Raw genomic sequence first — 60,948 nt, forward strand, 5'->3', positions numbered from 1 at the left:
AGAAAAAGAACTAAATGAAATGGAAGCAAGAAAACTACCAGATACAGATTTCAAAACAATGGTTATAAGGATGCTCAAGGAACTTACCATGTTTTTCCATGTATAAAACTGTAGAGGACCGCCTGGGAAGACACATGGGCATTTTCCTTAATTATCGTTAGCTGAACTCAGAGCGTAGGCAGAGTCACACCCTGGGAACATGCTTCCCCAATAAGGCTGGACATGTTCATCAGTTCTGACTTCATAGCAGCCCAGGTGTCGTCATGGCGTGACTAGATCTGTAAATCTAGGCCTTTAAAATAAACGTGCTGTGTGGCTCGGGTTGTTGTCGTCTTCCTGTCTTTCCATTCAGAGAGAAATGGTGGCATCCCACCCAGCTCCCAGCTTGCAATCTATCTCTATGTCTTCTCTCTTTATTTCTCAATCCCTGGCCGCCTCCACTTAGAACTGGTTCGTTCATCTCTCTTTCCACATAGGACGCAGAAAAGGGAGATCCCCACCATGTTTGGCCCCTGCTGCATTCAGGACCCCGCATAAAACGCTATTTTTTTTTCTAAAGTCATGAGACTGAAAATCCAGGGGCATCTTATTGAAGGAAATCAGCTGAGGAGGGAGCCATGCTGGTGTGTAGCTGTCCATACCTTGTTAACCAGGCTTCCTCCAATCACCAGCCTTATTGTTACTTATATCAGCTGATGCTATAATTGGAGGTGGGGGTGTAGAGTGTGCAGATGCAGCAGGAACCAGAGTGTTCTGAGCTCATAAAGATGTCAAAAAATAAAAAGATAAATACCGGTAATAGATTGTCTTACTCTGCAAAATTCAAACTGAATGCAATCAGCTGTGCAAAAGAGCATGGAAATAGACCATTTGGACCTCCTCCCACTAAGTGTATGATCAGACAGTGGGGAAAACAGGAAGAACGACTCCTTAAGATGCCAAAAAGTAAGAAGGCCTTCAGAGGAAAACCAGAAAAATGGGCAAATTTGGAGCAGAGGCTTAAGACTTGGATTATGGAGCAGTGCCAGAGTGGCTTATGTGTGTCAACCACGCTTATTCAATGTCAGGCAAGAATGTTTTCAAGCAAAATGAACAGTGTTGATTTTACAGGAAAGGCAAAATGGTGCTTCAATTTCATGAGGAGAAAAGGGTTGGCCATGAGAACACTAACCAAGTTAGCTCAGAAAATGTCAGCAGTTTATGAGGATGATCTCACACATATAGACAGGGACTCAGAAGACAGCAGTGATACAATAGAAGTTGGATAAATTGATATGTCTGGAACTAACAGTGATAAGAAGAGAGCAGTGATGCAGCAGAGGCTGGATAAAGCGATATGCTGCATAACATCAGAGTACTGGTATGTGAACATTACCTGCGGTGATTACTAAATAACAATGTGTGCTGTTTTATGCTTACAATATTGATTTCTTAATTTTGGGTTGGAAAAGTGGGGGGCATTTTATACATGGGGGCATCCTATACACGAAAAAATATGATACTGAGAACTTCAAGGAACTTAGTGAGAACATCAGCAACATAAAAAGGACCAGTTAGAAATGAAGAATACACTAACTGAAATAAAAAAATAATTTGCAAGGAATAGACAGTAGAGGATGCTGAGAATCAATTCAAGAATTTTTTGGGGAAAAAAGAATCTTGTAATATGAGGAAGCAAAAAACATGCAATCAGAAGAATGAAAAGAAAAATGAATCCAAATATATGAAGATGGTGTAAGGAGTCCCTGGGACAACTTCAAGTGTACCAACATTCGAATCATGGGGTGCCAAAAGGAGAAGAGAGGGAGCAAGAAATTGAAAACCTATTTGAAGAAATAATGACAGAAAATGTTCCCTACCTGATGAAAGAAATAGACATAAAAATCCAGGAAGCAAAGAGATTCCTAAACAAGAGGAACCCAAGAAGCCAATAACAAGATACATTATAATTAAAATGCCAAAGGTTAAAGACAAAGAGAGATTCTTAAAAGCAGCAAGAGAAAAGCAGTTAGTTAAGTGCCTATAGAACTATCAGCTTATTTCTCAACAGCAACTTTGCAGGCCAGAAGGGAGTGGCAAGAAATATTCAAAGTGATGAAAAACAAGGACCTACAACCAAGATTACTCTCCCCAGCAAAGCTATCATTTAAAATTGAAGGTCAGATAAAGAAAAAGCTAAAGGAGTTCATCACCACCAAACCAGTATTACATGAAATGTTAAAGGGTCTTCTTGAATAAGAAGGGGGGAATTAAGAATAAGAACAATAAAATGGCAATAAATACATATCTATCAACAATTGAATCTAAAAATCAAAATAAACGAACAAATAGAACAAAAACAGACTCATGGATACAGAGAACATTTTGATAGTTGCCAGATGGGAGGGGATTGGCTGAAAAAGGTAAAGGGATTTAGAAGTACAAATTAGTCATAGGTCATGAACAGAGACATGATAGGTGAAGGTCAGGGATGGGGTGGGAGAGGGATGGAGGGGGCAAAAGTGGGAAAATGGGGGACATCTGTATTCCTATCAACAATAAAATAAATTTTAAAAGAATAAAAAAAAGAAAAACCTTTCAAAATTTTACTGCAACACACAACAAAAAATATGATTGATTTTTGTATATTGACCTTATATCCTGATTTCCATACATACTAGAGGCCCAGTGCATGACATTCATGCACAAAGGGGTGTCCCTTAGCCCAGCCTGCACCCTCTCCAATCTTGGACCACTCAAGGGATGTCCGACTGCCCGTTCCAGGCAGTCGGACATCCCTCTCACAATCCAGGACTGCTGGCTCCCAACTGCTCGCCTGCCTGCCTTCCTGATTGCCCCTAACCACTTCTGCCTGCCAGCCTGATCACCCCCTAACCACTCCCCTGCCAGCCTGATTGATGCCTAACTGCTCCCCTGTCAGCCTGTTTGCCCCTAATTGCCCTCTCCTGAAGGCCTGGTCACCCCAAACTGCACTCCCCTGAAGGCCTGGGTCCCCCCCAACTGCCCTTCCCTGTAGGCCCAGTCACCCCCAACTTCCCTCCTCTGCCTGCCTGGTCACCCCTAACTGACTTCCCCTGCAGGCTTGATTGCCACCAACTGCCCTCCCTTGCAGGCCTGGTCCCTCCCAACTGCCCTCCCCTGCTGGCCATCTTGTGGTGGCCATCTTGTGTCCACATGGGGGCAGGATATTTGACCACAGGGGAGCACCCATCTTGAGTGTTGGAGTGATGGTCAATTTGCATATTATTCTTTCATTAGATAGGATAGAGGCCTGGTACATGCGTGGGGGCCAGCTGGTTTGCCCTGAGGGTGTCCTGAATCAGGGTGGGGGTTTCCTTGGGGTGTGGGGCGGCCTGGGCGAGGGGCTGTGGTGGTTTGCAGGCTGGCCATGCCCCCTGGCAACCCAAGTGGGGGCCCTGGTATCTGGGATTTATTTATCTTCTACAATTGAAACTTTGTAGCCTGGAGCAGAGCCAAGCCTTCTGCTCGCTCCGTGGTGGCAGTCATTTCTGTTGAGATTTATTTATCTTCTATAATTGAAACTATGTAGCCTTAAGTGGAGGCCTGGGCCAGCCAAGGCGTGCAGAAAGCTAGGCTTCCTCCATCGCTGGGGAAACCCAAACCTCCCTCCTGCACTCTCCCTGACTGAATGATTTGAAAAACATCTTGGGTTAATTTGCATACTCACTCCTGATTGGCTGGTGGGCGTGGCTTGTGGAGTAGCAGATAGATGGTTAATTTGCATATTACTCTTTTCTTAGATAGGATGATTATGTTGCTTTTGAATAATCATAAATATTGCCAATTGCCAACTGGTGTATCTACTGTTTATTTTTCTTGCCTTTTTCCACAATCTAGGACTTCCAGGTAAATAGAAATTTGAGAGCTGACAACTTTTACTGTTTTGTTTTTTTCTTTACTTAATTTAAAATTAAATATTTTGGGATAACATTGGTTGATAATATTATACAAGTTTCTATTGTACAATTCCGTATTACATTGCCTGAATATAGCATTGTGTGTTCACTGCCCAAAGTTTTCTTCCATCACCTATTTTTTAAAAATATTTTTATTTATTTCAGAGAGGAAGGGAGAGGAAGAAAGATAGAAACATCAGTGATGAGAGAGAATCATTATCAGCTGCCTCCTGCATGCCCCCTACTAAGGATCAAGCCACAACCTGGACATATGCCCTTGACCAGAATCCAATACAGGACACTTCAGTCTGCAGGCCAATGCTCTGTACACTGAGCCAAACCAGCCAGGGCCTCCCATCACCTGTTTGACCCTCTTTACTCCCTCCCATATTCCCCTACCCCTCTTCTCTGTTAACCACCATGCTGTTATCTGTGTCGATGAGTTTGTTTTGATTATGTGTTGCTGTTTTATATCTCACACGTGAGTGAAATCATATAGTTCTTGTTTTTTTCTGTATTTATTTCATTTAGCATAGTCCTCTTAAGATCCATGCAGGTTGTTGCAAGTGTCAATATTTCATTTGTTTTTATGTCTGAGTGATATTCCGCTGTATAATGTACCACATCTTCATTATCTAGTCATCCATCAAATGACACTTAGGATCTTTCCATCCTGGCTCTTGATCTTAGCAAGAAAGTAGTCACTCCTTCATCATTAAGTATGATGACACTCTAGGTACTTTATAGAACCCCTTTATCAGGTTGAGAAAGCTCCCTTCTGTTCCTAGCTTGCTGAAAATTTCTATCATTCATGGATGTTAAATTTAGTCAAGTACTTATTCCTGCATCCATTGAGAGGATCATATGGTTTGTCCTTTTTAACCTATTGATATGGTGAGTTACACTGATTATTGAGCATGAACCAAACTGAAGAAACATTCCTGGGATAATCCACTTTGGCTATGATGTATTATCGTTTTTACATATTATTGAATTTGATTCGCTAACATTTTTCTTAAGACACTTACATCTGCCCAACCCATGTGACTCAGTGGTTGAGTGTCAACCTATGAACCAGGAGGTCATGGTTCAATTCCCAGTCAGGGCTCATGAACAGGTTGCAGGCTTAATCCCCAAACATGCAGGAGGCAGCCAATCAATTATTCTCTCTCATAGATGTTTCCATCTCTCTCTCCTTCACCCTTCCTCTCTAAAATAAATAAGACTATATCTTTTAAGAAATATACATCTATGTTTATGTGACATATTGGTCTTAAACTGGATTTTCTTGAGATATGTTTGTTTGAGCTTGGAATCCATAACTCTGGTATCATAAAATGAGTTGGAAACTGTTTCTTTCTCTTCTATTTACAAAAAAAAAAAATGTTTGAATAGAATTGGTATATTTCTGCCTTAAATGTTTGGTAGACTTTACCAGTGAAGCCATCTGAGCCTGGCGTTTTCTTTGTGGGAAGGTTTTAAACTACAAATTAAATCCCTTTATTAGATACACACCTATTCAGTTTCTCCATCTCCTACCGAGTGAACTTTGGTAGGTTGGGTGTTCCAAGGAGTTTTTTTCATTTTATTTAGGTTGTCAAGCTTATTGGCACAAAATTGCCACATTTGCTTATTTTCCTTTTAATGTCTGTGAGATCTATACTGGATCTCCAAATACCTTTTATCATCATTTTAGAATGTACTCTTTCTGTTTCTAAAATCAGTTGTATGACAGTATGCCATGTTACACTGGCAGCAGCCTTGTGAATCTTGTGTTACTGCATCTCACAGTTGAAGCATTTTCTCTTGTGCTTGATTTAATCTTGTTATTTTATAAATTTAGCATAGTCTACACTAGTTTATAGTAATGTCCTAGTCTTCGCACTCACTCTTCCTCACTCCCTGACTCATCCAGTCCTGCAAGCTTCACCCATGGTAAGCGCGCTATACAAGTGTACCATTTTTATCTTTAACACCATATTTTTTGCTGTACTTTGTCTATGTTTAGATACACAAATACCATTGTGTTATAATTGCCTACAGTGTTCAGTACAGTAACATACAGCACAGGTTTGTAGCCCAGAAGCAATAGGCTAAACCGTACAGCCTACATGTGCAATGGGCTATACCATCTGGGTCTGTAGAGTTACACTACATGATGTTCACAGTGACAAACCCACCTAATGCCACACATTTCTCATAACACACCCCTGTAGTTAAGTGTGCACGACTATAGCTCCTATAGGAGCCCTCTTTCCTATCTGTAAAATCAAGGAGCTTGAGAGGAGATCCAAGATGGTGGTGTAGGTAAACATCTAAACTGCTGCCATGCACAACAATTTCAAAACTACAACTAAAAGACAAAACGTCTATCATCTAGAACCACGGGAAAGCTGGCTGAGTGGAAGTTCTACAACTAGACAGAAAGAGAAAAGAGCATTCAGGGCACAAGTGCTGAAAAACTAAGGTACGGGGGCACGCGCTCGATATGGGCTGGCAACAGATCCCAGCTGGCAGCGGGTGTTGCTTTCTTCAACCCGAAGAGAGACAAGCTCCTGATCTCTCTGAAATCCAGTTTCTGGGGAGAAGCTGGACTGTCTGCCATCGGGTCAGAAAGTGAGGGTGGCTTGCTTGCAGAGCTGCACGCAAGAATAATTGTTTGCTGTGCTGGGGTGAGAGACGCAGGGACGGGGTCAGAGAGGCAGAGAGGGCTCACTGCCAACCATCACTGTTTGCCACGCCCTAGCCTAGTGACACCCTGAGACTCCACCCCGCACAACCAACAAACCCACCCAAGCTCCAAGCAGCAGCTTTTGCATATGAATGGCTTTCTCTATTGCAGTTTAACCTAGCAAACTTGCAACCCGGTGCAGACAGCTCCAAAGCCTCCAAGCTCAAAGCAGGAAGGAGAGGACTGTGGTTCTCGCTGTAGCTCCTGCAGGGTGGCCTCAGACAGTAGCTGAACTGCACCCCATTGGATATCCAGAAGCCAGTGTACCTAGTGATCAGTGTGAGACACCAGATTTCAACTCCTCACATCCATAAGTGACACATTCGGGAGGCGGACTCAGTGAGCACCAAAGCCCCACTGAAACAAGGCCTGCACCATAAGCATGTCTCTAGCACAGCAGTTCTTCCATTATAGACACAGCGGGTCCTCACAGCCAATTGGCCTGGAGGTCAATACCTCCCAGTGTACCAACAGCAATCAAGGCTTAACTACACCAAGACTTTGCACTCATCCCACAAAGGGTTGTACCAAGAGCGACCACCTCAGGTGATTGGGGAAGCTGAGCTACTGGCCCCTATAGGTCACCTACCACACAAAGCCACTCCATCAACACAGGGAGGCAGCCAAAATGTGGAGACACAGAAGCATGTCACAAATGGGAGAGATGGAGGAAAGTAAACTACTGGACGACACAGAGTTCAGAACCACATTTATAAGGTTACTCAAGAATCTTCTAAAAACCGCTGAGAAACTTGAATAGACCTTCAAGTAACTTAATGAGAATGCCAAAAAAAAAAAAAAAAAGGAAAAGGACCAGTCAGAAATTAAGCATACAATGTCTGAAATAAAGAATATACAGAAACTCAACTGTAGATCAACATACCCCAAGAGTCAAACCAAAGATCTGGAATATGAGGAAGCAAAAAACACCCAACCAGAGAGGCGGAAAGAAAGAAGAATCCAAAAGTGTGAGGGTAGTGTAAGGAGCCTCTGGGACGGCTTTAAGCGTACCAACATCCGGATTTTTGGTGTGCCAGAAGAAGAGAGAGAGCAGGATATTGAAGGCCTATTGGAAGAAATAATGACAGAAAACTTTCCCTACCTGGTGAAAGAAATAGACTTACAAGTTCAGGAAGTGCACAGAACCCCAAACAAGAGGAATCCAAAGAGGACCACACCAAGTCACATCATAATTAAAATGCCAAGGGCAAAAGACAAAGAGAGAATCTTGAAAGCAGCAAGAGAAAAACAGTTAGTTACCTGCAAGGGAGTTCCCATAGGATGTCAGCTTATTTCTCAACAGAAACTATGCAGGCCAGAAGGGAGTGGCAAGAAATATTCAAAGTGATGAACAGCAAGAACCTACAACCAAGATTATTCTACCCAGCAAAGCTATCATTCAGAACTGAAGGGCAGATAAAGAGCTTCACAGACAAGAAAAAGCTAAAGGAGTTCATCACCACCAAACCAGGATTACATGAAATGATGAAGGGTATTCTTTAAGAAGAGGAAGAAGAAAAAGGTAAAGGTAAAAATTATGAACAACAAAAAGACATCAAATACATATCTACCAACAAGTGAATCTAAAAATCAAGTGAATAAAAAATCTGAAGAACAGAATGGACTGGTGAATATAATAAAATCAGGGACATAGAAAGGGAGTGGACTGACAATTCTCAGGGGGAAGGGGGTCTGAGGGGCGTGGGAAGAGATTGGACAAAAGTCTTACACCTATGGATGAAGACAGTGGCTGGGGGTAAGGGCATGGTGTGGGGTGGGGAATCAGATGGAAGGGAGATATGCGGGGGGAAGAGGAACACCTGTAATAATCTGAACAATAAAGATTTATTATAAAATAAAAATAATAAAATCAAGGAGCTCAACCATCCCTTCTGGTTATGGGGTTTCTTTCTGCTAGTTTTGCTTAACTAATAATAGATCATAACTTAAGTTTTTTTTTTATTTAAAGCTACATTACAATGAAGATTCAAATTTGGTGAAAATTGCATAAAAAATTCCAATAGCCTCCTATATAAGCTTGGTAATTTAACACATTTCTAGGAAAAATTAAGTATCTCAACTCCATTTATTATAATCTATCCACATTCAAGTTCCCATTACTTTCTAAATATCTGTATTTATAAACAAACTTAATTGTATTTGGTATCAATTCTTTCTGCTGATAGGCCAGGTTAAAAAATGTGTGTGTGTGTGTGTGTGTGTGTGTGTGTGTGTGTGTGTGTGTTTTCTGATTACAGAAGTATTCAATGATCACTGTAGAAAAATTTAGGGGTATAAGAAAAGACCTCCCGAAATCAACAATCTTAAGATAATCACTACTAATATTTTCATATTTACCATCTCGCTTTTATTTTCCCCTAGGAATGTGTGTGTGTGTGTGTGTGTGTGTGTGTGTGTGTGTGTGTAGAATGTATATGTGTATTAAGATGCATAAGCTTTGTTTTAAACATGATTTGGAAAACATCCTACCTAATAATAGGGTAATATGCAAATAACCATCACTCCGCTACGCCCATGATTGGGCAGCGGAGGCTTGGGGGCGGGACTCAGGGTGGCCTATCCAGTCATTGAGAGGCATAGGGCGCAGGACTCGCGAGTCCTGCCCCCCACGCCACCGCAGATCCGGCTGTTGAGAGGCAGGGGGCGCGGGACTCTGCGGTCGATTGGGCTGTTGAGAGGCATGGGGCAAGCACTCGGGCGGCCGTTCCGGTCATTGAGAGGTGCAGGGAGCAGGACTCACGAGTCTCGCCCCCCCCCCCCGCCCCCCGCGCCACCGCCTATCTGGCTGTTGAGAGGCGCCTCTCAATGACCGGATCGGCCCCAGAGTCCCGCGCCCTGTGCCTCTCAACAGCCAGATTGGAGGTGGCGCAAGGGGCGGGACTCGCGATTCCCACCCCCCGCGCCTCTCAAAGACCGGATCAGTGGCCACTGAGGGGGCCTGCCGCGGACACCCGGCTTCCCTGCCATCGAAAGCGGGGAGACGGAGCGGACACCCGGCTGTCCTGCCATCTAAAGTGGGGAGGGGTGTCCACTCCGGCTCCAAGGCCAAAAAGCGGGGAGCCGGTGTACTTGCCAGAGTCCATTAAGCAGACCAAGGAGCTGGACCTTGCAGGGCTGGGCCTACAACCCCTCTTCAGCTTGAGCTTTGAGGAGGAGGAGCTGCAGCAGCTGAGGCTGGTGGGACAGCATCAAGCAGAACCGCTCACAGGTGACCATCTTTGAGATCAACGCCTCCAGCCGGGACCTGAGCAGCAGGTGATGTGGGCCAAGTGGCAGAAGGACTGCAAGGCCATCGCCAGCTTCCAGCAGGGCCGGCAGGAGCAGCAGGAGGGCCTGGCTGGTCCAGCCCCGAGCTGCCAGTGTGGCAGGCGGAGCAGCCTGGGGAAGAGGAGGAGGAGGAGGAGGAAGAGGAGGAGGAGGAGGTGGTGGCGGGAGAGAGCATGGAGGATGTCTCATAGAGGTTGTGGGCCGAAAACGGCAATAGCCAGGACCTGAACGGGGAGCCAAGAGGTGGAAGGAGGAGGCCTGGCAGCTGGACCAGGATTTCTATGTCCCCTATCTGCCCAAAGATTTCGACAGTGAATGGGTCCTAAGCTTTGGTGGGGACCAGAGGTGCCTTTGAGCAGCAGGTGGCTGGTGTTGTCCTGCACCTGATGGGGGGCGAGGCCCAGAACCTGACCAGGGGCCGGCAGCAGCTCAAGTGGGACTGGAAGAAGAAGCGGTTTGTGGGACAGTCAGGACAAGAGGACAAGAAGAAGATCAAGACAGAAAGTGGTGGCTCCATCAGCAGCTCCTACAAGCGGGCCCTCTACCAGATGTGGAAGCAGAAACAGAAAATTGCCATATGCTCAACATCTGAGCCCAGTGGGCTGCCAGCAGTCGGCCCTGTTGGCAGTGCTATTTCGGCCTGATCTGGTCGGGGCATGTGCAGGAGGCAACCAATTGATATGTCTTTCTCACATCCATGTTTCTCTCTGTCTCTCTCCTTCCCTTCTACTCTAAAAATCTATGAAAAATGTCCTTAGGTGAAGATTAACAAAAAAACCAACAGTGCATACATACACACATATACAAAAATACATGAATATTGGAGGGTTGGGGAGCAGGGCCCCATAAGTGCACAAATTTTGTGCACCAGGCCTCTAGTCCTATCTAATAAAGAGGGAATATGCTAATTGACCATCACGCCCTCACAAAGATGGCAGTGCCCACAGCCAATAAGGAGGCAATATGATAATTGACTGTCACTCCCTCAAAGATGGTGGCACCCATAGCCACAAGATGGCAGCGCCCGCAGCCACAAGATGGCAGCGCCCAGTCTCCTCAGCCCTGCTGGGGTGGCAGGTGTGCGGCACTTCCAGGCCCGCCCCCAGGCAGTACTAGCCACTCCACACATCTGCCTTCAGAGTCCCCCAGTCCCCTCAGCCCCCCAGCCACCCAGGGCCAGCCTGAAGCACAGGTAACCAGGGCTGGCCAAGGCTTGTACTGCCGGCAGTGGCAGCAGCAGAGGTGTGATGGGGGCATCGCCTTCTGCTGATTGCCAGGTTGCCTCCCTCCCTGAGGGCTCCCAGACTGTGAGCTCCCCTGCTGAGTGACCCCCCATCCAGTGCATGAATTTTCATGCACCAGGTCTCTAGTTACATATAACTTTCTATACTGATGTTTTTCATGCAACAATATTCAGCAGCATTTTGCCATGTTATTAAAGATTTTCAAAAACCATCTCTGATGGCTACATAATATTCTGAATATACCATAGAATTTAACTTTCCTTCAATTGTTGAGCATTTAATATGTTTATGACTTTTAATAAGTATTTCCAAAGTATTTTTCAGAGTTTTACTATTCCTAGCAATTCAGGAGACTATTATTTCACTGTACTCATGCAAAGACTGAACATTTCAACTGTAAATTTTTGTCAACCTGACAAGTGAACGATGAGTTTTAATTTGCAGTTTGATTAATGAAGTCCATTTTTTAAACATTTCTATTGATTCTGAGAATCATTCATAACTTTAACTGAGACAAAATTGACCCTTAATAAAGGTTTATAAAAATGTATAGGATCCACACCAGAGATCCAGATAGTCAAGGCCTTTTTTTTTTTTTTTTTTTTTTTTTTTTTTTTTTAAATATTTTTATTGAGGTATTATATGTGTACATATCTTACTATTACCCCCCACCCCACACCCACACATGCCCTCCCCCCCCAGAGTTTTGCGTCCATTGTTTATGCTTATATGCATGCATACAAGTCCTTCGTTTGATTTCATAACTCCCCCACCTTTCCAAACTTTCCCCCTGTACTTTGAAAGTCTGTTTGATGCTTTACTGACTCTGTATCTATCTTTTTGTTCACCACTTTATAATGTTCTTTACTATCCCTAAATGAGTGAGATCATGTGGTATTTTTCTTTCATTGACTGGCTTATTTCACTTAGCATAATGTTCTCCAATTCCATCCAGGTTGCTGCAAATGATGAGAATTCCTTCTTTTTTATGGCAGCATAGTATTCCATTGTGTAGATGTACCACAGTTTTCCGATCCAGTCATCTGCTGATGGGCACCTAGGCTGTTTCCAAATCTTAGCTATTGTAAATTGTGCTGCTATGAACATAGTGGTGCATATATCCTTTCTGATTGGTGTTTCTAGTTTCTTCGGATATATTCCCAGGAGTGGGATTACTGGATCAAATGGGAGTTCCATTTTCAGTTTTTTGAGGAAACTCCATACTGTTCTCCACAGTGGCTGCACCAGTCTGCATTCCCACCAGCAGTGCACGAGGGTTCCTTTTTCTCCGCATCCTCGCCAACACTTGTTGTTTGTTGATTTGTTGATGATAGCCATTCTGACAGGTGTGAGATGGTACCTCATTGTTGTTTTGATTTGCATCTCTCGGATAATAAGTGACTTTGAACATGTTTTCATGTGTCTCTTGGCCTTCCTTCTGTCTTCTTTTGAAAATATTCTGTTTAGGTCTGTTGCCCATTTTTTTATTGGATCATTTATCTTCCTCTTATTAAGTTGCATAAGCTGCCTGTAGATGTTGGAGATTAAACCTTTATCAGTGATAGCATTTGCAAATATGTTTTCCCATGCGGTGGGCTTTCTTGTTGTTTTGTTGATGGTTTCTTTTGCTGTAAAAAAGCTTTTTATTTTGATGTAGTCCCATTTGTTAATTTTCTCTTTAGCTTCCATTGCCCTAGGGGCAGTGTCAGTGAAGAAGTTCTTTTGGCATATGTCTGAGATTTTGTTGCCTGTGGAGTCCTCTAGTATTTTTATGGTTTCCCGTCTTATGTTTAAGTCCTGTATCCATTTTGAGTTTATTTTTGTGTATGGTGTAAGTTGGTGATCTAGTTTCATTTTTTTGCATGTATCTGTCCAGTTTACCCAACACCATTTATTGAAGAGACTGTCTTGACTCCATTGTATGTTCATGCCTCCTTTGTCAAATATTAATTGAGCATAGTGGTTTGGGTCGATATCTGGGTTCTCTATTCTGTTCCATTGATCAATATGTCTGTTCTTGTGCCAGTACCAGGCTGTTTTGAGAACAGTGGCTTTGTAATACAGCTTGAAATCTGGTATTGAGATCCCACCTACTTTATTCTTCTTTCTGAGGATTGCTGAGGCTAGTCGGGGTCTTTTTTTATTCCAGATAGTCAAGGCCTTGTTCTTAATACACCGGATGGCCAAGGCCACTTTGAATGTGGGAATTTTAATCAGAATGTCCAAGGCTAAGATGCCATATGCAGGTGCAAGGACAGCAACCTCACAGTGCATTGCACACATGTACCTTTCTGTAGCCAAAATGTGACTATTGGCAGGAGGCCTCTTTTGTCTGAGTGGTGTAATACCTTCTGACCAGCCAGGGTGCTGGGGGGGAAGCAGCTCAGAGGATGTAGTACTATGTGTGCAGAAAAGGCTGGAGAGGTTGGAAAAGCTGCTGAGGCAGAGAGCTCAGGTGCTGCTCCTGATGGGGGAAATGAGACATTTTCAGGGGCTAGCAATCTGAATCTGTGCCAGTAACCTAATGCGCATTCTTGTTAGCCTAGTCACTGCCCCTTCTTTAATTACCTGGTCCTGTAAGACCTGTTTACCTAAGTACTGCTCCCATTTTACAGAGGCCATAAACCATGAACGATACACAACCCCCAGGCGGAGTAATCAGCACTGGCGCCAGGCCAGGCCTTCAGGTGTGGTCTCACGGCCCCCACCCTAGCACGTGGGGCTTTTTGCAAAGCCCGTGACAGGCCCGGAAGTATGATCCATATTTGAGGGACAAAGAAGCCATAGGGGTATAAAGGGAAAGCTTCCTCCGTATTGGCTTGCTCAGGATTTGGAGAGAAACAGCCTCCCCTTAGTCCTGTACTAGTACATGAGCAACATCTGAAAATGAATGGGTTTTTCTTGTGCCTCTGGTACTCCTGCGTATTTTTTGGTCCCTGGTAAATCCTCTACACTCCTATGTGAGGCAATGAGCCTAGGGGCAGCATGCGGCTGCTCAGACAATAACTGTGGGTGCAGAGACTGTGTGGGAAAGATGTATTCGTTTACTAGTATCAGCTGGTGTGCGGCTGAATGTTTTATGGACTGCTTAAAGAACTGCCTTATCTGATGGCTGTGTGGCCACTGGCTTCTGAAATAAAGACTCCTTCTTATACACCCACAACTTCTCATGGCTTCTAGGATCCGGCATCCAAGAAGGTCCCGCCCTAGGCAGAGGGGCTGGGACCCAACAGTTCGTGCAGCGAGCAGGGTTCAGGAAGGAGTCTGCCCTGGCAGTTGGCTAGTCCTTAGCAGAATTATTGGACTCGGAGCAGCAGTGCTCCGGCTGCTCTGACAGAATGCCTATTGGAGCACGTGTTCATCGAGTGCGCATAGTTGCATTTTTAAAAATTAAGGTTTTTAATTTTGAGATATTTGTGGTGTCACATGCAGTTGTAAAAAATAATAGAGAAATCACCTGTGCCCTTCCCCGTTTCTCACAATGGTGACAGCTTGGGAACTACAGCGCAGTATCACGGATAGGAAATTGACACGGGCTCCCCCGAGATACAGGGTTTCCGTCCTCGCAGGGACCCATCCCCCACTCCTGGCCCTTTTCTATGGTTTCGTCATTTCTGGGGGAAGAGAGTTCCCCATCAGGTCAAGGTCCAACCGAACGTCCACCACCAGGTGTCACGCGCGTCGCAGGGTGCCGGTTGCCCAATCCGGAGCAGGAGGAAATGACGTCATCTAGTTGACGGAAGAGGCAGGGCATCCGTGGCCGCCCGCCCAATCGGGGTCCCGGAGAGGTAGGGGGCGGGGCCTGGCAACCTTCGGCGGCGGGAGCGGCCCGGCGGCGCGACTGAGGCCGAGGCGAGCGCCGCGCCATGCGTGCGGCTCAGCGGCCCGGAGCCCGCAGCCCGGCGCCCCTTCCTCGCGCGGCGGCGGCTGGGCGGCCGCGGGAGTAGCGCCGCCTTTGCCCCGAGTCCCGCGTGGCCCCGGCGCGAATGCGGCTGCGGCCGGGCCTGCAGCGGGCGCGGGGGCGCCGGGCGGCCATGGGGAACTGCTGCTGGGCGCAGTGCTTCGGGCGGCTCCGCCGGGAGGCGGGGCGGCTGCCGCGTGGCGGAGGGTAAGCGGGCATCGCCGCCGCGGGCGGGGGGCTGAGGCGGGTCGCGGAGGCCTGCGGGGCCCCGGGGAGCTGGGCGGGGCGCCTCCCCTCGGTGCGTGCGTCCCCGCGGCGGGGCCTTCAGGGCGGGCGCGGGACCGGGCCGAGGCCGCAGACACGCCCTGCGGGAGGTGTTTCCGCCGCCCGATTCGGCAGGTGACCGGCCGGCGGCGGTCCCGGGTGCGGGAGGACCGGCCCGGGACGTGGGGCGGCCCTGTCCACGGCCTGGCGCGTGGCGGGGTCTCCGCCGTGGTCCGGCCTCTTGGTGCCGACAGGGGCCGCGCAGCCCTTTCCCGTGGGTTTGGAGGGATTGGAGGGAGTGCCGTCCGCACAGGACTGGGACTCCATGATGGTCCATGTGTGTGACTTTGCTTGTATAAGGTACTGAGAAGGTGAGAGCAGGGTCCTTTGAAGTTAGGTTTGTTGTTGAATAAATGTGTCCCCGGAACTCAAACTTGGAAATATGAACCCAGCCACGTTGTGTAGGAAGTAGGTGCTGTCGCTTTCTAGACGAGATCACGAAGCTTTCGGCATCTGTCCCATTTAACCAACGTTATTAGGTAATAAGGTGGCTTAGCATGAACCCATGGAGGCCAAATGGTTTCTAAGTTGGGTCTTTGGACTCTGGAGTTCTGATGACGTAAGCACGCGCCTCCCTCCTGGTCCATCCTGCATCGTGTCCCCTCCCTGTGTCCCTGATGGAAACCCGGGACTTAAAGGCTTGGTGCCCGTTTAGGTTTTGGCGTTCCTGACCCCACAGCCGGTGCTGTTGCAAGGGAAGGCGGCCAGAGTCACCGCTTTTACTTTTGTGAGGTCTCGCCTAAGGACCACATGCGCAAAATCTTCGGCTTGGGTCGTATTTTATTGCATTTTTGTTGCCGGGTGTTAAATTCTAACTGTAGTACCGGGATCTAATTCGGTAAGCAGACATCAGGTACAGGGTGAGGCGCGGTAGGTGTGCAGTTGTGAAAGCTCAAACCAGTTTATTCTTGTGTTGTTATGGTTAACTATAGGCCTAGTGCATGAAATTTGTGCAGAGGGGGGTTGGGGGGGATGGAGGGGTTGTCCCTCAGCTGGGCCTGCACCCTCTCCAATCTGGGAGCGGGGGTAGCTGTCCTACTAAGCCGCAGTCCCACGTCCCTCTCACAATCCAGGACTACTGGCTCCTAACCATTCACCAGCCTGCCTGCCTAATGCCCCCAACTGCCCTCCCCTGTTGGCATGATCTCCCCCAACTGCCCTCCCCTGCTGGCGTGGTCGCCCCCAACTGCCCTCCCCTGCTGGCGTGGTCGCCCCCAACTGCCCTCCCCTGCTGGTGTGGTCTCCCCCAACTGCCCTTCCCTGCTGGCGTGGTCTCCCCCAACTGCCCTCCCCTGCTGGCGTGGTCTCCCCCAACTGCCCTCCCCTGCCAGCCTGATCGCCCCCAACTGCCCTCCCCTGTCCTTCCCTGCTGGCATGGTCGCCCCCAACTGCCCTCCCCTGCCAGCCTGATCTTGCCCTTAACTGCCTCCGCCTCGGCCCCCACCACCATGGCTTTGTCCAGAAGGAAGTCGGACATCTACAGGGGTCCTCAAACTTTTTAAACGGGGCCAGTTCACTGTCCCTCAGACGGTTGGAGGGCTGGACGATAGTTTAAAAAAACTATGAACAAATTCCTATGCACACTGCACAAATCTTATTTTGAAGTAAAAAACAAAACGGCAAAAACACCCGCATGTGGCCCGTGGGCTGTAGTTTGAGGACGCCTGAAGATGGCCGGTTGACCCCGTCTAATTAGCATGTTGCCCTTTTATTAGTATAGATTACTGCATTTTCCATAGGAACCACTGTGAACCTACGTTTGCCCCCCCTGTATTGGACGTTGGACTTTTTCACTCTCAAGTTGATTTTACAAACTGATTTCCTAGGGAATAGCAGTGACATTGCAGACTCTGCTCCCTGAGCCCGGGAGCCGGCAGCGCAGGGAAGGGCGGCTCAGAGAGCACCGGAACCTGTGTCGCTGTCTGTGGACGTGTGTGCAAACTGAGCAGTTGGGTCTGTGCTTTCTGCTTGTGGACAGCACTCCTGTGACAGACTGCCCTGTTGAGGCCAGAAGAGCTGTGGCCGTGGACCTGGAAAGTCAGATGATGCCCCCAGTTGGTGACAGAGAGCATCCTCCCGACAAAGTTGTGGGTTCCATCTGGGTCAGGGCACATACAAGAATCAACTGATGAATGCATAAGTAGAACAACACATGGATGCTTTTCTCTCTGTTTAAAAATCAATAAATAAAAATATATGGTCGCATGATGCTGGTATTGATCTGTTTCTTTAATCCGTAAGTGTAGGTTTGCACAAGTTCCCTTACTTGAGTCTTCTGGTTAACATATTGTTTTACATCAGTTTTAGTATTCTTTTAGCAGCTTCTAGTAAGCATGCAGACAGGTTAGGTTAAATTTACCTCTCATTTTTATTACTATTTTTTTCCACCTGATAGTTTTGATTTTTTTTTTTTTTCAGCACTAGGTCAAGCTAGCTAACATATAAGGGCCAAAACTTAGAGGAGTAATAAAAACTTGATGTGATTTATATTTGTCTAATAGCTCATAGCGCTCTATTCTGTAGATAGGTATTCGGTTGCCATTATCTCTCAATGCATTATCTTGTACTTTGCCACTGGAGGATCTTAATGTATATACTTGTTGACAGAATTAAGGAGTGCGGTTTCTTAAGTGTATCTTGGTCTTTTCACCTTCCCTTGCCTTTGGTACTTAATGTTCCTTGAAGCATTCCTTTCACTCCTCAGGGGCCTGGTTGTTTTCTCTCAGGCTGACTTTCCTGGCCCTCAGTTGAACTTTCCTTCTCAGACCATGGTAGTTAACTCGCCAGTGTTTGCCCTGTGACACTTCAAGTCTCTTGGGTACATTGGTCAATTTTTATTCACTTGGTATTTAAAATACATAGCTATGTCTCTCATTCAGTAACCCAGGGAAGTAAGAACTAGAAGGTTCATGTAGGTGGCAACAGTCTAAAAGCAGAGGGTGGTCAAGGGGTGTGATCAGAGCAGGGAGCCCAAGAATGGCTCCTCTGTTTACAACACATCCAACAGGAACGCGGGGTACTCCCCCGGGGGCAGGACACTCTGACCTTCCTGTGACATGACACCCTACACATGGAAGGAATCAGAGAAAAGATGCTGCACACAGGTTGCAGGGATGAGTGAGAAGGAAGTAAAAGACCTTTACGGTCCTGTCTAATCATTTCCCTCTAAGTCAGGCTCCTCTTGTAGGGTAATGGCTCTTTTAAACCCATGTTTTCTGTCTTTGACATGTTTAGAAAGAAGATTTCTCTCTTCTGGGCATAAAATAAGTTTCTGAACATCTGTTCTTCCTAAATTTGCCTTCATCAGAGAGGGCCTTGTTAAACAGTAAATGTTACTGCTTTATTATTACCTCCTATGTCGAGGCTATACCTACTTGGAAAATCTGTTGATGGGTCATCCCTTGAGATTTGAATGGTTAAACCCCCTTTCAAGTATTGGATACTAATTGTAAAACGGTCTGTACATCATCTTCATTGTAATAATTTTTGCCAAGAATCGGATTGGTAACCTTTCCAATCTTTTGTTCAGACGAAAAGAGTCTTGGAAAGCTTTTGATTTTTAATAGATTTTGGAACAGTTTACTATGGTTCTTCATTTATTTATAATGTCAAACAGAAGGTAGAGGGAAAGACTTTCCTATTTTATTTTAACATAATATATAGGAGAATATGAAGAAAAGGAACAATACTAATGTGTGATTTGTGAGAATTTTTCAGTTATATTTTACTTAAGTCATTTTGGTGTAAAAGAGTATTTACCTGCTATGCAAAGTAACATAGAGCACAAAAGCCTGCATTTTCAGTCTATTCTTGACAAGACTGATTTTATCCTTCCTAAAAGATGATCTTGACGCCTGCCTGGATAATATGGAGGCACGAATTGCATTCGCATCACATTCCTTTCAGCTCTTGCAGATGCCTTTATAGCCACATCATTCCCAGTTTGAGAGGCTGCCTTCCTGCCTTTCTGACATCCTCCACGTGTGGGAGTCCGTGTTCACATGTCACAGTAGTAGAGCAGACACAGAAACTTAGTCTGTTTCATTTAGAGATATCTCTCCGGGACACAAGGGTTATGCATAAAGAAATGCCCATAGGTGACTTTAGGGAACTTTAGGCTGTTAAGAAAGATGGAAGATACACTTTAATTTTTTTAAAAAAGATCTTTATTGTTGAGAGTATTATAGATGTCCCCCTTTTCTTCCTTTATCGCCCCCCTCCTCCCGGTTCAAGCCTTCACCACCCTACTATCTGTGTCTTTAGGTAAGATCTTTGGTTAATCTCTTCCTGCCCCACTCCCAAGTTGTGAGAGTCCCAAGTTGTGAGAGTCATCTGTCTGTTCCATGCTTTCATGCCTCTGATTCTATTTTATTCAACAGCTTATTTTGTTCATTAGATTTCTTGTTTGTTTATTTGGATTTTTAGATTCAGTGGTTGATAAATATGTATTCGTTGACATTTTATTGTTCATATTTTTCCTCTTTTTCTTGTTCTTCTTCTTACTCTTCGTAAATAATACCCTTCAACATTTCATGTAATACTGTTTTGGTAGTGATGAACTCCTTTAGCTTTTTCTTGTTTGTGAAGCTCTTTATCTAACCCTCAATTCTAAATGAGAGCTTTTCTGGATAGAGTAATCTTGGTTGTAGGTCCTTGCCATTCATCACTTTGAATATTTCTTGCCACTCCCTTCTGGCCTGCAAAGTTGCTGTTGAGAAATCAGCTGACAGTCATATGGGCACTTCCTTGTAGGTAGCTAACTGTTTTTCTCTTGCTGCTTTTAAGATTTTCCCTTTGTCTTTAACTTTTGTCATGTTAATTATGATGTGTCTTGGTGTGGCCTCATTGGGTTCATCTTGTTTGGGACTCTTCAAATAGGTTTTTAATATCTTGCTCTCCTCCTTCTGGAATCCCTATAACATGATTGTTGGTACACTTGAAGTTGTCCCAGAGACTCCTTACACAATTTTCATGGTTTTGGATTCTTTTTTCTTTTTGCTCTTCTGCTTGGGTGTTTATTGTTTCCTCATATTCCAAATTGTTGATTTGATTCTCAGTGTCCTCTACTCTATTGTACAATCCATGTAAATTATTCTTTATTTCAGTAAGTGTATGCTTAATTTCTGACTGGTCCTTTTTCATATCTTTGAAATTCTCACTAAGATCCTTGAAAGTCTCATGAAGATCCTTGAGTAACACTATAACCATGGTTTTTGAACTCTGTATTTAGTAGTTTACTTGCTTCCATTTCTTTCATTTTGACATTTGGCTGCTTTCCTGTATTTGTTCCTATGTTTTAGGTAGAGCTGCTATGTCTCCTGGAATTGGTAGAGTGGACTTGTGTAGTGGGTGTCCTGTAGGGTCCTGTGGCTCAGCCTCTCCAGTCACCGGAGCTGGGCACTCTAGGTGCCCCCGTTTGTGGGCTGTGTGCACAGTCTTGTTGTTGAGCTTTGATTGCTGTTGATGTCACTGGGAGGAGTTGACCTCTAGGCCAGTTGGCTGTGAAGACCAGCTACACTACTACAGTGGGAGAGCTTCTGTGCAGGAGATACCCATGTGGAGCAGGATTCACTTCAGTGGAGCTTTGGTGCTCACTGAGTCTGCTCCTTAGTGTGTCCCTTGTGGATGTGTAGAGTTGTAATCTGTTATGGTCTGAAGCTGTCCACTGGGTACACTGGCTCTAGGGCCTTCCAGCAGGAGCTACAGAGAGATCTGCAGATGGCTGCAACTTACATTGGTCTTGGAAGTGCCCTGGTGAGGCCCAACTGTGAAGCAAGGCAGGATGGTACTAGTGCTGAGTCTTGGGCCTTTTATTGATAAGTTTGGGGCATGCTGTCACCAGCTGCTGCTTGTTTGAGAGATTTTAGCAAGTCTGAACCCTGAGTCGGGACAGGCCATTCAGATGAAAAAACTGGTGCAAACAGCTTGGGTAGGGCTGCAAATTGGGTGGGGTGGGATCTCAGGGAATCACCAGGGCAGAGCAAATCGTTTGAGCCAGGTTGATGGAGACTAAGAAATGGCCCCTGTCAGTCAGCTCTGTGACCTGGGATGTCCCAGCACAGGACAGTGACTGCTGTGAGCATCTCTGTCTTGGAGAAAGCTGCCCCCCAGTTCCTGCCCTGACGCCAGAAAATCCAATTCCTCCTCGTATGTCTGGGTCCCCCAAAGCCGCCGGGTGATGGGAGTCCAAGTAAGTCCACGTACTAACCCTTTAAATGGAACTGCCTGTGTCTCCAGCAGTCTCCATGTCACTCAGCCACAGTCCCCGCTGGTTTTTACAGCCTGAAATTATGGGGACTTCTCTTTCCAGCTCTGGAACCCTAGGCTAGGGGTCAGGTTCTGAGACTCTTGCTCCTCACAGATGGCCTCCACAGAGACTATCTCCCTCCAGTTATAAAAATGGCACATGTGGGTGTCAGACCAGCCGTTCCTCCCCTCTGTCCCTCCTACCAGTCTCAGTGTGCTTTCTTCGTTACTTCTCTAGTTGAACGACTTCTATTCAGCCAGATTTCAGGTGATTCTGAATGATGGTGGTTCTGTATTTTAGTTGTAATTTTGATGTGGCTGAGGGATACTAGCATTTACCTACGCTGCCATCTTGGTTCTCTCCACTTTTATTTTTTAAGTCATTGTTTGTGCAATGTGTTTGTTTCATCAGCTCAGCTCCCCTGATAATTAGTGTACCTGAATATACGTGCAGTGTTGCTTTCCTCACCCAGTAGGAGCCCTCGGGCAAAAGAGATAGTGACTGAAGCTCTGCAGGCGACACCATCTGATGGTCAAAGGAGCAACGATTCGAAACGACTTCTGAAAGTGAAGGACGGACGTGGCCAAGCAGGACTGCGTCTGACCAACAGGAAGACCGGAGTCACGACTGCAGGAGACATGCACAGCTTCAGCGTAGGTGATGAAGACACGAGGCTCTCGCGGACCTTGGCCCAGTCCTCAGGTCACGTGCAGGCAGCAGCCGGCAAGTCCGGAGGCGGCTGAGGCTGGAAAGGCCATCGCGGGAGAATCGGGAAAGGTCACCAGGAGCCCAGACGGGCATCAGAGACCAAGGCCAAGACCAAGGTGGGAAGGTCAGACAGTGGAGAGGCTGATGGGAAAAGCTGGTTCGTTTTAACCTGGTGCTGGAGGAGGGCTCTGCGGAGGCCCTGGACCACGAGAAAGATGAACAAGTGGGTCTTAGAGCAAATTAAGCCTGAGCACGGCTGGAGCAGGTGACACACGGACGCTGTCCTACTTCAGACACCTCGTGAGAAGGCAGGGTCTTTGGAAAAGACAACGATGCTGGGAACAGAGGCAGCAGGAGAAGAGGAGCCCAAACAGGAGGTGGAGGGACTCACGGGGGAGCCACAGGCTGAGCCTCCGGGCTGTGCAGGGCCGTGAAGGATGGACATTGGACGGCACCATTCCAGGGCCCCTGGGAGTCCAACTCAGTGGTGCATCGCACGGGTTGGGGGAGAGAAGGGCGGGGGGTTGGGGTGGATGGAGAGTGCTCTCCTGCATCAGTTTTGGCAGCTGTAACAGAAACCACATTAAGTGAAAGTCATAATTTCCTGGTCCCTCCCTTAGGAAAGGACTTGAGTGGCTTGCCCTGTACTTATACTAAGTGGTTACAGTGTGGCTGTGTCTGGGGGGCAGATATAACAAAGATGTTTGTTTTACTAATAGAAGAGAATGATTCCTTTTTTTAAATGTCAGCTTCATTGAGTGATAATTGAGAAAATTGTAAGATATTTAAAGTGGAGAACCAAGATGGCGGCATAGGTGAACACCTGTACTTGCTGCCTCTCACAACCACATCAAAACTACAACTAAAAGACAAAACAACTATCATCCAGAACTGCAGGAAAGCTGGCTGACTGGAAGTTCTACAACTAAAAGGAAAGAAAAAAGCACATTGAGACTGGTAGGAGGTGCAGAGGTGCGCACAGAACTGCCTGGCAACCAGTGCACTGTTGTTTTTATTGTTGTTGTTGTTTTTCAATCAGGAGGGAGATACAAGCTCCTGATTGCTCTGAACTCCAGTTCCAGGCGAGACTCTGGGAACCCAGACTCATACAGGGAGAAACTGGACCGTCTGGCATCGGGCCAGAACACCAGGGCAGCTTTCTCTCAGAGGTGCTCGCAGTGGTCATTGTTCCTGCGTGGGGACACAGAGACGCGGGGACCTCTCTGGTGCAGAGCTGACTGGCAGCCATTGCTCTTTGCTCTGCTCTGGTGATTCCCTGAGACCCAGCCCCACCAAATTTACAACCCCACCCAAGCTGTGCGCAGCAGCTTTTGCATATGAATGGCCTGTCCTTTCTCAGTCTAAAACCTGTCAAACTGCAGCTGGGTCAGAGAGCCTCAAAGCTTCCAAAAGAAGGCCCAAGACCTGGCAGCATCAGCCTGCCTAGCTTCACAGCTGGGCCTCATCTGGCACTTTCAAACCCCATACAAAGAGGAAGAATCTGCAGATCTCTCTGTAGCTCCTGCTGGGTGGCCTCAGGCAGTGGCTGACTTTGCACCTCCTTGGAGATCCAAGAGCCAATGTACCCAGTGGTCAGTATGAGACCACACCAGATTACAACTCTTCACATACATAAGCAACACACTCAAGGGGCAGACTCAGTGAGCACCAAAGCCCTACTGAAGCAAGTACTGCCCCATAAGGGTGTCTCCTGCACAGCAGTTTTTCCATTGTAGACACAGCTGATCCTCACAGCCAATTGGCCTGGCGGTCAACTCCTCCCAGTGATACCAACAGCAATCAAGGCTTAATTACAAAAAGACTGTGCACACAGCCCACAAAGATGTGCACCAAGAGTGTCCACCTCAGGTGATTGGGGAGGGTGAGCCATTGGGTCCTATAGGACGCCTAGCCCACAAGGCCACTCTTATCAACACAGGAAAGCAGCCAAAATGCAGAGACAAAGAAACATGTCACAAATGAAAGAAATGGAGGAAAGCAAACTACTGGATATAGAGTTCAAAACCAGTTATAAGGTTACTTAAGAATCTTCTAGCCCTGACTGGTTTGGCTCAGTGGATAGAGCGTTTGCCTGTGGACTGAAGGGTCCCCGATTCGATTCCGGTCAAGGGCATGTACCTTGGTTGCAGGCACATCCCCAGTAGGGAGTGTGCAAGAGGCAGCTGATCGATATTTCTCTCTCATTGATGTTTCTAACTCTATCCCTGTCCCTTCCTCTCTGTAAAAAAATCAATAAAATATATTTTAAAAAAAAAAGAGGAGGCATAGGGCGGACACCTGATTGTTGCCTACCACAACAGTTTTGAAACTACAATGGGAAAACAGAGCAGACACCATCCAGAACCACCGGAGGGCTGGCTGAGCAGATGCTCTACAACTAGAATAAAAGAGGGGTAGGCGGGATGATGCTGATGCCGGTGAGCCAAAGTCCACACTTTAAGAACTACAGCTCAGGCGACACAATGGCGGCCTGGAACGTGCTCGGCGCAGTTCCCCCGGCGGTCTCCGGCTGAGGGGACAGCTCCACTCGCTGCCGAGCACGGACAGACGAGCCCCTGGGAGACATGGGGTGGGAGACTGCACTTGCTGATCTCCGAGTCCTTCAAGAATCTCAACGCCCCGGAAGTGGCCAGGTGCACACGCTCGGCGACCGGCCACCGCTGCAGACCCAAGCGCCGACGCAGCGACCCCGGACCAGCCCGCCGCCGCGCACCGGGCACACCGGAGCTTCGCCGAGCCCGCCGCCCAACGAGTTCTGCGGCAGCCGCCCTGGAGCTCTGGGAAAATGGCCGAAGGAATTGCTGAGAGGGAATTGACCAACAGGAATTGGGATCAAGAAGATGAAGCCCCGCTGGGTCCCGGGTCCGGTGAGGCTGAGACCTGGGTCAGGGTGAGGCTGGGTCCTGGGTCCGGGCGAGGCCACATGCCCCTGGATCCGGGTAAGGCCGCACGACCCTGGGTCCGGGTAAGGCCGCACGCCCCTGGGTCCGGGTGAGGCCGGTTCCCGGGTCCGGGTGAGGCCGTGTGCCCCTGGGTCCAGGTGAGGCCACACCCCTGGGTCTGGAGGAGGCCACGCGCCCCTGGGTCCGGATGAAGCTGGATCCTGGGTCCGGGTGAGGCCATGCGCCCCTGGATCCAGGTGAGGCCATGCGACCCTGGGTCTGGGAGAGGCCATGCATCCCTGGGTCCGGGTGAGGCCACGCGTCCCTGGGTCCGGGTGAAGCTAGATCCCGGGTCCGGGTGAGGCCGTGTGCCCCTGGGTCCAGGTGAGGCTGGGTCCTGGGCCCGGGTGAGGCCGCGCGCCCCTGGGTCCGGGTGAAGCTGGATCCCGGGTCCGGGTGAGGCTGTGTGCCCCTGGATCCGGGTGAGGCCACGCGCCCCTGGGTCTGGGTGAGGCCCCGCGCCCCTGGGTCTGGGTGAGGCTGGATCCCGGGTCCGGGTGAGGCCGTGTGCCCCTGGATCTGGGTGAGGCTGGGTCCCGGGTCCGGGTGAGGCCACGCGCCCCTGGGTCTGGGAGAGGCCCCACGCCCCTGGGTCCGGGTGAAGCTGGGTCCCAGGTCCGGGTGAGGCTGTGTGCCCCTCGATCCGGGTGTGGCCGGGTCCCGGGCCCGGGTGAGGCCACGCGCCCCTGGGTCTGGGAGAGGCCACGCGCCCCTGGGTCCTGGTGAGGCTGAATCCCGAGTCCGGGTGAGGCTGTGTGCCCCTGGATCTGGGAGAGGCCACGCATCCCCGGGTCCGGGTGAGGCCATGTGTCCCTGGATCCGGGTGAGGCCTCGTGCACCTAGGTCCGGGTGAGGCCACGCGCCCCTGGGTCTGGGAGAGGCCACGCGCCCCCGGGTCCAGGTGAGGCCATGTGTCCCTGGATCCGGGTGAGGCTGGGTCCTGGGTCCGGGTGAGGCCACGCGCCCCTGGGTCTGGGAGAGGCCACACGCCCCTGGGTCCAGGTGAGGCCATGTGTCCCCGGATCCGGGTGAGGCCTCGTGCACCTAGGCCCGGGTGAGGCCACGCGCCCCTGGGTCTGTGGGAGGCCACGCACCCCTGGGTCCGGGTGAGGCCATGTGTCCCTGGATCCGGGTGAGGCTGGGTCCCGGGTCCGGGTGAGGCCACACGCCCCTGGGTCTGGGAGAGGCCACTTGCCCCTGGGTCCGGGTGAGGCCATGTGTCCCTGGATCCGGGTGAGGCCTCGCGCACCTAGGTCCGGGTGAGGCCACGTGCCCCTGAGTCCGGGTGAAGCCGTGCCCCTGGGTCAGGCCGAGACCAAACCAGAGGGAGTTGGACCTACGTTACCACCATTTGTCCACCATCCAGAGCTGAGGGGTCAGTGCTGACATGTACACATAAGGAACTGGTGGACATTGAAATTGGGTCTCTAAAGAACTGTTGGTCCGGAAAGAAACTCACTACAGACTGATTCATTTGCCTGTCAGCATAACTATTATTGCTCATCTCACATTCAGTTCTTATAAGTATATCTCTAGGGACACATGATCTCGCTTATCTAGGGGAAATGATGAACAACATAGACTGATGAACAAGAACAGACCCAGAAACAAGGAGGCATCGATCGGACTAGTGGGCCTCAGAGGGAGGATAGGGAAGGTTGGGGGGAGGGGGGAGAGATCAACCAAAGGACTTGTGTGCATGCATATGAGCCTATCCAATGGTTAAGTTCAACAGGGGGTTGGGGCATCCGTGGGGAGGGGTGTGGGATGGTAATGGGGGGAAGAGGACAAATATGTGACACCTTAATAATAAAGAAATTTAAAAAATAATAATAATTTAAAAAATTAAATTAAAAATAAAAAGAAATTAAGCATACACTGACTGAAATAAAGAATAATATTCAGAGATTCAACAGTAGACTAGAGCAGTGTTCGGCAAACTCATTAGTCAACAGAGCCAAATATCAACAGTACAACGATTGAAATTTCTTTTGAGAGCCAAAATATTTTAAACTTAAACTTCTTCAAAATAGACTCGCCCAGGCCGTGGTATTTTGTTGAAGAGCCACACTCAAGGGGCCAAAGAGTTGCATGTGCCTCTCGAGCCGCAGTTTGCCGACCACTGGACTAGAGGATCCCAAGAATCAAGTCAAAGATTTGAAATAAAAGGAAGCAAAAAACACCCAACCGGAAAAGCAAAAAGAAAAAAGAATCCAAAAATATGAAGATAATGTAAGGAGCCTCTGGGACAACTTCAAGCGTACCAACATCCAAATTATGAGGGTGCCAGAAGAAGAGACATAGCAAGATATTGAAAACCTATTTGATGAAATAATTACAGAAAACTTCCCCCACCTGGTGAAAGAAATAGACTTACAAGTCCAGGAAGCGCAGAAAACCCTGAACAAGAGGAATCCAAAGAGGACCACACCAAGACACATCATAATTAAAATGCCAAGGGCAAAATATAAAGAATCTTAAAAGCAGCAAGAGAAAAACAGTTACCATAGGATTGTCAGCTGATTTCTCAACAGAAACTATGCAGGCTATAAGGGAGTGGCAAGAAATACTCAAAGTGATGAACAGCAAGAACCTACAACCCAGCAAAGCTATCATTTAGAATTCAAGGTCAGATAAAGAGCTTCACAGATTAAAAAAAAAAAAAAAAAAAAGCTAAAGGGATTCATCACCACCAAACCAGTGTTATATGAAATGTTGAAGGGTATTCTTTAAGAAGAGGAAGAAGAAAAAGGTAAAGATAAAAAATTATGAACAAAAAGTGACAACAAATACATATCAACAAGTGAATCTAAAAATCAAATGAATAAAAAATCTGATGAACAGAATAAACTGGTGAATATAATAGAATCAGGGGCATAGAAAGGGAGCTGACTGACAGTACTCAGGGGGAACGGAGTGAGGGGGTGTGGGAAGAGATTAGACAAAAATCTTACGCCTCTGGATGAGGATAGTGGGGGGTGAGGGCATGGGGTCGGGGGGGGGGCGTGGAACCCGGTGGAGGGGAGCTATGCGGGGGTAAGAGGAACATCTGTAGTAATATGAACATCTGTAATAACCTAAAGATTAAAAAATATGTAAAGTGTACATCATGGTGATGATACATGTATACACTGTGAAGAGAAAGGTTAAAATTAAAGTCATTATTTGGCCCTAGTTAGAAAAATTAACTCATAACTTGAGTTTTAAAATCTGGACTATTTATATTCTTAGGTAAATTTGGTAGTTCATTTTTATAAATATAAGGTACTATATGTTAAAGAATCTAAAGTTGCTCTTGAGAAAATGTTTTTACCCCATCATATTAATTCAGTTTTAGGATTAAATTTGATTTTAAAGTTGTTTTTCTTTCTTCCCAGATCCAAATATTTTAGAACATGCTCAAGAGGTGAGCATTTAACGATAGAGGTAAGTAGAGTGAGTAATTTGATTGGATGCAGTGCTTTCAGGAGGGGCTTTTCTTTTAATTAAGGAGGAAAGATCAGGACCTAAATTTAATGTGGACTGTATATTTAAGTGTTATTGATGCTGGTGAAGAGGAAAGAATTGCTTGGGGGAAGGGGCACGCAGGGAAGTGTGGACAACAGACCCATTTCTACTCAGAAAGCAGTTATTTTCCCCCCACGGCACAAGGCCTGGCGCCCTCTGTCAGTCAGGCAGTGGCTGCCAGCAGGTGCCGGCCTGCCCCTGGATTAGAGCGCGTTCATTTTCAGCAACTCCACCGTAGAATCCCTGAGTCACTTTGTCTTTGTATGTAAAACATAATAACAATAGTGGAATCTACCGTGGACTCTGCCCTCCTGTATACCAGCTACTCCACCGCGTAGTTGAGTGTCATTGCTCATAACTGTTAGTACTGTCATAGTTAACATGTGTCCGTCATCCCATTTCATGGTTGGGAATTGGAGGCTTAGGCAGGTGAAGACAGTGGCAGAATTTAAATTCCAGTCCGAACTGCCTAGCTCCAAAGCTTTGAGCGCTGTACTTGACAGTCTTCTAGTCCTGAATTTTCTGAACCTTTCATGGTTTTCTTTTTTATTATTATTAATATATTTTTATGGATTTCAGAGAGGAAGGTAGAGGGAGAGAGAGAAAGAAGCATCCGTGATGAGACAGAATCATTGATGGTCTCCTCCTGCACACCCCATAGTGGGGATCAAGCCCGCAACCCAGGCATGTGCCCTGACTGGGAATCTAACTGTGACCCTCTGGTTCATAAGTTGATGTTCAACCACTGAGCCATGCTGGCTGGGCCTTTCATTGTTTTCTTGATCTTTAGCAAGAAAACCTTTATTCTTTTAAGTGGTTATCAATTATTTATACTTAAAATACAATTATTTTAATAGTAATGACTTTCATTAGGTAATTTGACATGGCCATTCCTATCTCTAGAAAGAGTATTGGGAGCTATGACTCCCATCTAGTAAATCTTCAGCAAATACTTACTTGAATGAATAGATGAATAAATATAAACATTATAAGAGAAATTCTTGTTTGAGTATCTTTTCAGTCCCTGTTTTTTGAGTAATTTTCTTTCTAATAACATTAAGTTAATCTGAATTCAAGTGGAAATTCTAGCTGTGTGGGTTTAAAACATCCGTATGAAATGTTCAATTCAGATGAAAGTTTTGCTTATCAGTTTCTCATTTATGTAGAAACTTGCTGTGAGTCTCCTTTTTGTTTTTTATGTAAACTCATAAATGAAAAAGATAGCTTATCATGGCTATCTTGTAGGACTGTTAAGTATATATCCAATGAACTGATGTGTAAAAAGAAATTAAATATCTTATATTACTTTTTAGGTGAAAATGTGACATTATTTGTGGGATATGTACCTTAGACAGATATCTCTCCTAACATTTGCTTTCTTGTTCTTCCAGTTTGAGAATCTAGTAGAAAGTGATGAAGTAAGTATTTCCATAATAATGCAAAGTCCATATCAATCTCATTGGTCATCTAATTAGTTCTAACAATTCAGGTTTTTTTCCTCATTTTAATGTAAATTTTAAAAATATGTTTTTATTGATTTTAGAGAAAGAGGAAGGGAAGGGCAGAGAGGAACATGATGAGAGAGCAACCATCAGTTAGCTGTCTCCTGAACGCCCCCTACTGGGGATCGAGCCCACAACCTGGCTTGTGCCTTGACTGGGAATCAAACCAGTGACCTCTTTGTTCAACCACTGAGCCACACCTGTTTGGCAATTAATTCATTTTTAAATAGCATTTACATCATTTACTTTTAGGATTTTTATTTTTTTTATTTTTACTGTTCTTTATTTTTGTCTTTCACTAATTTATATTAGCAAATAATTCAGAATTTCCTACTATAGAACATATGTAATACTATATGTAATTTAATTTTTATATAGTTATGCATATTATAATATCAGCTATATAACACGGGTTTTAAAAGCATTCTTTAGAACTCAAGGAACTTTAAAAAGGGATATTTCCAGCCTCTTGCCATAAGGTAGATAAAATTCCTCACAATCCAGAGTAGATGCATTCTTTAACCATAGTTTTCATGAATTTCTGAGGGTGGAATTTACACATGTTCGTTCTACAATCAGTTTCTGACTTTTGCTATTATCTTTTCTATCAGTTACTTTTGGTTGATTTTTTGCTTTTCATCTCATCTAAAACTTAAGTCACTTTTAAGGTGCAGTCCAAGTACAAAACATTACCCTATTTTTTAAGTACATTTTAGGGCTAGTGAGACGGGGTGTCGGTGTCCAGTGTGCTGGTGCATGAGAAGAGCTTTAATTTGCTGCTGTTCATCCTCCCGAAACCAGTTGTGTGAGTTTGTGCCCATTACTTGCCCTCGCATGGCCCCGCCTCACGCCTCTGAAATGAGTGAGGCTGGAAGAGCCTGCAGGCTCCGCCCCGCTGTCCGTTCTGTTTTCTAAGAAAAGAGGAAAATGTGTCGAACCACATTCATGTCATTTCTCAGCCCAGCCTTTCCCAGCGTGTGCGGAGGCCAGTCTCGGAGCGCATCAGCATGCGCTGGTGAGGGTCCTGAGGAGAGCTGTTGTGAAAGAGATCACTGAAGTCTGTTCACCTCGGCATTTCCCAGAGCAATCTGGTCTGAGTCCTTTTATAAATAGCAATACATACTAATGTCATAGGATAGAACACGTTTAGGAAGCTTACCTTCTGTTTTCCCAGGAAAATTTCTCCCTGATATTTGAATGTTTCATAGAACCTAGTTTCTTTTCCTTGTCAAAGGTCACTTTCATCTCCATGTTCGTTTGTTTTTAACACCGTGAAGGCCAACATCTAACCTGATATTTTTAAAGTTCTGACAAATGTTAAATGTATGAGTTCCTTCAACCTTCAGTATAGTTTTAAAATCGGCATCATACTGATTTTAAAATGTTTCTCAGAGAGAGGAGTGGGGGAGATATCTGTTGTTCACTTCTTGATGCATCCATTGGGTGATTGTTCTTTGTGCCCTGACCAGGGATTGAGCCTGCAGCCTTGGTGCATCAGGACCCAATGACAGTAGCCACTGAGCCACCGGCAGGGCCGCACTGGGCTTCAAAGGCATCTGTGGTCCCGTTGGTGCTGAAGTGCTTGTGTTTGGCTGCTTTTGTTTTCGCTGACAGCCTTTTCTCGCATCAGTTTATGATGGGTTTGGTTGAACTGTTTTGCGGTGCTATTTCCTAAATTCGTTTGGAACATGTAGAATTTTATTTCTGCTCTTCCTTAGCCATATGTTGTAACTCTCAGAATTGAATAGTTTAAGTATGTAAGATGGACACATGAGCCCAAATCAGTCTTGAAATTAGTTAGGGTTTCCTTTGGAGGGGAAAAGAAAAAGCTATAGCTAATTTCAGATCCTGTGGAAGAAAATGAAGACAGTGATTCTCATTCTGTGAGAAAGCTGAACTTGCAGGAACCAGAACACCCCTCCTCGGGGATGTAACAGAATTAGGTGCTGAGGGTTCTCCCACATTTTCATCTGTTAATTAGTGTGTAACCTTGTTTTATGTCTCTGCGTGACACCTTATTTTAATACTAGAGGCCCGGTGCACAAAATTCATACATGGTGGGTGAGGGAGTATCCCTCAGCCCAGCCTGCACCCTCTCCAATCTGGGACATCCCTCTCACAATCCAGGACTGCTGGCTCCCAACTGCTCGCCTGCCTGCCTTCCTGATTGCCCCTAACCGCTTCTGCCTGCCAGCCTGATCACCCCCTAACCACTCCCCTGCCAGCCTGATTGATGGCTAACTGCTCCCCTGCCAGCCTGGTCACCCCTAACTGCCCTCCCCTGCAGACCTGGTCACCCCTAACTGCCCTCCTCTGCAGGCCTGGTCCCCCCCCCCCAACTGCTCTCCCCTGCAGGCCTGGGTCCCCCCCAACTGCCCTTCCCTGCAGGCCTGGTCACCCCTAACTTCCCTACTCTGCCAGCCTGGTCACCCCTAACTGCCCTCTCCTGCAGGCTTGATTGCCACCAATTGCCCTCCCTTGCAGGCCTGGTCCCTCCCAACTGCCCTCCCCTGCTGGCCATCTTATGGTGGCCATCTTGTGTGTTGGAGTGATGGTCAATTTGCATATTACTCTTTTATTAGATAGGATACACTGAGTGGCCAGATTATTATGATCTCTGAACACATAATAATCTGGCCACTCAGTGTATATACGTGTGTGTGTGTGTGTGTGTGTGTGTGTGTGTGTGTGTGTATTAATATATATTAGAGGCCTGGTGCATGAATTCGTGCATGGGTGGGGTGAACACCATGGCGTGAAATAGCTGTAAAAGGAACACAGCTGAGAGCTGAAACCAGAGGGCAAACCCTGTGTACTCTGCCAAACCCCCCCCCCCCCCCCCCCCGATGTGCACACGGGCGCCCGTGGTGGCTGCTCTGCATGCGCCTGGGAGTCCCTACAGATGCAGGTGAGCTGGTTGAGAGGCTTCTGATGATTTGACCTGGGAGGTGAGCTTACACCCAGAGTCCGTGAGGGATGAAGGCATGGAGAGCATGTCTGGTCCAAGCCTGACCAGACAGTCATGGGTGTAGAGTAAATATTTGTTAGAAAATTTTTAAGAAATGTCCAGCAATTTGTTGTTATATAATTAAGCTAGGTTATTAAACTGAATTTTTGCCTTTGCAAAATAGTAAAATTTTAAAGCTCTTAAATAATTAAACCTGTTCACTATGATAAAAAAGGTAAGTGGAATATTTTGATTAAGTGAAGTTTTTATTGGCTTGTCTGAAATAGAATGAAGCTGATGAAGCATTTTAATTGTCTGATTCCTTTTCTGTACAGGGGGAGAGCCCAGGAAGCAGGCACAGGTGAGGCGGGTTTTCTCGGGAACTTGGGTTTGTGCTGCAGCAGCTCTGAGGGCCGGCTGTCATCTGTGTGCTCGGAACTGCTTCCCTCAGACCTGGCTTTTCTCCTGCCAGATTCAGGCAAATGACGCCCGTCGCGAAGGATGGCCGTGGGCATTCATGTAATGCATATAAGTGCTAGGTGCTTTCCTGTTGAACCTAAGTTGTTACGTGTTTGTTTTTTAAAAACCATTTACATTTTCTCTAATTTCTTAAACTGTATCCTTTTACTTATGATGTTCTAAAGCATCTTTTACTAATTACAGTTTTAAAAATATAATTTATTTAAAATTACTTAAGCTTAGTACTTGAAAAGAGCCATCTGTCTTTAACTTGAATTCGAGAGTTCCTAACATCAAGAGAATACTTAAATGTTTCATATTTGAATGCGTATCCCTTTACCTTGTGTAGTTTGCTAACGCTATTAAGCACTGTCCTGTGGCCGGCCCCTGTGCGAGGCGCCAGAGGGAAGAGGCAGCTTCAGCAGGAAGGAGGCAGGGAGGGCTGTAGAGCCTTCGAGGAGGCCCAGAGGGAAGGCCCTTTGTCCCCCAGGGGAAGGGAGGCGAGCTTGGGAGGCGTCTGCAGGAGGCACACCTGGGCTCCTCCGGAAGGGTGACTAGTGGTGGCTGTCCCAAGGGGGGCCTTCCAGGAGGAGAAACTGAAGGGCAGTCGTGAGCACTGACTGGGAAGAGGCGCGAGGCACCTGGTGGAGTGGGAAGGCTCTGCTCCTGGTGTGGGCAGCTGCAGAGTGCACCGTTGTCACAACTTCAGCCACTGAACACTGAACATTTGTATTTGTTTTCTGAAGTTAGACCTCAAAACAAACAAATGCACACGCCCTGGCAGAGGAAAAGAAGTGAGGGGCATCACCTGTTGGGCTGGCTGAGACCGGGAGAGGTCTTGGCATTGGCACCACCTGCCAGAGGTGGGGGCCGAGGAGTGACGGGAGGAGTCTGAAGGCAGCCGGGCAGAGCGGAGACGCGGGCTGGGGGGGGGCGGGGCACCAGCACTCGCTGGAGCCGAGGGCGCAGGTGTCCCCACCAGCCGTGGTCCCCTTTGCTGGCGTGACTGGAGATGGAGCAGGGGAGACCAGGGACTGGTGGGGACATGGGAGTGAGCAGCCCCGCAGCAGAGCAAGGAGCTGGCCTGCGGGGTACAGGTCCCAGCTCGGCCGCGGCCTGTGGTTCCACCTTGTCCCGCTCCGCTGTGTGATCGCCGCATCTACCTCGAGGGTTGCTGTGAGCACCTGCCACGTGCTGAGTGCTGCCTGCTGTCCTGGCGGTACATTTACTCTCTGGGATTTGGGCTGAAACGGGGGAGAGGAGGAGGAGCCACAGCGATGGGTCTGGGTGAGGGGCAGGGTTTGCCTTCTTTCCTCCCGTCACTTGTCACGTGGCAGAGGTGGAAGCAGGCAGCAAGCTGAGGGGATGGGCGGGGGGCTGTCCGGTTCTGGGCGGCCTTTGTGCGGGTCAGGAGTGAGGGCAGCGTGGCCGGGGCCAGGCGGGAGTGATGCAGGTGGAGGGAGAGCGGCAGGACACGGAGGGAGCGCTGCTGCCCCTTGTTTCCCGGTGTGAGGCTGCTGTGAAGAGGAAGGCGTTTGGATGAGGAGCGCAGGGATTGTGTGGAGATGCTCATGGCCAGCGTGGACGGGAGCAGGTGACCGCGTGGACGGGAGGGTCGCCGGCCCGAGGTCAGGCATGCTGGACTTTGTGCCGCTCTCAGCCTCTGTGCGTGTGCGAGGCGGTGGGGGGAGGCCGGGGAGGGAGGCGTGACGGTGCAGGCGGGGGTGCTGGTGAGAAAGCGCCTCAGACCCACGCGGGGCCCGCACTGGCCGGAAGTGGCCTTGGCCAGGACCTGACCAGACGGCAGCGAGGGGTGCTGTGAAGCACGGTGAGGGGGGCTCGGGCTGGAGCAGAGCCAGAGCGAAGGCCATGGAGGTCACAGTTCTCCCGGGTGGTTGGAGGTCACAGCACTCTGATGATGTGCCATCTTCCTCTGCTTCCAGCTCACCTGGCATGTGGTAGGACGTGTGCTCTTTAACACAAGTTACACATCAAATTGCGTTAATACACTTGGATAGTAAATTTCAGAATTTCCATTTTTGAGCGTTTTATTTGGACTCAGAATCATCAGAAGTTTTCTTTTTCTCCCTCATTTTTCTGTGTAGGCCTCTTACTGAGGAAGAAATCATTGACCTAAGAGAGAGGCATTATGATTCTATTGCTGAGAAACAGAAAGATCTTGATAAGAAAATTCAAAAAGAGGTTAGTAGTCTTACATTGCTTTTATATATGTTATTATAAAGGGTCTTTTAATAGGGGAAAGTTGTCATTGACTAATATATTGCATACAGAATCATTGGACCTATATTTAGATATATACAAGTGAAATTATTTAAAAGTTAAAAATTGTTTCAGCCTATTATAATTTATTTCAGTTTGATTTAATTTATCAGCAACCATATGCAGCCAGAAATAAAGAGAATACGTGCTCCTAAGATAATGCCCTAATTCATAGTAGGGACTCCGGCAGGACACATCACCTGTGTGTTTAAATCGAACTTTTAAATTTTACTGTTTCACAGTAAGTGTGGTTTCCGAAAGTCTTTTTCTTTGTCTCAGATTTGTGTGTTCTTCATTATAAAGTGATGAACAAAAAGATAGATACAGAGACAGTAAAGCACCAAACAGACTGTCAAATTACAGCGGGAAGGTTAGGGAGAGGTGGGGGAGATAAGAGATCAACCGAAGGACTTGAATGCATGCATATAAGAATAACCAACAGATACAAAACATTGGGGAGGGGGGGTCAGGGGATGTATGGGAGTGGGGGGGGGGGCAATGGTAAGATATGTACACATATAATACCTTAATAAAAAATTTAAAAAATAATAATAATAAATTTTTTAAAAAGATTTATGTGTTCTTAGTCAATCAACTGCTTCTAACAGTCATAAATGTTGTGTTATTTTAATGTACTCACAGAATGGCCTGTAATTACAATAGGTAATCTATAATAGAGAATATTAGCTTTAAAGAAAAAATTGTGTTGAAATGTGATGCTTCGGCTTTATTTGAAATGCAGTAGATGATCACCAGGGCAGTCAGAGTGCTGTTGGGAACGGGACAGAGATGTGAGCACTGCTGTGTGATCGGCAGGAGGGGCTGGCTCCTGCGAGGTAGACGCCAGAGGACTGGCCTCGGGCCAGACCCTTCCCCGTCAGGGCCAATAGGCAGTGGACTGTTGGTGAGAATTTTGAGGAAGAAGCAGTTCTGTGTTTATGCAAATCACATGCTGCTACTGCATAAGTTCAGCTTCTAGAGAATTCTGTAATACGATTGGCTTCATTTGGGTTATTTTATAAAAGGAGAAATTGAAATGAGAAATCACAAAAGTTTGAGTTCTGCCCTTCTTTGAAGGGATCAATGTTTTATTTTTATTTTATGAGTAGAAGCATTTTGTTTGGAGAGCAGTTAGACAGGTTCTGATTCTGTTAATCCTTATGTTTTGTTCATGCGCAGTTAGCCTTACGAGAAGAGAAGCTAAGACTAGAAGAGGAGGCTGTGTACGCTGCCCAGCGCCAAGCAGCCAGGGCAGCGAAGCAGCGAAAGCCCTTGGAGGTGAGGGGCCCCGCGATAGGGCGGCTCCTGTCCTGCTTCTCGGACCAGCCGTAGCCGAGCTCTTCTGTCCCCGACGTTGGGGCTTCTGTGTAACCAATGTTCTCCTGCCTGTATTTCTAGGGATTTAAGGCAAATTAGTTGGACTTTACAGGAAGAAATGACATCCGATGATGCGCTTGATGCTGAGTGCTGTTTGCCTTAGGGTTTATCCCAAAGATCAGCTTCCGTTTTCTAAAACCCAGTGTTCTTTTGGAAAAATAAATACACTCCTAGACAGAAATGGGGCAAAACTAGCCTTTTTACGTTCAATTTTGTCCGTTTTTGTTTTTTTAAAAACAAGGCCTCGAGTTGCTAGAATTTCCTATCCTTCCTAGATGAGGCCAGCCGGGCAGTGTGCCCCAGGGATAGTGGATTTTCTCATCCTCGTTCTTGTGTCTTTGGGATGGATTGGGAGTTGGAGCCTTGAGAAATCTTTAGCATGTTATTAGCAAGAGACTCGCCATGCCTTTCCAGTGCTCATGGTGTTCGGCAAGCATGTCAGACTCAGAGGCTGACACGGGCCAAATAAACGAGGCGTGCGGTCCATGGGCCACGAGTTTGTCCTGCTTCGTGTACGGCACGGTAATGCCCGGAACTCCGCCAGCAGCATTCACGGAGCCTGGCTGAGTGTCTGGAGCTGTCCTCAGTAGGTCACAAGTCTTACCTGTTCAATCCTCCCAACGATCGAGGCGTTAGGTCGTATGAGTCCCATTTTATAGCAGAGGAAGCGGAGGGACAGAGGTGAGGTATCGGCTGGGATTCTACAGCCCGTGGACGGCAGAGGCCAAGGTCAGCTCAGCAGACTCGGCCAGCGTCCCGCTCATTGTCTCCCACACGCGTTGCCTGGACGCTCTGTCGTGCTCACAACCGGGGCAGAGGTCACGTCACAGACAATGACTGTAGCTCAGCGAAGCCGAAGCGTCGTGCCCATCAAGGGCTGTGGGATTTCCGTGTGACCTGTGTCTTTTATCTTCCTCGCACACGTGTGTTTCAGCAGAATAATTAGATCACAGGGGAATGTCTTTTTTTTTTTTTTTTTTTTTGCATTTCTAAATAGTGGGGAAGTTTAAAAATTAACTCACCTCTACTAAGAAATAAAAGTATTTTTCTGGTTATAATATAGGCAACTCTTTTTACTGTAATTCTTCTGCTCGCCTTTTAAAGAGAAGGCATTGCGTATGCAGCAGCTGGAGTTTCTCTTCCCAGACTGGACATTGCAACAGGAACGTGCCACAGCCTACACAGCACACGCCCTCACAGAAAGGTTCCGGGGCACGCGGGTGCAGCAGGTCTTCACGGCAGCCTGGGAGTGTGCTGGGTGTTACAGCCTCTGTCGTTTACAGATGAACAAACAGGAAGTCAGGGACTCCCAGGGACACACAGCTAATCACTGTCAGCGCGCAGTCTGCCAGGTCTCCTCGGCCGCGCTGCTGCTACCCCAGAACAGAGCTTCCTGCACTCTCTGCACGGTCCATCCTGCCCCTCAGCCCTCCCCGTACCAGAAGTCCTCAGTGTGAAAGACTGTTAAGGATGTATCTTTTTAAAACACTGAATATTAAAGATGATACACTGATAAATAAATTGAGAGACATTCTAACCATAAATATGAGAATGTAGAAGTAACTGGTGAATTTAAGGGGAAAGACTTCAATAGAATAACTTCCTAAGTTGCTGTGTTTTTTTTTACAAACTACAAAAAAGCGCATCTTGGCATCGCATGGCTGGTCTTAACGCTCTGCTTGTGCGGCAGTGACTTTGTTCCGCTTCGTGTTTCCAAGCAGGAGAGGCTGGGCGCCGGTCCTGGATGCCGCCCCTCCAGCGGAGCCGCGGCCCACAGGTACAGCCAGCGCACTGCTCGGGTAGAAAGCGTTGTCGGCACTGCGTGTCTCTGGGCATCCTCACCTGCCCGTTCCCCAGAGATCAGTGCTTGTCAGAGACACGCTCTTGCAAGAATGCCAAGGACATTGCTTTATGTTGAAAAGTGATCACTTCTTCAAATGGATTCTATGGCAGTTTTAAGAATGGCCACGTCTTCTGTATAGAAATGATGCCACAACACACTGAGTGCCTTTGGATAAGCCATTTATGCCTGTTGTTTGTGTCTCCCCTGAACCCCTCTGCTCTTACAATCTGATCATTTTTGGAAGAGTGTTTCCTACTCATTCTGAGATCCTTTCCCACGGTGCATTATTATACATTGTGAAGTGGGAATTACGGCCAAGCTTGGAGATGTGACATCAGAATTAGCCAAAATCTTAGTTTCAATTCATTGCTAACATTAAGAAAATTAAGACCTGTTCTCATTGTTATTCTAATGGCGCGGTAATTATGAGTTTGTGTGGGACAGACCGTCAGGCCAAACTGTCATCATTAACTTAAACATGCAATATGTTCCGTCTACTGTGCATATGTACAAGTGTTCCACTTTATTACAGCTCAGGACCAGAAGACGACTCCGAGTCTTGTTTGCGAAACATAAAGTCACAGTATGAAGTTTTCCAAAGTAGCAGTAAGTCCTTAAAGCATTCTGTGCGTTGACATCTCCTTTAGTGCACCAAGCAGGTGATAGTTGGAGGTCCCAGCTCTGTTTCGGGGAACTCCCACCTTTGGTTCCTGTTGCCCAGATGGTCAGTGCGAGTCCTTAATACGCAACAGGAGTTGGAGAGAGCAGTCTCTGGCCCTTTCTGCAGATCTCTGTGGGGCGTCAGGGCCTCACGTTGTAGTTCCTACTCTGACCCCAGCCTCCCCCAGAGAGAGAAGAGAGAGGTGGGAGCTGTGACCCAGAGTATTCCTGAGGGAAAGGCTGTTCTCTGTGTTGCAGAGGGACACTCCCCGGAATGGCAGCGTGGGCGTGTCCATCTTAAATACAGACTGCCTTTTTCACTAGCTTTGTCATTTTTATCTTTTCATTTGTTTTTGCCCCCCTTTGTAATGGATTATTATGAACTGGGGGCGGGGGGTCCCCTCAGCCTGGCCTGCACCCTCTCCAATCCGGGACCCCTCGAGGGATGTCTAACTGCCTCTCACAATCTGGGACTGCTGGCTCCTAACCACTTGCCTGCCTGCCTGCCTGCCTGATCTCCCCTAACTGCTCCCCTACTGGCCTGATAGCCCCTAACTGCTCCCCTGCTGGCCTGATTGCCTCTAACCGCCTCTGCCTCACCCCGCACCCGGGACCCAGGATTCCCTCCTCTGGCCGGTTGCAGGTACCCAGGACCCGGGCTTCCTTCCCTCTGCCTGGCCGCAGACACCCAGGTCCTGGGGCCAGCTTCGCCAGGGCTGGCTGCAGCCGCAGGGTACCATAGGTGGGTGGCTTTGCCTGGGCTGCAGCTGCAAGCACCCAGAACCACGGGTGGGCGGCTTGTCCCTCTCCAGGGCTGCTGGCGCTAGGGATGGTGGGGCGGGCGGCTTGTCCCTCTCAACAGGCACAGGTGCAGCCACTGGTGCCCAGGACCTCTCCTGGGCCGCAGCCTGGCTGGTCCCCATTCCTCTCTCGAGAACTCATTTGTGCCTGGCTGGTCCCCATTCCTCTCGCCCCAGTGTTGAGTGTCTGAGCAGCATGATGGCGTGAGGGCGTGATGACATGAGGATGTGATGACCATTGCATATTAGCTCTTTATTATATAGGACAATACATAGATTTCATTATATTTGAAAAGTTTATAATTCATTTACATTTGCATATTTGCTGTGTTGTTAGATGGCAGAAACACAAAAAGAAAGGGGGGCTATATGTTATTCTAAACAAGCTTACAGATGTAATGGTTTGTCCTTGTTTCTGTAACAATAAAAGGCATAGAAGTGTTTGGGGAGAGAGATTCCTACAGAGTAAGTGGTTGTGGTAATGAGTACAGACGACCGATCACACTTAATTATATTTGGTGTATATTCCAGGACTCTCGTCAGATGCCACCGTGTTGACACCAAATACAGAAAGCAGTTGTGACTTAATGACCAAAACCAAATCGACGAGTGGAAATGATGACAGCACGTCCTTGGATCTGGAGTGGGAAGATGAGGAAGGTATCGCACTCTCACCATTCACCTGACATGTTCAGTTTGATCTGTTAGTTTATAGAAATCAACTTGGTATTTTCCTTTTCCTTTTCATTTAAATTATTTTTGGTTGAAAGTATTACATGTCTCCTTTTTCCCCAGTTGACCTCTCCCCAGCTGCTTCCCCTCCCCAGCACATGTCCCCGCCCCTTACTGTCTGTGTCCTTTGGTTATACTTATATGCATGCATACAAGTCCTTTGGTTGATCTCATACCCCCGCCTTCCCTCCCTGGCTTGATGGATGCTTCTGTGTCTCTGGATCTATTTTAGTTCATCAGTTTATGTTGTTCTTTATATTCCACAAATGAGTGAGCTCATGTGATATTTATCTTTTCTTTTTTTTATGTCTTCATTTTTTTTTTCATTTTTTTATTAAGGTATTATATGTGTACATATCTTACATTGCCCCCCGACCCCACTCACATACATGCCCTCACCCCCCAGCGTGCAAGTCCTTCGGTTGATCTCTCCTAACCTTCCCGCTGTAATTTGACCTTCTGTTTGATGCTTTACTGTCTCTGTATCTACCTTTTTGTTCAACAGCTTATAATGTTCTTTATTATCCATAAATGAGTGAGATCATGTGTTATTTTTCTTTCTCTGACTGGCTTATTTCTCTTAGCATAATGCTCTCCAGGTCCATTCATGCTGTTGCAAATAGTAAGAGTTCTTTTTTACTGCAGTGTAGTATTCCATTGTGTAGATGTACCTCAGTTTTCTAATCCACTCATCTGCTGATGGGCACCTAGGCTGTTTCCAAATCTTAGCTATTGTAAATTGTGCTGCTATGAACATAGGGGTGTATATATCCTTTCTGATTGGTGTTTCAGGTCACTTAGGATATATTCCTAGTTCCATTTTTAATTGTTTGAGGAAACTCCATACTGTTCTCTACAGTGGCTGCACCAGTCTGCATTCCCACCAGCAGTGCACGAGGGTTCCCTTTTCTCTACATCCTCACCAGCCCTTGTCCTTTGTTGATTTGTTGATGACAGCCATTCTGACAGGTGTGAGGTGGGACCTCATTGTCGTTTTCATTTGCATCTCTCTGATGATCAGTGGCTTTGAGCATGTTTTCATGTGTCTCTTGTCCTTTTGTATGTTTACTGTCAAAGTATCTATTTAGGTCTTTTGCCCATATTTTGATTGGATTGTTTATGTTAAGTTGTATGAGTTCCTTATAAATTTTGGAGATTAAACCCTTATCGGATATATCATTGGCAAATATGTTCTCCCATGCAGTGGGCTCTCTTGTTTTGTTGATGGTTTCTTTTGCTGTACAGAAGCTTTATTTTGATGTAGTCCCATTTGTTTATTTTCTTCTTAGTTTCCATTGTCCTAGGACCGTGGTCGGCAAACTGCAGCTCTCGAGCCACATGCGGCTCTTTGGCCCCTTGAGTGTGGCTCTTCCACAAAATACCACGGTCTGGGCGAGTCTATTTTGAAGAAGTGGCATTAGAAGAAGTTTAAGTTTAAAAAATTTGGCTCTCAAAAGAAATTTCAATCGTACTGTTGATATTAGGCGCTGTTGACAAATGAGTTTGCCAACCACTGTCCTAGGAGATGTATTGGTAAAGATATTGCTACCACATATAGCTGATATTTTGCTGCCTATGGTTTCTTCTAAGATTTTTATGGTTTCCCATCTTATGTTGAAGTCCTTTAGCCATTTTGAGTTTATTTTTGTGTGGGTGTAAGCTGGTGGTTTACTTTCCTTTATTCGCATGCATCTGTCCAGTTTTCCCAGCACCATTTGTTGAAGAGACTGTCTTGCCTCCTTTGTCAAATATTAATTGAGCAGAATGGCTTGGGTCGATTTCTGGATTCTCTGTTCTGTTCCATTGGTCTATATGTCTATTCTTGTGCCAGTACCATGCAGTTTTCAGAACAGGGGCTTTGTAATACAGCTTGAAATCTGGTATTGTGATTCCTCCAATGTTCTTCTTAAGGTTGCTGCAGCTATTTGGGGTCTTGTTTTATTCCATATAAAATTTTGGAGAGTTTGTTCTAGGTCTGTGAAATATGCTGTTGGTATTTAATGGGGATTGCATTGAATCTATATATTGCTTCTTTGGATAGTATGGACATTATAATGATGTTGATTCCACCAATCCATAAAGATGGTATATTCTTCCATTTGTTTATGTCTTCCTCTATCTCTTTTTTCAGCGTCCTGTCATTTTCTGAGTACAGGTCTTTTACCTCCTTAGTTAAGTTTATTCCTAGGTATCTTAATTTTTTTGTTGCAACAGTAAATGTTTATTTTTGTTTTTTGGTTTTTTTTTAAGTTTCTCTTTCTGTGAGTTCATTATTGGCGTATAAGGCCATAAATTTATGGGTGTTAATTTTGTATCCTGCTACCTTGCCAAATTTATTTATTAAATCTAGTAGTTTTTTGATGGAATCTTTAGGGTTTTCTATGTACAATATCATGTCACCTGCTAATATGGACAGTTTCACTTCTTCTTTTCCAATTTGGATGCCTTTAGTTCTTCCTGTCTGATCACTGTGGCTAGGACTTCCAGGACTGTGTTGGGTAATAGTGGTGAAAGCAGGCATCCTTGTCTTGTTCCTGTTCTTAAGGGAAACGCTTTTAATTTTTGCTATTATGTTGGCTGTAGGTTTGTCATATATAGCCTTTATTCTGTTGAAGTGTGATCCCTCTATTCCCACTTTACTGAGAGTTTTTATCAAAAAAGGGTGCTGTATTTTGTCGAATGCTTTTTCTGTATCTACTGGTGTTGATATGATCATGTGGTTTTTATCTTTCAGTTTGTTTATGTGATGTATCACATTTATTGATTTGCAAATATTGTACCAGTCTTGCATCCCTAGAATAAATCCCACTTGATCATGATGTATGATCTTTGTAATATTTTGATGGATCTGATTTGCTAATATTTTGTTGAGGATTTTAGCTTCTGTGTTCATCAGGGATATTGGCCTGTAATTCTCTTTCTTTATAGTGTCTTTATCTGGTTTTTGGATTAGGGTAATGCTGGCTTCATAGAAAGAACTTGGAAATGTTTCTTCCTCTTGAAGTTTCTGGAATAGTTTGAGGAGGGTAGGTGTTACTTCTTCTTTGAATGTTTGGTAAAATTTACCTGTAAATCCATCTCGTCCAGGGTTTTTGTTTGCTGAAAGTTTTTAAATTATTGCTTTAATTTCTTTGGTTGTTATTGGCCTACTCAGGTTTTATCGTTCTTCCTGTTTGAGTTTTGGAAGATTGTATGTTTCTAGAAATTTATCCATTTCATCCAAATTGTCCAGTTTGTTGGCATATAGTTGTTCATAGTATTTGCTTACAATCCTTTATCTCTGTGTTGTCCGTTTTTATATCACCTCTTTCACCTCTGATTTTACCTATTTGGGTCCTCTCTTTGTTTCTTGATGAGTCTGGCTAAAGGTTCATCAAGCTTGTTTATCTTTTCAAAGAACTAGCTCTTGGATTTGTTGTTCTTTTGTACTGTGTTTGTGGGGGGGTGTGTTTTTTTGGTCTCTATGTCATTTATTTCTGCTCTGATCTTTATTATTTCCTTCCTTCTACTTCCTCTGAGCTTTTCTTGCTGTTCTCTTTCTAATTCATTTAGTTTTAGGATTAGATAGTTTATTAGTCCTTTTTCTTGTTTCTAGAGGGAGGCTTGTAGTGCTTTGAACTTCCCTCTCAGGACTACTTTCACTGTGTCCCATAGGTTTGGGGTGGTTGTGTGTTTATTTTCATTTGATTCCAGGAAGTTTTTAATTTCTTGCTTGATCTCATTGATAACCCATTCATCTTACCTAATAAAAGAGAAACATGCAAATTAACCATCACTCTGCTATGCCCACAGCCAATCAGAGTGAGTATGCAAATTAACCCAACAAATATGGAGGTTAATTTGCATATGCAGGCCTGAAGCCTGCTATGAGGGGAAGGGTAGCAGCAGAGGGAGCTACTGGAATGGTGCTCCAGATAGAAGCAAGGACTTGCGGGTTCCGGGCGGCCTAGGAGCGGGGACATGCTGCCTCCTGGGGATCCAGGGAGCAGGGACGTGCAGGCTCCCGGGCGGCTGGGAGTGAAGCCAGGGGAAGGAAGGCCTATTCTTGCACGAATGTCATGCAACAGGCCTCTAGTTGTTTAATAACATGCTAGTTAGCCTCCATGTATTTGAGTGTTTTTGAGGTTTTTTTTAATTGTAGTTGATTTCTAACTTAATGCCATTGTGATTTGAGAAGATGCTTGGTATTATATTAATCCTCTTGAATTTGTATAAACTTGTTTTGTGCCCTAACATGTGGTCAGTCTTTAAGAATGTTTCATGTGCACTTGAGAAGAATGTGTATTCTGTTGCTTTGGGGTGAAATGTTCTGTAAATGTCAGTTAGATCCATCTGATCTGGCATGTCATTTAAGGCCTCTGTTTCCTTGTTACTTTTTTGCCTGAAAGATCTATCCAGTGAAGTCAGTGGTGGATTAAAGTCCCCACTATGACTATTGCTGTCAGTCTCTCCCTTAAGGTCCATCCAGAGCTCTTGAATGTCCATCGGTGCTCCTGTGTTGGGTGCCTGTGAATGTACAAGGGTTCTATGTTCTTGTTGAACCCTTCCCTTTAGTGTTACGTAGTGGCCTTCTTTGTCTCTTGTTATGCCCTTTGTTTTGAAGTCTGTTTTGTCTGATATGAGTATTGCTACTCCAGCTTTTTTTTCCTTTCCATTTGCATGGAATATATTTGTCCATCCATTCATTTTGTCTCTGTGTATCTTTCATTCTGAGATGGTTCTTATAGACAGCGTGTATATGGGTCATGTTTTCTTATCCATTCAGTCACCCTATGTCTTTTGATTGCCATCCATTCATTTTGTCTCTGTGTATCTTTCATTCTGAGATGGTTCTTATAGACAGCGTGTATATGGGTCATGTTTTCTTATCCATTCAGTCACCCTATGTCTTTTGATTGGAGCACTTATTCCATTTACATTTAAGTTTATTATTGATAGGTATTTATTTATTGCCAGTTTTGTTTTCTTTATGCCTATGATCCTTGCTCTCCCTTTTTCTTAAAGCAGTCCCTTTAATATTTATTGCATTGCTGGTTTGGTGGTAATGTACTCCTTTAACCTTTTTTTTGTCTGGAAAGCTTTTTATTTCACCTTCAATTTTAAAAGATAGCTCCACTGAATACAGTAGTCTTGGATTTAGGCCCTTGCTTTTCATTACTTCGAGTACTTCATGCCACTCCCTCTGGCCTGAAGTGTTTCCATTGAGAAGTCAGCTAACATTCTAATGGGAGCTTCTTCGTAGGTAATTTTCTGCCTCTCTTGCTGCCTTTAAGTTTCTTTCTTTGTCTTTAACATTTGCCATTTTAATTATGTGTCTAGGTGTGGGCCTCTTTGGGTTCATCTTGAGTGGGACTCTCTGTGCCTTCTGAACATGTGTGACAGTTTACTTCACCAGGTTGGGCAAGTTTTCTGTCACTACTTCTTTAAACAGATTATCTGTTCCTTGATCACCTTCTTCCCTTTCTTGTATTCCTGTAATGCGAGTGTTCTTACATTTCATGTTGTCCCAGAGCTCTCTTAAGCTACCTTCCTGCTTTTTTTTTTTTTTTAATATATTTTATTGATTTTTTTTCAGAGTGGAAGAGAGAGGGAGAGAGAGTTAGAAACATCGATGAGAGAGAAACATCGATCAGCTGCCTCCTGCACACCCCCCACTGGGGATGTGCCTGCAACCAAGGTACATGCCCTTGACCGGAATTGAACCTGGGACCTTTCAGTCCGCAGGCCGGTGCTCTATCCACTGAGCCAAACCGATTTCAGCTACCTTCCTGCTTTTTAATTCTTTTTTCTATTTGCTGCTTTAATTGGGTATTTATTTCTACCTTGTCTTTAAAATCGCTGATTCGATCCTCTGCTTCATCCAGTTCTACTTTTAATTCCTTCCAGTGTGTTCTTCATGTCAGATATATCATTCTGCATTTCTGTCTGGTTCCTGTTAATGGCCTCTATTTCCCTTCTCTTGTGTTGTAATTTGCACTAAGTTCCTTAAGCACCTTTATGATCATTGCTTTGAACTCTGTGATAGGTTGCTTGCCTCCATCTCACTTAGTTCTTTTTCTGAAGTCCTTCTTTTCTCTCATTTCGGAGCTGTTTCTGTGTCTCCCGTTTTACGTCTCTGTATTTGCTTCTGTGTATTAGATAGGACTGCTATGCCTCCCGTCTCAGTGGGATGGCCTCATGTAGAATGTGTCTGGAGGGGTCCAGTGGTGCAGTCTGTTTGTTTCCCTGAGGTGGATGCTCTCGGGATGCCCCTTGTGTGCATTGTTTGGGCTCCCCCGTTGTAACTGGGACTTGATTGTTGATGTCCCAGGTGTGGGAGGGAGCCCCCCTCCCACTTGCTGCCAGTGAGGTTCAACCCCAGTGTCATCGTGCCAGCTGTCCAGTGGTCGGGGCTCCTTACCCCAGAGGCTGGTTCTGCCTTGACTCTCCGCCTTGATTGGCATTGTTCTGGGTTGTACTTCCTTCCCCCACAGAGCTCCTCCCACAGATGTCAGCTGCAGGCGCTTGGGCTCTTTCTCTTTGTGGTTAATCCTCACCCGAGGATATTTTTCCATTGATTTTGTTAGAGAGAGTGAAAGAGAGAAAAACATCGATGTGAGAGAAACACATCAATTGGTTGCCTCTTGCCTGCACCCTGGCCAGAGCCCAGGCCCGGGAGGAGCCTGCAACTAAGGTACATGCCCATGACTGGAATCTAACTCAGGACCCTTCAGTCCACAGGCCGACGCTCTATCCACTGAGCCAAAACCAGCTAGGGCTTAAATGTTAATTTTTCAATCAAAGGGTTTTGTAATCCATCCCATTGATCCTCAGTCAGAAGAGTTGCTGCCCCCTTGTGGGCAACCTAAAGCCAACAGTTAATTATCTTGGTTCATGATCTAGAGCAGTTTGTAGTTCTCCTGGTATAAAAGCTGTGACACAGACTCAACTTTGATTTTAGCTGCATGGCTTCCTAGCTGTGGTGCTTTAGGCAGATTTCTCAATCTCTCCAAGCTGCAGTTTGTTTACCTAAAAGGGAGTAATAAATCTACTTTAAAGAGTGATTTATTCCCTGGTTTGTCCTCACTACCTGGCAATAATAGGCAGCTGATAAATATTTGAAAAAAAATGAAGGTATTGATGTTGTGAAGATTAATTAAAATTTCTATAAAACACCCAGTACAGGGTGTTGCAAATAGTAAGTACTCAAAATTATAGCTAAAATGTGGATTTTTTTAATAAAAGGACTATTCCACTGCATAAAGCCCAAGTTTTCATTTTCATTTAAAGAAATAATCCAAACAGAAGAACCAATTATAGAACATAGAACTTTAAGAAAAATAATAAACATTAAATTCTTCATAGGGTTTTGAGAAGGAATGGACTTTAGCTATCTTCCCATCAAAGCCTTTTGTTTTATTAATAAAGAAACAGATATGTCAGCACTCGAATAATTTTACCAAGGATTGCTTCTCAGCTAAGTACTGTTTCCCTGTTCCTGTACTGAGGTTATTGCATATTTGAATTCCAATCAGCAAACTTGACGTTTATTTTTTATTTTAGCATCTTGTTCAATTTGACCCAAAGCCTTTCAGTTATTTTAATTCCTTTTCTGTCATCCACACTGCATGCTAATCAGATTTGTAGGTGACATGACTTTGGAGGTTGTTATTCAGTTCATTAACTGGATTATGATTAAGAGTCCTGACCATCGAGGTCAGGGCGGAGCCCACTAGGAGCCTGCTGTGGGCCGATGTATACCCCAGCTTCCTCTGGCCAGTGCCATCCCATCAAATCCAAGCCCTCAGAGTCCTGTTAGCATCAGCTCCGGTTTGTGTCTTGTCTGTAGAAATGACTTGCTCTGCTATGTTGAGTCTTTGTGATTTTTTATGAGTGACAGACAACAGTGATATACATGTATATTTAAATGTTCTTCTGTTACCGTAGGGTTTGATTCGTTACAGTCAGAAAACAAAATTATTGAATGTGTCTAGGGGAATTTTCTAGTCCTAGATGTTAATTCTTTTACGTATCTTGGTGCTACACTTACAGATTTGAATTTCTGTCTTCCCTCCCTCCCTTCCTTCTGCCAATAAAATTACATTGTTTTTCTCCCAAGAATATGGGACTTTCCGTTTACTGGCCAGTTTCTTTCTGTTCAGAATGAGGTGTAGTCCCTGGCCCGCCTCAGCTCGGTTGTGTGGCAGAGCCAGGAGCCCGGCTTGGAGCCCTGACACAGGCCCCCTTCTTCCTGCCAAGTTCCCAGCTGTGAACAGAGCAGGAGTGCCGTGTGCAATATACGTGCATAATACACGTGAACATTAACGGGAAGTAGGCAGTGCTCGGCCAGGATGTTGTCATTATCCTTGGAGCCACTGTTCCCTCCGGGAAAGGAAGTTATCACCTGGGAGGAGAGGATTGGCAGGTGCACGGATTATATGACTAATAACCATTGAGGTCCTCCATTCATTCTGTGTGATTTATGGCTCCTCAGACATTTCATCTCCTTAGGTGGACGTTGCATCCCAGCTGCCCTTGGGTGAGTGAGTGCATTTCTCTAAGGCGCGCTCCAGGGTGAGACGCGCATGACTCGTGAGAAGCCTCCATGGTGCTGGCTCTTCAACTCACAAATCAGGTCTGATTGTTAAATACAAACTAGACTGTCACCCTGGGACGCCTTTTCATGTAGCTTTTCCCCTTCGCTGAGATGTTTAACCACCTTGGCCCCATCCCAGGCATGAATCGGATGCTCCCAGTGCGAGAGCGCTCTCGGACGGAGGAGGACATCCTGCGGGCGGCGCTCAGAGGTGGCCGGAGGCCTGGGAGCCACGCTGCGTCCGCCTCCGACGACTCCAACGGGCTGGAGTGGGAGAGCGACTTCGTGAGCGCTGACGTGGATGACAACGGCAACTCCGAGTTCTCCGGCTTCGTGAACCCCGTGCTGGACCTGTCGGAGCCCGTTGGGAAGCCAGCGGGCGGAGAGCCACAGACGCGAGGGGCTCAGGTCTTGTGACCCTGCTTGGCAGGGGGGACCCAGTGCTGACCCCAGCGAGAATGTATAAATCATGCCGAGCCTTTCCATTGCAGGTGGGAGCCCCGTGTACATGCTGTCAGGAAGGACCGGATGATGGGCTGTATCTGAATTGCTTCAGAATAAGTGCAATTTCATCATCTACCTTCGTTTTTCAAAACAAGTTCATGGTTCTGTCATAGTATCAATTACCTTCCTGTTTGCAATTTGTAGGTGTTCTTTTTAGAATAGCTTTGTTGGTTTTACTTAGTATGTTTGCAGAACCTTATTTCAGTGTCTGAGAGTATTAAGGCTTTTGGTGTTCTGCTCAGCAGACAGGAGGGAGCAGAGGACGGAGCATCCAGCTCAGACTCAGAATAACGGTCCCGCTCCGCATGTCTGTCCCACAGCTCACACTCACCACCAGTCGTAGCAGTTACTCTAGGAGGTGACTCAGAATGCTCACGTGTCATTCTCTGTCTACACTGACTACATATCCAAGTAGGATACTGTGAGTCAGTCTGAAACAAAGGAAATGACATGACAAAGGAAGCTTCCAGAGTTTGGACACTTGAAATTGGTCATCAAGAGTAATTGAAGAAAATAAACGTTCACTTCCTTTTACATGCGCTATAAATGAATGTTGACTTTAATTGATATATTAAATTTCTAGACATCTTTTTTTTTTAATTTTATATTTCCAGTGACTGGCCTTAGAAAGATCTTCTCTGTGCATCATTTAGTAAGAAAGGAAAACCTAACAAGGAAATACGGGTATTTCAAAGTAAATAAATCCTTTCTGTGTGGAAGGATCTGTTGATTCTATTAAGTTTCCTTTGCCTTGTAGCACAAGGTGCACTAATGGGCTAGGATTACGTATATCAATAAATACAGCTACTTCGTGTGGAAGACAGTGAGCTCTTTTCTCTAAAGGTTAGGCATCAACTTAAAAGGCCAAGGAGACTCCTAGTGGCTTGTCTCAATTTTGCTGAGGATTGACATGATTGCAGTCAGCAAACTTGATTTTTTCCTAGTGCTTTTTCCTTTTCTTTTTCTTGTAACAATGACAGTGCATGTTCTCAAAACTATAGGAAGGTCCAGGTGTAAATAGTAACTCAGATTCTTGCTGCACTTAAAGCATCACATGGTCCTTTCCGTGTCTGAGCTGCTAGGCAATGGCATCTACGGTTCTTCACTTTTATCTCATAGACCTAAACGCGACACTAAATATGTAAACAGGTTCGGTAACCCTCTTCTTTATGTCTGTGTCACTAATTCACGTTGTAGCTGTGTCATGGGCAATATTGTAAAAGTAATCTATGTTCACACTGCCTGTTACGCTTTCTGAAGTTTATATATATCTGATGTATATTCTTGGTTTGGCATAAGCTACTATTGTAATTTTTCTGGCATTTTGTTCATAAAGAATTTTTTGAAGGAATGGCATCTTGTCGAGGATTGTGAATAAACACATTTTTATATTTAAATAATTTTTAAAAATTACTGTATTCCATAAACATGCAATAATTATTTATTTTATTTTTTTAATTGTTTAAGGTATTACAAATAGTAGTACATTTGTCTCCTAACTTTATTAAACCTGCTATGAAGACAAAAAGGAGTAAATTAAGAAAGCAGGCTGAAACTACACTTGAAAATGTTTGTTTTAGCTGCTATGAAAAAGATACTCAATTTCTTTTTTTGTTGTTGTTAATCCTCACCTGAGAATATTTTTCCATTGATTTTTAGAGTGAGTGGAACGGAGAGAGAGTCAGAGAGAGACACACACACATCGATTGGTTGCCTCCTGCACGTGCCCTTGACTGAAATTGAACCCAGGACCCTTCAGTCTGTAGGCCGACACTCTGAGCCCAACTGGCTAGGACTAATTTCTTTATATGCTTATTAAAAACACTGGAAATAACTGGTTTATTCAGCATATATCGAAGAATCTGCTATGTCTGGCAGGGTGTTTGGGGACATCGCAGGGAAACGTTCCTGCTGTTTACCTTGTGTCAAGAGAGACAGATGATAACAAGCAATGGGAAATCACAGCTGGCAGCAGGAGGCACACGGAGGACAGACAGGCAGCGAGGGGCCAAGGGGCTGGGTGTCACCGATCCGGGTCCTCTGTGAGGAGACGGGCCAGCCAGGGCCAAGGCCTGGGAAGCATGTGATAAGCAAAGGGAACCGCATGTGCAAGGTGAGGTGGGAGGGAGTTTGTATGTTCTGAGCATAAAAGACCACTTGGACTCAAGCATTGTGTGGGCCAGTCATGTGAGGCCTATAGGCAATGGAGAAGGGTGAGTTTTAAAGAAACAAAACATTTTATCCTATCTATTAAAAGTAATATGCAAATTAACCATCACTCTGCTATACCAACAAGCCACGCCCACCAGCCAATCAGGAGTGAATATGCAAATTAACCCAACCAAGATGGCTGTGGCCACGGAGTGAGCAGGAGGCTTGGGTTTCCCCGACAATGGAGGAAGCCAAGCTCTCTGCCTGCCCTGGCTGGCCCAGGCCTCTGCTCAAGGCTACAAAGTTTCAATTATAGAAGATAAATCCCAACAAATATGGCTGTGGCCACGGAGCTGGAAAGAGCAGGCCTGGTCACCCCTAACTGCCCTCCACTGCAGGCCTGGGTTCCCCCCCCCCAACTTCCCTCCTCTGCCAGCTTGGTCACCCCTAACGGCTTGAGTTGTCCCCGGCGATGGAGGAAGCCAAGCTTCCACAGCCCTGGCCTGCCTTGGCCTCCGCTCAAGGCTACAAAGTTTCAATTGTAGAAGATAAATCCCAGATACCAGGGCCTCTACTTGGGTCACGGGGGGGCGTGGCCGGCCTGCAAACCACCACAGGCCCCTTGCCCAGGCCGCCTCATGCCCCAACAGGACCCCCACCCTGATCCGGGACACCCTTCAAGGGCAAGCCAGCTGGGCAACCCACCTGTGCACCAAGCCTCTATCCTATCTAATCCTATCTAATAAAAGAATAATATGCAAATTGACCATCACTCAAACACAAGATGGCTGCCCCCGTGTGGACAGAAGATGGCCGCCACAAGATGGCCAGCAGGGGAGGGCAGTTAGGGGTGACCAGGCCTGCAGGGGAGGGCAGTTAGGGGTGACCAGGCCTGCAGGGGAGGGCAGTTAGGGGGCCGATGTATACCCCCTAACTGCAGGGGAGGGCAGTTAGGGGCAAACAGGCTGGCAGGGGAGCAGTTAGGCATCAATTAGGCTGGCAGGAGAGTGGTTAGGGGGTGATCAGGCTGGCAGGCAGAAACCGTTAGGGGCAACCAGGAAGGCAGGCAGGCGAGCAGTTGGGAGCCAGCAGTCCTGGATTGTGAGAGGGATGTGGGATCGGGCCTAAACGGGCAGTCGGACATCCCTCGAGGGGTCCCAGATTGGAGAGGGTGCAGGCTGGGCTGAGGGACACCCCTCTCCCCCACCACCGTGCACGAATTTCATGCACCGGGCCTCTAGTCCTACCTAATAATAGATAAATATGCAAACTGACCATACCTTCGCTATGCCCATGATTGGCCAGGAGGCGCAGGGGGGCGGGACTCGGGGTGGCCGGGGTAGCTGATTGAGCCGGCAGGACGCTGAGCTGCGTCGCCAGCAGCGGCACGAGCTCAGCGTCTGCGCCATGGCTGTGCTGCAGCACAGAAGGGGCCTCTGGGGCAGCGAGCTGACGTCCCGCCGCGCGGACCATCAAAAGCGGACGGGCACTCAGCTCCCCCGCAATCGAAAGCAAAAGTGTGGGAGCTGGGTGCCTGTCCGCTCAGGCAGCAGGCCTTTCAGAAGCCTCCGGCGCCTGGTGCACCAGCGGACAGGCACCCAGCTCCCTGTGATTGAAAGGGAAAGCGTGTAGGGGACCCTACACGTGCATGATTCAATCATGCACTGGGCCTCTAGTTGATTATAAAGGAGAGAGGAAGGAGGAGAAACATAGATGAGACAGAAGCATCAATAAGGAGAGAGAATCGTAGATCGGCTGCCTCCTGCACACCCCTCAGTGGGGATCAAACCCACAGCCTGGTCATGTGCCCCGACCAGGAATCAACCTCCTGGTTCATAGGTCGGCGCTCAGCCACTGAGCCACGCCGGAGGGCAAGGTGAGCTGAGCTTGATGGAGAACAGGAAGCTGGAGTTACAGTGAGCACATGGGCATTTTTGAAAAATTGCTCTAGCCACTGTGCAGGAGGGTTGAGAGGGAACCCCTCGTGGGATGTGGTGGGGCCGGGGCGGGAACGGCTGCTGAAACGCAGAGCAGAGTCATTTCAGAAGTGGCACCAGCAAGGTCTTCTAATGGGTCAGACATGGGGTAGGAGAGGGGGATCAGAGACAACTTAGCTGCAACACCTCCTGTCAAACTCCCCGCGCAGCAGGCGGTCTCGAATGGGACCTGTGGAGAGCTGACTGGCAGAGGGCGGGCCGCTGGCCCTTGAGAGGTCGGGTTCTCTGATGGATCCTGGCATCCAGTGGCCCTGGGTCAGCATGCGGAGTGAGGAGGCGGGGAGAATGGCTAGGCCACACGCGGGCAGAGCGGCATGTCTGAGCGCACAGCCTCGGGCTCAGCCGCACTAGTCCTGTCCTTAGAGTTTCCAAGAAAATGGTTAGAGAATTAAACTTAGATTTTATTAGGTGCACAGGTGCTGTTAACATTTGGAATTCGTGGAATTAAAACATTTTAATAGGACATAAAAATCAGTTTAAAATTGGGTAAGAAAACATACTTCTGCATTTAACACAGTGGTTCATTAAAATGTTTTAAGTACTGTTTTTAGATGCTGATTATAGACAAGAACTTTATTCTTGAGAACACTAAGCCACATTAAAGCCACAGCGATGCGCAGACACCACCACACACGCTCCCGCCAGGCCTGGTGCCCGGCGACAACAATCACAACCATCCGCCTGTAGCTTTGGCCTTAAAACCAGCAGCTGCTGTGAGATGATGTGACCAAGAGATGGTTCTTACAAAGCAAAGCACAGGACTAACATCAGGTGTAAAGAGAAAACACTGCCACCCTATTGGTCAGCACTCATCACAACACGCTGTGGGCACTAACCCTCAGTCCATCTAGCAAGCACCAGGTGACCAAGTCGGTGCCTCCCACGACGGACAGGCTCCCCGATGGCAGCCTGGGCCCCAGACTCCCCGGCATCAGCAGGTGGCCGCCTGGCGCACGGCGCTCCCCCTCTCCCCCCACGCCTCTGGTCTTGCCCGTGCGCTAACATTCATTCTCATCCGTTTCCGTCGGACACGCACTCTGGGTGCACCACGATGGGGACCTGCAGAGCTCAGGGGTGGGCTTGCCTGCGGGCCAGGCGTGTTCCTGTAGGAGGGGTCTGGGAGACATCACGAAGAGAGTCTCGAAAAACTCCAGGGACTCCCCGTCTTCCTTCTCTACCAGGAGCTGGCACTCGCCAAAGCGGACCATGCACCTGTAGGGCAGCTCCACTTTGTTGAGGTAGCCCAGCTCCGTGCTGCCCACCAGCAGGCTGGTCCTCCTGCTCATGTTCTTAATTTCAAAAGAGAGAACTGAGCTGTGGAACTTTTTAAACAGCTGCAGAGAGAACTGAACTCGGGAAACCTGCTTGTCCTGAAAAGTATAGCGACAGATGGTGGAATTTCTGCCGAATTTCACCACTTCGCTGGAGGGGAGCTTCTCTGGGTTAGAAAACCTTATCGATTGGAATATCCCATTTTGCATCTGGCCAGGATGGTAAACGGTGACCCGCAGACTCGTCACTGTCTCTTCCGTGTCCGCATCTTCGAAACTGGACATGGCGGCGGCAGCACCCGTCTGCAAGTCAGCAGCACGTTATTTCACGTCCCCCTCTGTGTCCCTAGACCTTTTTTTAATATAAATGTCCTATCTAATAAAAGAGTAATATGCAAATTGACCATCACTCCAACGCAAAGATGGCTGCCCCCATGTGGTCAAAGATGGCTGCCCCCATGTGGACACAAGATGGCCGCCACAAGATGGCCAGCAGGGGAGGGCCTAGGCCTGCAAGGGAGGGCAGTTGGGGGCAATCAAGCCTGCAGGGGAGGGCAGTTAGGGGTGACCAGGCCGGCAGAGGAGGGAAGTTGGGGGTGACTGGGCCTGCAGGGAAGGGCAGTTGGGCGGGACCAAGGCCTGCAGGGAAGGGCAGTTATGGGCAAACAGGCTGGCAGGGGAGCAGTTAGGCATCAATCAAGGTGGCAGGGGAGTGGTTAGGGCAGTGGTTCTCAACCTTCCTAATACTGTGACCCTTTAATACAGTTCCTCAGGTTGTGGTGACCCCAACCATAAAATTATTTTCGTTGTTACTTCATAACTAATTTTGCTACTGTTATGAATTGTAATGTAAATATCTGATATGCAGGATGTCTTAGGCGACCCCTGTGAAAGGGTTGTTTGACTCCCAAAGGGGTCATGACCCACAGGTTGAGAACCACTGGGTTGGGGGGTGATCAGGCTGACAGGCAGAAGCAGTTAGGGGAAATCAGGAAGGCAGGCAGGTGAGCAGTTGGTAGCCAGCAGTCTTGGATTGTGAGAGTGATGTCCGACTGCCCTCGAGGGGTCCCAGTTTGGAGAGGGTGCAGGCTGGGCTGAGGGACACACATATCCGTGCATGAATTTCGTGCACAGGGCCTCTAGTATATATATATATGGACTTCAGAGAGAAGTAGAAACATCAATGATGAGAGAGAATCATTGATCAGCTGCCTCCTGCACGCCCCACATTGGGGATGGCAACCCAGTGTGTGCCCTGACCGGGAACTGAATTGTGACCTCCTGGTTCACAGGTCGATGCTCAACCACTGAGCCACGCCAGCAGGGTGAGGCAATGAGATCCTGATTCTCATATTTGATGAAAATCTTCTGATAGGTCATTTAGATTTTAAGTTAAGAAAACAATACATAGAACCCTTTCAATCAGATGTGAAATTGTCTTCCAAGCTCTGTGAACTGGTGTGTTACCCTTCCCTACATCTTTATTTTTCATTTCTAGTTTGATAAGACCGTACATGTAATCCAACAACTAAAGAAATACTTGTTGATAATAAAGTGGTTTGTGGGGGCATAACGACACCCTAGTTTCCTTCTCATTTAAAAAGAGTTGCTGGGGCCCAGACACACTAGGGCAGCTGTGCTGGAAAAGGGCATCGGGAACCCAGGGTCTTCCTTCGGTCTGAGTGTCCTCAGAGGACGAACCTATAAAAGCTATCCTTCATTTACTGTTAAAATTAGATGTGACTTGTGAAACCTGATTGAAGGAAGATTAAAAAGTCGTAAGTAATTGCAACAGTTACCTTGATCATTTATACTTCTAGCAGGTAAATGGTTAAAGACAGTAAGTTATTTAAAAGGTTATTTTACTCTTACCATTTTAAAATGTAGACATCACATAACTTTGAAAGTCTCTCTGACGTAGTTCTGAGCAGTCGGTACTCCACGCGAGTTGTTTGTTTTGTCAGAGGACCCTAACCACTGGACAGCTGTCAGGAACCACAAGCGGCACCAAGTGCCGTTACCACACGGCCACACCTGCGCCCCGGCCCCCCTCACTGAGTGCATCACAGGACAGGAGAGTTCTTACCAAAACCCCGGGAGGTTATTTTGACACAGAAATGCCATTTTAAACTTTAAAAAGGGTTACATGAACATGATTACAAAATTCAAACAGTAAAGGCTTTTTTAAAACGTATCTTCCCTCTACCCTCATCCTCCGTTTCCTCTTCTAGAATCGGCAGCTGTAAAGTTGCTTTTACCCTTACAAAAATCCTTTACACAAGCATACTAGGCCTTGCATTTTTCAATTAATAATCCAAATGGATGCTTTTTCCGTATCTACACATATAGGTGGACCGTTGGGAAACCACCCCCCGCGGTGGGCTTGCTGCCTGCATTCTTCAAGCCCTGGTTTGGGCTGCGGCTCTTCGTCTGAAGGGAGGCTGATTTGACCCGGGTTTTCTGTTCGCCGCCTGTGTGAGATGTTACTATCAGAGCTGGTTTAAAAAGACAATGCTTTCATTCCTTTCTATGGCTCCTGGTACTGTAACATACAAATGTTTTGTTTGTTTCACAAAGTTATGATGCTAAAAATCAAATTGTCACCTTATTCAACAAATGACATAGCTAAGCAAATTTCATTTTTATTCATTTGGAAATATGTTATCTAACTTTACTTTCGTAACCGATTCTTCATGCAGATTTTTACACCCTATTGCATTAGCCACGGAGACACTCAGCTGGAAACAGGAAAAGTGAAAGGAACACTCAAGATCACAGGCCCATTTGTGGTAAAAGTTACAATGAAATCAAAGACAGCAAGAATCAGCCCACAACGGTAAAATCGGTGAACCCATCCTAGACTGTGATGTGAAGACCCTGCAGCTGTGACACTGGCGGGGAAGGGAGCAGGGAGGTGTGTGTGTTAGAATCAGCGGGACACCGGCTGGAACCTGGCGCCAGTTGGGACCGCTGGGTCCACTCCCGGGTGTGTGGACCTGGTTCCTACTCGCTAGCGATGGGGCAGGTTGTTAGGGTCAATCATGGCCTCTGACCTCAACCCAGAGTCACCCAAGACAGCGGGACGTCCAGGGGGGATCGTGTATGCCAGCAGCTCCCATGCTTTCAGCGTTGGCTGCGGGGTGGCCTGCGCCCTGCCATTTCAGGGTGGTCGGTAGAAATGAGAAAAGGCAGAAACGAGCCAAAACCACCCTGGAAGTTACACTAGGTGGGTCTTTTCTTTAAAACACACACTAGCCCTAATGGTGTGGCTCAGTGGGTAGAGCGTCTGCCTGTGGACTGAAGGGTCCTGGGTTCCATTGCGGCCAAGGGCACAGGCCCAGGTTGTGAGCTCATCCCCAGTGCGGGGCGTGCAGGAGGCAGCTGATCAGTGATTCTCGCTCATCACTGACGTTTCTCTCTCTCCCTCTCCCTTCCTCTCTGACATAATCCTAGCTAATAAAAGAGTAATATGCAAATTGACCATCAGTCCAACACACAAAATGGCTGTCCCCATGTGGACACAAGATGGCCAGCAGGGGAGGGCAGTTGGGAGGGACCAGGCCTGCAAGGGAGGGCAGTTTTTGGGGGTTACCAGGCCAGCAGACGAGGGAAGTTGGGGGCGACCGGGCCTGCAGGGAAGAGCAGTTGGGGGGGGACCCAGGCCTGCAGGGGAGGGCAGTAGGGGCAATTAGGCTGGCAGGGGAGCAGTTAGGCATCAATCAGGCTGGCAGGGGAGTGGTTAGGGGGTGATGAGGCTGGCAGGCAGAAGTGGTTAGGGGCAATCAGGCAGGTAGGCAGGCAAGCGGTTGGGAGCCAGCAGTCCTGGATTGTGAGAGGGATGTCCAGTAGGATCGGGCCTAAACAGGCAGTTGGACATCCCTCGAGGGATCCCAGATTGGAGAGGGTGTAGGCTGGGCTGAGGGACACACACACACACACACACACACACACACACACACACACCGTGCACGAATTCCGTGCACTGGGCCTCTGGTAAAATAAATAAATTAAATAAATAAATAAATAAATAAATAAATAAATAAATAAATAAATAAATAAATAAATAAATAAATAAAAGAGGCCTTGGGCTCCCGGGACCTCCCAGGACCTCCGTCCCAGAAAGCACCGCCCAGACGGCAGCGGCTGCGCCCCTGAGCGGCGGGGGACCTGGGGCCGGATGGGGTCCGCGGCCCGGTCTGACGGTCTGACTCCGCGGCCCGGGCTGACTCCGGGCCGGGCCCTGGGGGAGAAGCCCCCGCTCCAGGCCAGGGCAGGAGGGCGCCTGCCGAGGGCATTTCTGGTCGAAGGGGCCGGTTCATCGCTCTGACAGACGGGGCGCCCGGGGGTCGTGCCCGCAGCTTCCCGGGCTTCCCGCGTCTGCGGAGTAAAGCGAGGTCGACTGCACACGAGGAGTGGGGGGGGGGGGGTCCCCTGGGTGGGGGGGTCCCTCCCACATGGTTACCCCCCGCCCCTGACGGCGCTCTCCCGGGGACACGCAGCACCGGCCGCGGAGGCAGAGGAACGTGGGGACCCGGCTTCCCGCCCGCCCTCCCCCCCTCCCTCCCGGTGAGCCCTGGGCCTGGGCCTCGCCGCCGGGACTCACCGTGGAGCGGCCTCGGCTCGGGGCGGCGGTCCTGCCCGAGGGCGCGGGCTCCGGTCGGCGGGACCCTGGGGCGCCGCGCTGTGTTCCGGGAGCGTCTCCCGCCGAGTCCGCCCCGGGGACGGGCAGACACGCCTCCTCCCAACCGGAAGCGGGAAAGTCCCCGAACAGCGGTGGGCCCCTCCAGTTCCTCAGCGCAGCCCTCTGCGTCCGCCCCCCACCGCGTGCGTCCCGCCCCCCCCGCCCCCCCCCCGTCCGTGACCCGCCCACCGCACCCCCCCCCCCGCACTCCCTCCCCAGCCCGCCCCCACGCCGGCCCGCACCGCCTCTCCGCTCCCGCTGATGCGCAATGACCAGCGGGGAGCCACCGCCCCAACAAGCGGTCCCGGGGAGGCTGTGACCCGGGAGCTGGACTTTGAA

The 60,948-nt window shown here is 47.2% G+C and overlaps 2 protein-coding genes and 1 non-coding gene across 8 annotated transcripts; 2 read left to right on the forward strand and 1 right to left on the reverse strand.

Moving 5' to 3' along the window:
- Positions 1 to 15,092: 15,092 nt before the first annotated feature.
- On the forward strand, positions 15,093 to 51,905 carry AP1AR (adaptor related protein complex 1 associated regulatory protein). Of its 5 annotated transcripts, XM_054717064.1 has the most exons (11): positions 15,093 to 15,288; positions 28,701 to 28,749; positions 30,222 to 30,248; positions 33,615 to 33,640; positions 35,844 to 35,940; positions 37,198 to 37,296; positions 39,114 to 39,172; positions 39,771 to 39,844; positions 41,230 to 41,358; positions 49,921 to 49,948; positions 50,145 to 50,364. In XM_054717064.1, the coding sequence occupies exons 1-11, from the start codon at positions 15,167 to 15,169 to the stop codon at positions 50,299 to 50,301; spliced, it is 867 nt and encodes a 288-aa protein (XP_054573039.1). In that variant the 5' UTR covers positions 15,093 to 15,166; the 3' UTR covers positions 50,302 to 50,364. The 5 variants fall into 5 exon arrangements, with proteins under 5 accessions (XP_054573039.1, XP_054573037.1, XP_054573038.1 ...); XM_054717062.1 differs by lacking the exon at positions 49,921 to 49,948 and having other exon boundaries at positions 50,145 to 51,905; XM_054717063.1 differs by lacking the exon at positions 49,921 to 49,948 and having other exon boundaries at positions 39,117 to 39,172; positions 50,145 to 51,905.
- On the forward strand, positions 18,353 to 18,477 carry LOC114227585 (small nucleolar RNA SNORA11). Its single transcript, XR_003613640.2, has one exon. It is a non-coding gene; the product is annotated as a small nucleolar RNA SNORA11 (small nucleolar RNA).
- Positions 51,906 to 55,046: 3,141 nt separating the features above from the next.
- TIFA (TRAF interacting protein with forkhead associated domain) lies at positions 55,047 to 60,706 on the reverse strand. Of its 2 annotated transcripts, none has more exons than XM_054717068.1 (2): positions 60,532 to 60,706; positions 55,047 to 56,231 (listed from the first exon to the last, which is right to left on the reverse strand). In XM_054717068.1, the coding sequence occupies exon 2, from the start codon at positions 56,211 to 56,213 to the stop codon at positions 55,656 to 55,658; it is 558 nt and encodes a 185-aa protein (XP_054573043.1). In that variant the 5' UTR covers positions 56,214 to 56,231; positions 60,532 to 60,706; the 3' UTR covers positions 55,047 to 55,655. The 2 variants fall into 2 exon arrangements, with proteins under 2 accessions (XP_054573043.1, XP_054573042.1); XM_054717067.1 differs by lacking the exon at positions 60,532 to 60,706 and adding an exon at positions 57,801 to 58,474.
- Positions 60,707 to 60,948: the final 242 nt, after the last annotated feature.

Source organism: Eptesicus fuscus, chromosome 6 (genome assembly GCF_027574615.1).
Source record: "Eptesicus fuscus isolate TK198812 chromosome 6, DD_ASM_mEF_20220401, whole genome shotgun sequence".
NCBI classification, from domain to species: Eukaryota; Metazoa; Chordata; class Mammalia; order Chiroptera; family Vespertilionidae; genus Eptesicus; species Eptesicus fuscus.

Bases quoted from the DNA above. Each gene is read 5' to 3' on its own strand.
- AP1AR (XM_054717066.1), top strand. From the start codon at position 15,167: ATGCGGCTGCGGCCGGGCCTGCAGCGGGCGCGGGGGCGCCGGGCGGCC. The intron at 28,750-30,221 runs GTAAGTAGAGTG...TTGTTCTTCCAG, and splicing joins GTGAGCATTTAACGATAGAG to TTTGAGAATCTAGTAGAAAG. The intron at 30,249-33,614 runs GTAAGTATTTCC...TTTTCTGTACAG, and splicing joins ATCTAGTAGAAAGTGATGAA to GGGGAGAGCCCAGGAAGCAG.